The following is a 67,597-nucleotide window of genomic DNA, read 5'->3' as shown; positions in this document are numbered from 1 at the left end:
CACAAATTATTCCCCCCTTCCCCAGATTCGTTTGATTTTTCAAGGCATGAAAATGAGAATGCTTTTCAAAACAGCCTTGAAATTTCTAGTCTTTTCAAAAAGGCATTTTAGAAGTTAATTCCAGCCTCTTCTATTTTTTCAGTGTGGTCTAAGAGATGTCCAAAAAGTACCTCTTTAATAGAGTTGTTCCCAACTGTGTCATGATTTTACCTGGATCTAAAATAAAAATGGCTCTCTGGATGGACAGAAAGGAGGGCAATTTCAATGACTTTTAGTTTTCTGATTATAACTATCATTAAAATGTTTCTAGTTGTAATTAAAGTTGAAGTACAAGCCACATTTTAGCCCTTCCTCACTTCTGTCTTACCCACAGATTATCTTTCCCCTCTTCAATAAGGTACAGAAGTGCACATGTACTGTTACACATGAGCTCTCACAAAAACTCATGCTAACTTTCATATCAACATGAAACAAATCACCGCGTTGCAGACTTATTCATTTGCTCTCATTATCAATGGTCCAGGGGGGACACATTTTTATACCTTTGATTAAAATTGTCACAGAGGGGGAGTGGTAAACATGCCCTCCCCAATCCCATTTACTAGGTGTAAGATGTTCAAGGTGGTTAGTGAGCTTGCCATATCAAAGTTATACAGAGTTTCCACCTCAAGAAACTGTCTATCTGGGACATGTACAGATTTCAGGATTTAATACTAATTTTTTCTCTGAAACTAGTGAAACAGCAGACAAACCAACTGATTGCCCTTTCCGCTAATATTTGTATGCACTCAAAGTCTGGCACATTTCTCTCTGTCAAATTTCATAGGTTTCAAGAAAACAGAGGGAAAGGAAATAAGTTATCTTTAAGCTACATACCCCAGATTTATAGCCTGGGTTAAAAAACAGAATATTTATAGTGTTTTTAGAAAAAGGTCTTCTAATACCCTTCATACTTTTGTAGTAATTTTCTGAACAGTCCTAATAGCTTCCCTTATACATACAGTAAGCCCAAGGCAATACATTCCCAAAACCAAAATATCACTTAATAGCTTGAAATATAGTTTTTGTGTGTGCAAGTCATCACCACCTCTGTCACTACCCTCACCCCTTGTTCACCACAATGAAAGAATAAGATGATGCAGCATAGAAGGAATTTTTGGTACAAAACATGCAAACTTAAATTTGAAAGCTACACCTTCAAAGTACGTCTCACCCATAAGCCACATATAAACAAACATAATGATCTATAGCAGCGACCTCCAACCTTTTGGGCATCAGGGATCAGTTCTGTGGAGAGGGGTTTTTCCAGATTGGAGGGGGTGTGGCTTTGTGTGCTGCCTGCATTTCATGGATGAGGTTTCACTTGTTTCTGCGGACCAATTTCTGGCGTGCCGCGGACTGGTGCCAGTCCATGGGCCTGGGGACCTCTGATCTATAGGACCACTTGTCTTGGCATGAAACAATCAGCACATCATAAAGAAATCTGAACAAGTTGTCAAAGAACATGGAAAAATTCTCCTTGCCTGAGGCTACACCGAAAGCAATTCATTTTCTATGTCCCACTTTATCTAGTCCCTCTTTTCTTCCCTACACCTCCCTTGCCTTCATAAACACAGTCAATTTGTTCATGACTGCTAGGCAATGGAGTGTGGCTTAACTGGCTTTCTTAACCCCTTCCAGCAATTCTATATTAAAAGGGCTGGTTTCCTATTGCGTGCAATTTGATCTGCAAGCAGGGTGCTAAAGTAGAAAGGGAATCAATGCATAAAAGCTTATTTACTGAACAGTGGGGGAGAATGTCAAGAGAAGGGGGATAAAATAATTTATTGCATGATGTTTATATGGCATCCTTTGCTCAATTTCTTTAAAGGGAGGGGAATAAACAAATGGGAAGACATCTACTATATTTGACTTCAAACACATACTCCCTCAATGGAAGTACTGTTAGGTTTGTGGGTGGAGAAGGTTTATTACTCCCTTTTTAATTACTGTTTTAAAATCCCAGGTTTTATATTACAGAAACTCAGAGATCTCCAAGCAGTTTATTTGGATTGGGGGTGGGTAAACATTTTTAGTCATTACATTTGTTAGGAGTTATGGTTGTTATAGTTATTTGAGTCAATATTGGCTCCTGGTGATTACTTGGATGGGTAATCACCTGTTTTATTGGCAATCTTTTGGTAATGATTCAATGTTTTTTTCCCTAGGGCTAAGAAAGAGAGATTGTCCCAAAGTTATACGCTGGCTTCTGGGTCCAAGGACTATAATTCAAGCTTCCTTACTCCTAGTTCAACACCTTAAAATATTATACCAAATTGGCTCTGTTTTTTAAGGTCCTTGCCTTCTTCTGAATGTTTCCCAGCACTTCCCCATCTAGCCTTTAGTCTTGGCGCTCTTTCTGACCCTGTTTTGCTTCTCAAGTGTCGCCGAGGTCAACCAGCTGGTCTAGGAACTACTATAACTTAAAACAAGTCTAACCGTCATTTATTTGATTCCTAGTGAAGCCATACGCTATTGGTTTTTTTTTAAATCTTCACAAAATCACCAGGAATGAAATAAAGGGGAACTGATTTAGAATTAGAGCCAAAGGTATGGCTTCTTTACATTCATATACATACATACATAGGTTAGTTCTTCTACTTTGCAAGACTTGATCTTTGAAATTGGAGCAATTTCTTTAAAAAATGAAATCTAATGTATAACCTTTAATCTAACGTTACAGAAAACGGTAGCATACTCCTGCAAAATCCAATAGTTAGCTAGCTGCAGAAGGTCTTTCATGGCAGGACTCAAATAAATACCCCACCCCAGGTATTATCTTTCAAGAGGCGGCTTTCATTTTTGCTTCCTTAACAACAAAAGATAAGGAACTTGATCTATTCAACAAACCCTTGACTGTTGATATAGCCGGTCAAGGTTTCTTGTGATTCACAATCAGTCTTGGGGGGGGGAAGTCCAAAAACACGTTGCTCACTCCAGTTAACACATTGTTGAAAGCTAAATATGATTTGCTGTGAAAAGAATGAGCAGTCAAAAGATTATAAAACCTAAGCGTGGGCTGTGGCTTCAGATTTAAATTTCCAGGCTCCCCGTTTCATGATGGATGAAAAAGCTAAATTCAAAGATGGGAGCGAAATCCCAGCTGGCTTCCTCTTTCAATGAAAAAGAAGAAATCCTGTTAAACAAGCAGCTTAGGATTCTAAACTCCATGAAGAAACAGGCTGAAAATTCCATAATTCTCGACCAAAGGATCTTGTACAACCGATTCACCATGAAGCTCAGGAAATCTGAAGTGGCTCATGCCAAGCTACTTGGTGATCGGGAGCTCGTCAAACAACTCTCTCGGAGTCTCTTTCCAAATCTGCATTCTGTTGTGACCGACGATAGTAAGAAAGCGATTGGAATTCTACTGCAGAAAACAGAAGCCTCCCGAGTGATTTCAGCTCCATGTAGAATTCAGAAGCAGCAAGCTGCCGTCTCTGTCACTAACAGTCACAGCAGCTACAAAATCTGGCAAGGTAAGGAAGCTGAGATTAAAGGGCAACAGAATTCCGTTCCAGCTACAGTGGAAATGAATGCTCAACTGCGATGTCCGACGGGAGTCACCTCAGGTGCGAAAGGTGTTTCTGAAGGTCAGCTTGTTTTTATTCAGCCTGCCAGCACTGCTAGAGGCAAAAGGCCCCATACTTCCCGTCATCAAGAAAATGACAGATTGTCCAGTGTGAAGTATGGCTTTGCAAAAATCTCCCCCCGGCTATTGCATTCAGCACATCAGGCTACAGATCCTAGTATGTTTTCATCCCTGAGATGTCCAGAAGGGGATTTTTCGAAAGAAAAATGCCCAAATGCTAAGAGCAGAAGTCACAAATGGAGACCAAATTCAAGGAGTCTTTTCTTGAACTTGGACCACATACCTTTGGAAATATGCAACAGGAAGAGTAAAAATTTAAAAGTACACAATTATGACTTTTTAAATGATAAGGTCAAGCTCTTTCTTGAGAAAGTTGCCACTTTAAAACAAGAACGAGTCTGCCATTTACAGGACTATTACTCTGACAGACTGCAGGAACAGATAGGGCAGAAATGTCAGATAAATTGGGATTTTGTATGGGATAACACTCAGGAACAGAGAAAATGGAAACCAATAGGTTCAGAGAACAACCATCGAAGCATTACAATAAAGAAACTGGACATGGATTTCACCAAAAAAGACAGGCCATTAGATATTTTAATATGGGAATATTACAATAAGTTACTTACTGAAGAGAATCTAATTGAAAGACAGTGGCTGAATAATAATCCTAATCAACTGATCACAAAACAAGACTTGGACAATTTCCCCCCACAAGATTAAGAGCTGTTCTGGGATTAATATTGACTAAAACAGACTATCCTTCTTTTGTTTCTTAAGTGGTGTTTCATCATTTACTAGAATCCAAGTATATATTGGGAATACCTTCTACAAATGTTTTCTATCCCTGCCCTGATGAAAAACAGACAGGGAAAGTTAGTGATTTTAACCGTCATATATTAGAATGATCCTTACCAATCTTCTATACATTTGATTAATAAATATGGAAAATATGTGAAAAATCATTACTTTTTAAGTTTGTTTAAGTTAAGTTTGTTTCAAGCTTGTGGAAACAGACATTTCCTATCTTTTCTGTACCTTATTCCTATTTGTTGGCTTAAATGCAGGTTGATCTTCAGTGTAAGTAATCAACTTTTATTCTACACTTTGTCACTATTCAGATTGTATTGATTCCAGTAATCTGGATCGTGACAGAGTGTAGAATACAAGTTGATTATTTATATTGAAAATCAACATGGATTTAAACCCCATGATTATAAAAAAATATAATTACTTCTTAAAACATGAGAGCTTAATTTGAAGCAAAAATTAAACTGGGACATTTCAGCCCTAGTATATTATACATTAAGAAAGTATTCTTTTAATATATAAAAAAAATCATATATTTAAATCAGATCTGACCATTTAGCAAAACTAACAATTATGTTGGGATCCTCTTGGTGTCCTTTTCATCAAGCTGCCTTTTCTTATTGTTTTTAAGGATTTGATGCTGTTAAATTCTAAAACCAATGAACATTATAGTTTAGTTTTTTGATTGTATGCAAAATTAAACTTGTGAAGGGAGGGATTGGATGCAGTAATCAGTTCTCAGGCTCTCCATTTCTTGGAACAGTTGCAATTTACCACCATAATTATTTTTCTGCCTCGGTTAATATGCAAATATGTGATTTATGTAAATAAAAACAGGTTAAGAATTAATTCTCATAGTAATTTAAATGATTTAGCCTGTGAACTTTTATTTATTACATCAAATGTGCTAGAACAAGGGTCACTAAGAATGCAACACCTTTTTTTGAATCTAAAAATTATCCTGTACTTTTGTCATTTTATTTTTGAACGCTTATAGGACTGTGATGAAATTAAAAATGAAAACTAAGGGGCACTCAGAAAATGGGACACTTTTCCTTCCTCTTAATATGAAAAGAATATCAGGGCAGGCTGGCCCCAGAAGAAATATCTATGGGCACATAATCCACGTATGCCATATTGGTCCTCTATTAAAATGAAAATGGCTCTTTCTTAACTTGATTTCCACGAGATATTCTCTCTTGAATTTATCCCAGGATGAAATTTCTGATACTGGACTGAAACTGAAGCCTTTATTTTTTAATACTTAAGACTGTGCCTGAGCCTAGTAAGAAAAATCAAGTTCTAGTGCATCCCAAAATAACCTCTTGGTTGTTACTGTTTAAATAAGAATTACATGCAATCGATATAATTTTAACCTATTATTATTCTTTGCCATAAAATTGTCATACATGACATCTGACGTGGGCCTTATAGCTCAAGTGTCTTGGAACTTGGGAAAATTCCCAGCAATGTAAGGCAGCTGCTGATGTCAGCTCAACAAGGTAGGCCAGCACAGAAACTATCCTCACAGGAAGACTTTAGCCTAAGCCAGGGCTGTCAAACTCACAGCCTGCGGGCTGGATGCATCAGCACTGGCCACGTTCCCTTTAGTGAAGGGGGAAAAGTCGCAATATATCACATGATGATGCAGTAATGACACGAGTTTGACACCCCTGGCCTAAGCCAATCTAGTATAATCCTAGCTTTCCTTTGGAATCAGTTTCCTGATCTGGTCTGTCTCCTATAGCTGACATCAATCTTGGAAGTCTGCTAATGTTTTACTTTTCTACTCTCATACACCACCAATGTGTCAGGGAGAAGCCAGTCTGAGCATCTTCCCAATACTATGTTCATTCTCAGACCTTAAGGAAGTCCCCCCCTCCCCCAACCTTTTGGGCACCAGGGACCGGTTCCATGGAGGTAGATTTTTCCACGGCTGGAGGGGGCGTGGTTTTGTGTGCTGCCTGCATCCTGCGTATGCGGCTTTGCTTGTTTGCATAGCCTGGTTTCTGGCATGCCACGGCCTGGTGCCGGTTCATGGAATGGGGGTTGGGACCCCTGCCTTAAAGGAATACTGCAAATTATTTCCATGCTTTTCTAACCTGAGGTTACCAGCAATATCCAGAGAGCAGCTTCCTGTAGTCAATTTTTATTTGGACTGACTGCGGCTTGCCAGAATTCTCAGATGAGGATTCTGATCTCGCTATAATTGATTCTAGGAAGTTGTTCTTTGACAGTGAACTTTTTCAAATAAACCTGTAATTTAAACCCTGTTGGACAAATTGGGGGTCGCTTAACAACTGTTCAAAGTTACCATGGACCATTCCAGAGCTACTTACAACTCTTTTTCAGAGTTATAAAGATCATAATTCCCTTCCATAATCATGTAACTACATTTTGGACACTTGGCAACTGGCTCACTATACAGCAGTTTGCAGTATCCTGCAGTTATGTATTTTGATTTTAAATCATTTTTGGTGTTTACTTCTGGTTTCTGGCAAAACAACAACAACCCTATTGGGGGAAAACGCATTTGCTTTCTGACCATTGTTAAAAGCAGACTGTACATTCTCAATTCTGTTGAGAGTACCTGTAGCCATTCACTTCACTCATGAATGGATATCATTTGTCAAGATTCCCACAGCTGCTATTTTTAGCACATTGAAAGTAGTTGCAATATACTTAGCTTATAAAAGAAATTAGTGATCATTTTCATTTACATAAAAGTGAGACATTTACTATGTGTAATTCTAGATTAACATAACGTTTCTGTTTAAGGGCTAGCAATCCTGAAAGACATTTTTCCCCTTCAAAGGATTTCAGAGTTTAGTCTTTTTCACTAATACCAATTCTGCACCAATTGTAGGATTAGCTATCACCAAGGCACAAGCTCACTTCTACACATCAGCTGACATTTACAGTGAGAGGAACAACCACCTGTATTGTCTTGATAAAGCATGTATGATCCTTTTATTCATACTGTAATAGCAGCAATGAGCAATGTGTAGGGATGCTCTGTAGAAAGGTAAAAGATTTACATTCTGAATTTATGATATGCCATGTAAAAGAGAGAAGTGAATTTAGGATTTACTTTCTACACATTGAATGAATAACTTGGAGTATTACAATGCAAAGGTGTCCTTTTAAAAAATCATTTCCCCCTGTTGCTAGATGAGGAGAGAAAAAAAGGCATCTCCTTGCTGCAGCACTGATCATATGCCTTGATAAAGAAACAGCAGTACATTAAAAAAAAAAAAAGCTTGCAGGGAAGACTGAATTGTCTATTTAAAATGTCAACTGAAGAGAAACCAATAGCTTCTTTTTAAGTGCACTTCACATGCTTTTGTTTATAGACCCAACATTCTGATGTCTCCCACGTTTTCCTATACTCTAAAATTGTTTGGCTGAAATGCACTTTTCCCAATAAATATTTTTTTTCTTAAAAAGAAAAAGGTGACATTAACTATGTTCATATTTCTATATGGCTAGAAATCTTGCTAATTAAAAACCCGGTATGCTACAAGACAAGACACGTGAAAGGCAACGTATATAATGAAATGACTTTCGTTTTTGTTTAATTGTGCTGTGGCTAAAAGTAAAGGTCTGAAGGCTGTAATTTAACATTCCAAGTTCTCCCTTCCATCTTTATTGATTCTAATGCTTTTCCACAAATGTCTTTGGGGGCTAGAACAGCAGTCATTGCATCACACCATTTTGTTTTCCAAGACTTCAAGTTTCAAAAGCAAAACTGTTCAAAAAGTACAGTTCCCGATTTTGATTTGATAACTGGGACAAAAATGTAGCACATACTTAAAAGGTTACACAATCTACAAATGATGGCAATATTTTCCTTGGGAGAGTACAGTTTTGTTTTCTTGTAAATACTCAAAAAGGCTCAACTTCAAGCAGTAATAAAACACAAGCAAAAGTGATTTAACCCTTTAAAATAAATATTCAGGAAAACCTCTCTGTACATACAAGTGAAAGAATATGTAACACTTTCACGCTAAAAGAAAATAATTTGTTCATAGAAGCAGCTGAAATCTGCTGTTCCAGCCCAGAGTCCCCAAGTGAAGAAGGGAGGCCCAAATACAGGTGACTACGGTAGCTTGCTTGCTATAGCTTATGGCCTTTTGTGGGTTTTCTCTTATTGATTTTTGGACAGGGACACCATTGCCACCAATCGTTTTATCCCTTTTATTTAATTCATTACAGCATGCCAAATCCTTTGGCGTATGTGATGGCCTTCAACAATCTCTCCTTAAGTTTCTCTTTGCTGGAATATTCCGGAAGCAAGAGGACATTAAAGCATGTATGAGATGTAGGTAACCTGGAGAAAGAAAAGAAGTGAGTCTCAGAATTGTCTTGAAATATAAACAGTTCTATTAGCTTAGCATAAGAAATACTGACATTTTATCCATGTTTTATTTCTCACTTTTCAAAGAATTAGGTTATTCAAATGCTATTAAGAGTGAGTTTATGTAACCCTCATTTGAGATGAAGTTGAAAACCTATTGCTTAACTACATTTCCTACCTATTTCTGAATTTTAAAGACTTTACCTTTCAGTGTCAGGGCCATTTTTGGCTATAATCATCTTTAGTTTTCCAAGCCCTCCTACTGGTGCTCTGTCTGTCCCTGTTGTAAACTGGAGGAAGAGTCTTTTTTGCTCATCTGTAAATGAATGGACTATTTCCCAAAATTCCCTGCAGAAGTGAAAATTAAACAGAAAAAGAAACCGTATTCAGAGCAAATAACACAAATGACTGCTTAGAGATAATCTGCATAAAACTTGCCTTTTGACATTTGCTTCAGAAGTAGCCAATACAAGATTATAATCATCCCAAAGGTGCTTTTTCAAGAGGCAATTGGACTTTCTGGTTTTTCTTTGAAGACGTTTTGCTTCTCATCCAAGAAGCTTCTTCATATCTGACTGGATGGTGGGGAATGGAAGGATTTGTACTCCTTGCAGCCAATCTAACATGCTCATACTCATTTGACCAGCTTTCTGCAAGAAGTATAAATCCTTCAATTCCTCACCATCCAGCTAGAGCTGAAGAAGCTTCTTGGATGAGAAATGAAATGTCTTCAAAGACAAACCAGAAAGTCCAGTTGCTTCTTGAGATAGCACCTTTGGGACAACCATGACCTGGATGACTGAGAATCTCCATAGACACAAGATTATAATATAAAATATAATTTCCTGTCTCATTAAAGACATAATCTCTAAGATAACTTATACAGAAGGAAATCTGGTCACATCAGTCCAGCTAAAATACCGTATATGCCGGCGTATAAGACGAGCCGGCGTATAAGACGACCCCCCAACATTTCCACTCAAAATATAGTTTGTTATATACTCGCCCCCTCTTCCGCACGCCTTCCAATTTTTGCACTTTTTTTTTTTTTTGAGGCACTTTTGTGCACTGTGGAAACGAATCCCGTGAAGCCGAAAGGAGCAGCCAGCCTTCTCCCAGCTCCCAAGGAAACGAGGCTCGCACCGCCCGGGCTCCGCTGAGGTATCCGGCTGGGGCTGTCAGGAGTTGTTACCGCTGGCGCGGCTCCGCGCGGCTCCAGTCCCGCGTTGCCTCGGGAAGGGAAAGGCAAAAAGGAAGAGCCGCGGCGGCGCTTTGCAATGGCAGCAGCGGCTCCTGGTTTTGCCTTTCCCTTCCCGAGGCAACGTGGGACTGGAGCCGCGCGGAGCCGCGCCAGCGGTAACAACTCCTGACAGCCCCAGCCGGATACCTCAGCGGAGCTCGGGCGGTGCGAGCCTCGCTTCCTTGGGAGCTGGGAGAAGGCTGGCTGCTCCTTCGGCTTCACGGGATTCGTTTCCACGGTCCGCAAAAGTGCCTCAGCCGCGGGCAGCCGCAGTGCTTCCCAATTACTATTTGCCGGCGTATAAGACGACCCGGCATATAAGACGACCCCCCCAATTGGAGGCATGTTTTTCAGGGCAAAAAAGTCATCTTATACGCCGGCAAATACGGTATGTGGACTACAGAAAGCACAACATAGATTTATTTTCTTTTTAGGAATAACTGATTGGAGTATTTCAAAATTGTATAAAAGTGACTTTCAAAACTGAAATTCCCCTATGTATGGAGACTAAAACTGATCAATTATGATGCTTTCAGAAGCAGAGTATCTCATATATCCACATGGATATTACTATGGCCAGATTCCATCTTTAATAGTGGTGACTTTCTTATTACTTTCTTTTGAGGGAAGCAAATAATTTACTTTCATCAATGCAATAAAGCACTTCTCAAGTTAGTTGAGAGTAAGAAAGCTTTACTCACTGGTTAGAGAAGAGATGTCTAATGTCTCCCCTATACAGTCCAAGATTGCTGAAGTGCTAGTAAGCATACACTGCTAGCTGGTAAAAAATACAGGAATCGTGAGGCAGCTTGGTCTTGCCTTCTTTTTTGGAAAAAGCCCAAGAGGTCTCTATGCCGACACAACTAACTTTATCAACCACACAAGGTAGTTATGAAATAGAGGTTATTTATACATGATACTTAAAATATAAATTTTAAGGCGTAAAGAGACTGATTGTGACTCCAATAAATGCATACAGAGAATAAACTGATGCTTTGTAGGATCTGGCAATTTGAAAAATGGAGATCACTCCAATTTTTACTACTTTTATTTTAGCAACCATGCCCATCACTTGAAATTTCTTGTTTGAAAGTCTAGTTAAAGATTTAAGGCTTTCAAATTTCCCCATTTTTTATAATTATGAGACTTGTATCGTATTTGGTTATTCTCCTTGTTTGGAGATATAAGTATCACTTTCTATAGCTACACATAAATAGCCTAGTCCCCATACCTAATTATAAGAGAATCTCTGGTATAGCCGCCATCATATTCTGTGGTTTCTTCTAGGGCTTGGAAGTCTAGATTCTGTAAATAGAATATACCATATCACCATTATACAATTTAACACCAACAGCAAAACCAATAATTTTTTCCCCATTTAATTAAAATGCCTTACCCTACTTCCGCAAATTAGCAATTCAATCTCCTCAGGTCTAAATAAATATTTTAGGGGAGATTCATTGGTTACCATGTGGAATCCTCTTCGAAAGGCCTTAAATTGTTTTTCCACTGATTTGTTCAGAATGTAGTCAGAATACAGATTAACGAATTCCTGTTTAATAAAAAGCAGACAACACCAAGCTTCTTTACTAAGTCAGATATGAGTCTTTGTCTCAAATAAAGAGAACTGCTCTTCCCATCATCCTCTCAAAAACTAGATATGAACTTCCTCTTGTTTAGTAGCCCTAAGACTTACACATCTGTAAGATTGCATTGATTCTACAAACTTCAAATTATTTCATAACAAGTATTTCATGTTTTGTTTATTTACCATTCACCTCTACAAGGCTGAAATCTAATGAAGTCATTAGAATTTTTCTTAAGTTGATAGTGAACAGTGGCTTTTGATTCCTTAACAAAGGAGTCCCTATCTAACACAAGATATATTTTTATTCAGAGTAGTGTCTTCACTTCACATGCTATGATTGTCAATTAACAGAACTTAATAGTAACTAATAATCAAAGTTACTGATATGCTTTCCTGAGTTGCTTTTATATTATTTGTCAACTTCTTATTTTACTTTTAAATTAAAAAAATATTAGCTTTAAAAAAAACCAGAAAGCCTTATTTTACATCAAAGCACAGGTTGCACTCATGGTTCTTTTCTTTATATACTACTCTTCTGATGATAGATAATATATGTAGCTCAGAGCTGAAGGCTTGAATTGCTAGGATTCTAGGATTCTTTGGCCTTAGTTTTTCATTGGCAGATGTTTCATTACCCTCCTCTTCCAATAACATCTTCAGGACTAAAGGATTTAAGCAGATAATGAAATATCTGTAAATGAAAATCCAAGCTTAAGAGAACATATCCATTACCATCTTCCTTCAATTTAGTGCATTTTAGGTAACGGTTAGGAATTCTGAAAGTTGTAATCTCAATGCCTGTAAAGGAAGCCAAACCGATATATACCACAAATACCAGGATGCATCAGAAATGCAGTTAGAAGCATCAGAGAAATTCAGCTTCTAGTCAGGCACAAACTTCACTTATCTGAAGTAAAATTCTAGCTCTTAGGAAGCTTTAATTGAAATCTTATGGAAATACTTAGAATGGTTAAAAAAAAGGTTGGGAGCAGACTTTAGTGCTCTATATACTTTTTGTCCCTACTGTGGCATGGTTCATTATAGTATTCAAAAAAATGCAAATCATATAAGAAGAGATCCTAAAAAAATAAATGTGCATAATACAAATAGGTTGCAGAATGTATTTACTCAATATGCTATCTTTGCAGTTTTAGAATACCACTTACTTAGATAATCACTGTATAATTGGTGGCAGCCATATTATATTACCTTTCTGTTTTCATTTGTAATAGGGATTTTATCTCCATTTTCCTTTAAATCATGCATCATTGGATTACCAAAGAGATCTGTATGAGATATCTGGAAGGTTATCATCATATCGTCTTCCACACTTCCTTCATACTGCAACAAGTCTCTTAAGCTCTGGTAGAGAACCTAAAACAGTACATATATTTCATGTAGCCTTAAAAAACACTACAAGTAGCCTGATGCATAGAATGTGTACAAACATTAAGAACCAAGCTAGATGTAGGCATCTAGTTGTAACAGTAATTTGAATATTAAAAGTAACTGTTGGAGGTTGAGAATTTGATGAGAGAAGAAGGAAGTGCCTTAATTTGTTTCTTTCCCCAAAGGATGCCTTGTTTTAATGAACCTATCTTTTAAAAGCTATTTTTTTTTTCATATCCTGGGAAAATATTGCTTCCTATAGTCAGAAAAGAGATCGCAAATTTGATTGAAAATGTCACAAAATTTAAATCATTCATCACCATTCTCTAATCAGATACATAGCTTTTCCTAATTTAAAAACCTATGCAATATTGGGAGCATACTGATAACTTAATCACAATTAATTAGTGCTTCAGAAACTAATGAACCTGGAAGTTGTTCCCTCCTCAAAATGTGGCTTTGCTATCTCATACTCCACTAGCCTCTTATCACCTGAAACAAACTGGTGTGCAATGTTAAAATTACACAACCATTTAAAAAAAACAACAAAGAATCTGTTAGTTAAGGCATCCTGAGGAAAACCCACATGATACATTTCATAGCCACATCACTGCTGATCATGGTAGTATTTTTCTAAATAAAGCTTGTAAATATTGAATTCTGTTACAGACAAATAACAGTGCATGCTCATTTTTTTCAACATTTAGCAGAGAGTTCTAGAGTATATTTAATAGATGTGTACAAATCTTATTTGATATTGACATTCTTAAAATCCACATTAACAGTCATATGATTGATAGCTTGTATAATAAACACAGTGCAGAATACAATCTCAGTAAATTATTACTTCCCTATGGAATTCTGAGACAATATTGATCCTCATTTTTACAAGTTTTTAAATTAAAAATAAGAGATGCACACACCCATACAAAGATAAACATTCAGAATATACTATAGTATCACCAGGTTTAAAATATAACAACACTGAAGTGTGGACTTCCAAACAGTAGGAAAACTTTAAAGGACTTACAGGATGAGAATCTGCCAGATCACGGAAAGTTCCTTTTTTGCCCATTAATTTCCTGTAGACAACCATTGGAAAATGGACATCCAGAATACAATTATTGTAAATAGCCAGGCCCAATACAATCCCAATCAGTGTAAACTGTCCCTCAGTTTCAAAAGAGGATGGGTTAAACCAAAACAATTTTGTGGACTCATCGTAAGTGAACATTCCTATATAAAAAAAAAAGTTACAGGATTTCACATTTAACAAGAACAGTTCAATAACTAGACATTTTCTGATTATGAGTTTTTCACTTTTCACTGTTATTAGTCACTTTAATTCATAATATACTGTTCATCACATTGAATAGACATCTGCATTTTATATAAAAGCCCCAAATGATAAAGACACCATTGTTCCCTAATATTCATTTTAGATGAACAGAACTTTAAAAGCTGAGCATTGAGAGAAGACGACCAAGAGTTCAGGCTTTTATCAAGAGTAACAAATGACTTTTGTGTGCATCTTTAACACTATATAGATTCAGAAAAAAGATATAGTATGAATGTTCCAAACTTTTGTACCCGCATACGAAGCACAATGGAAGACAACATGAAATAAAACTGCTTATTGAATGCTTATGTCAAAAACAACTTGCACACTTTTCCTAACATTTCAGGGAAACATTAAACTGTAACTGAATGTGCAAGATATTTCTGCTGAAGGAGACATTTTATATGCATTTTTACAGGCAAAAATGCCCCGTATCTTTTTTAGAAGGATATTGTGTACTTTTACTGAAGTAGATTTTTTTTAAAAAATCTGAACAAAACCCAATCATCACTGAGTGAATAGAAAGCAAACTTTTCTGAGATAAGAAAATGAACAATTTCCATCTTCTGTATTAAATAGATTCAAAGCAAAAGCATTCAATTACAGCAGGAATAAACAATCAATTTAGGTAATAATCAGGACCATGTGATTTCAACACAGCATGTGTGTTTGTACACATATTTAAACATCTAAACAAATTAATAGTTGGCCCCAAATTCATAAAATCATATAAAAACTTAAAGGTATTTCAATAATTTGGGTATTGCATGAAACTATATCAATGAGGTCATCAGATTCCACCCAATAATGTCATGGGTTTATTTATTTGTTAGATTTTGATCTCACTTCCCTGCCCCAAATCAGCTCAAAATAGCTTACAAGGAGATCTTCATTCACTTTTTCCTCAGAACAGCAAGGCTGGGCTGGTTGAGTGTGGCCCTCATCCAGCAAATTTCCATGCTAGGGGATGGACTTGAGGCTGGGTATCCTCAGTCTTGGCACAACGCTTTAATCACAGAACATGCAGTGAAAAAATTGTGAGGAGTGCAATTCCCCACACAATAACCATGAAAATTACTTACTTACCAATATCGGGGTTGAAGATTTCTTCTACAACTAGTTGAAAAAATTCTTTGGAAACTCCTCCTTCATCAACCCCTTGTTCTCCTTCAAATTCTACATACAACTGCTTTTTCAAATCTGCTGGATTTTCCATTGCAATCATTTCTAACTGCAGGGTGAGAAATAAAATAATCTTTGAGTAAGTGCATATCATTGGACATGAATTTAATTTTAAAATCATTGAACGACACAATGCAAAAGCTTCAAAAGCATCTTCTAAAGTCCATACTGAGAACACCGCGACTTCATTTTGGGGAATAGTTACAATGGGTTTTTATAGTATAAATAATTTACTCTGCTAGAGAGAACAGGGTCATAATGAATTTACAAGGGAAGGGATCCACAAGGAACCTGTTTTTGGCTTACCTTGTCGAAAAGCATGCCATTAAATTAACTGGGTTGAAATTCAAGGGTTAAAAGCCTGATAGAAATATACCACACGGGTGACATTTCAGTGGGACTGGTGTGGAACAAGGACATATAAAATAGTAACTTGCTTTATAAACTGTTTATCAGATAACTGCCAAAGAGTGAGAATCAAATTGGGGTGTCACTATTTGCAACTTTCCCAATCTTCACTCTGGAGTTAGCTTTCAAGAATCTGCATCTTCTGTCAGCTGTGACTAACTTTCCTTAAAGAAAGTCATTGCAGTCTTCTATACTTTTCCACTTTTCCACTGTCCCCCTCAAATTCTGGACACGTAGCACTTTTAAAACAAGTCCCAACATAAAAATGACCTGTAGGTGTTTCCTTTAACAATCTGGAGTGAGGATGATGGTAACCAGCTTTAACAAGGAACTTAAGGAAAGATACAACATTATCATGGCTCATCAGAAGCCGTGGCAGTTATCTAAGTATCCAGTGACTATTTAAAATGCTGTAGGACCAGATTAGCTGGTTTGGTAGCCTTTGAATTGAACTGTTCGTTACTGAAATCATTAAGGTTTTTTTTTTTAACATATAGGATAGATAAGATAGATGGATGGATGGACGGACACATACATGGAGAAAGTGAAAGGGAGAGAGAGTTTTCTTCATCCATTAACCATCATGAAAATCTCCAATTTGCAGAATGACATTCTTCCCCTCATCCCTCCCACTCAAGGATTCCCACTGAGCTGAAGAGAAAGTACAGATAGTCCTTTCCTGAACTTTGCTTCATTTTATGACTTTTCTTGACACAGTTGTTAAGTGAATTGCTGTGGTTGATAAGTTAGTAACTCAGTTGTTAAGTGAATCTGGCTTCCCCCTTGACTGATTGTCAGAAGGTCGCAAAAAATATGACCCTGGGGCACAGCAATGGTCATAAATATGAACCAGTTGCCAATCATCTGAATTTTGGTCACATGATCATGGAGATTCTGCAAAGGTCGTAACAGTGAAAAACAGTCATAAGTCACATTTTCAATTCAGATTGGTAATTTTGAACAGTCACTAAATGAAGTGTTGTAAATTGAGGACTACCTGTATGCTGCAAGAAACTCAATGAATTTCAGGATATACACAATTAGTCTGAAGCATCTGAGCCCAATCATATATTAAAATATCAATAAGCAAATACTTCTTTTATTTTGCATATTCTACTATTGTTGTCTTTCTCCTTTTCCATGAATGTACCATTTAAAAGAAATGTAAAGTTTTCCCAGGGAAAAGGGATTTTGTTGAGAATCTTGATTTCAACATAGTCTAATGACTAATGGCTAGATATGACTTGGATGAGTATCAACATGTGACAATAAACAATTTAGCCTAAGTTAAGGTTAAACAAACAATTGCTTAACACAGTATAAGCACTTTATATATTAACCTATTGAATCCATATTTTCAGAGAAATAACTGTATTACTGGATTGCAAAATGGATTTTTAAATATATATAATATATATGTAAAAATTAACAAATGAAAATCAATTAGGTCAAAGACCATGCACTTTAACAATTTAAGGACTCCATCAGAGCTAATAATTGGCAGTATTCATGAGTAAACAAAACTGTAGCACTTGCTCAATATAAAAAAATTCAATAACTGGAAAAAAAATTGAAAAAAGGCAATAACTTCCTGAACTGAAAAATACCTGCTTTTCAGATCCATATCAAAACAAAGATGGTAGTGTTTTCTTTTTTTACTCTTTGTATCATTGCCCATGTATGCATCAATATGATGGGGTTATTATGATATAATGTTAACCCATAGCTACTATTGTATATATTCCAAACTTATCTTTTAAAATATGTATGCAGTGCAATTATTTCATCCTTGTAAAATGAACTTCAAATACTTAAATTTTGTCTGAATAACTATATCTGGAATGAAAACTGAAACAAAATACTCCAGAAACTTTCATAGCTAATTGCTTTGGTCTTGGTCAAAGAAAAGCTATCAACGACTTTTTTCGGTTAAATTTGAATACTGTTTTATACGTAAAGAAACCAAGCACAATATGGAATCATTTTCATTCTATTGGATCAAAACCTTTGTTCTTTGGTCAGAAACTCACTCTAGTGTGTAAATAATTTTTTAAGGTACATATCATTTGAATGTGTCCAGAGAATATTAACAAAACATTAAGGCTCCTAATTATTATTATTTTTAGTAGTAAAAGATGTTTTATATATCAAGCCACTTACCCGAACAAGCGCATCATCTATGATGTGATCACGTCTCACTTTGAGTCGCAGATATGGGTTTAACTGCTGGCCTTGAACTAAACTGTAAAGGACAGTTATACGACGTTCACTGTACATACGGATTCTGTTGTCATAATACAATCCCAGGTTCTTGGTAACGGCATTCAGTATAAAGGGGCATGTCATAAAGGAGAATTTATTTTCTGTTTCTACCTTGAAAAATGTATAATCTTTGTCCATTTCTAGAACATCATTCAGTGGTTCATTGATAAACTCTTCGAAAGGGATAAGTGGCTTTCGGCAATCTATAGTTTTTACGCCAAGTTCAGTTTCCAGAGGGTCTACCCGAGGTCCTTTTTTATTTCTTCTTTCCTCACCGAGGAGTTCTTGTAGAGTCAATTCACTAGATTCTGGGATAGGCTCTTCATCCTCCTCTTCATTGTGATCTGTGTCTATATCTCCTCCTACTACATTTGCATAGTTAACCATTTTTAAGCACTTTGAAGCAGCAACAATAGCATCATCATCATTCACTAAGTTACGACTATTGAATTCATTGCTTATGACTTTATAGGTTATAAGCTGCTGAAAAGTTTCCATCATTCGTCGAATCTGGTCTGCGCTGTACTTTGACCACAGTCTGACCAATTTTGCTTGAGCTGCAAGGGGTAGCTTACTCATTGCTTTGCAAAACAACGGTAGTGCCATTTCCAGGTACTCAGGACTATGAAGATTACCATTTTCCATAACAATAATAAACAAGTTGAGATAGTTAGGATCTCGGGAGTACACATTATGATAAGTCAAGTCACATTCAACGTTGGGTGACAAGTACACAAGTGCATTTAAAAAGGCAGTTTCTATCTTTTCATTAGAAAGTAATCTAATGTAGACTCTTCTGATTGCATCGATATCTACAGATACTTCATCTGGGCCTAATTTTTGTAGGTTGTTATCCCCCTGTGCACTGTCACCCATTCTTGATGACGACGAGGATGACGATGATGGTGCAACTAAATCTTCTTCCATGGCAGAAGAACATGCAGCCTTTTCTTTTTCATCTTCATCTTTATCTTCATCTTTTCCTTGTAAAGACTTCAATTCTTCCTTGGTATGCTGCTTGGCTTTTCGAAAACTCTGTACCAAGGCCTCAGCACTAGAAAATACTCTCCCAATTACACGGATTAAGGGAGAATAGTCTTCTTTTTCTCTACATAGTTCAAGAATTTCATATACTTTTTCTTCTGTTAAAAAAGTCACATCTAGATATTTAAAAACAAAGCCAAAAATATTCTTGAAGTTAAATACATTTACATAGAAGGCATTAAAAGAATGACTATTTGCAACCTTCAGCAGTAATTCACAGATTCTGCACACACAACTTACTTTCCTACTTACAGAAACTGTATACCTTACTATCTGCTGCCACCAATACAGGTTCTGCCTCTTAATCTCCCAAAGAAAATATTATAAAGAAGGATGGAAAGAAGCCAAGAAGTGGGGAGAGGCCATGAAGGATATCATTAGAATAAAAAAACTACATATCCTGAATTTCCAGGGTAGAATGGAAGACTGAAGATGGTTCCATAAAAAGCAGAGCTGATATTTGTAGTTAAGAACAGAGAGCTGATATTCTTCAGCCCTCTCTGAATGAGAGGGTGTGAAATTGCCCAAGCTACAACCTCTACAGTTGCTTCTCACAAAGAAACCACAAAGCAACAGACTTTGTTAAAAGTTAAAAGATAAGATGTAAAATACTGACTTTTATATATGTCAGTGTTATTTATAGTTCTGTTTAGACTTTTTGCTAACTAGAGAGAAGATATTACTTATTGGACCTATACTTAAGAGATGAGTTATGAGATGAAAAACTTTACATCTGTTAATTAGAAGAGGTGAAGAGATAAAGAAATGATTTATATTTGTATTGAAGATATAAATTATTTTTCCTTTCTATTTCTTAATTTCTTACATATTTTTCTTTCTTTTTTTAGTCTGAATAAACTTTACTTAAAATTTTCAATAAAATTATTAAAAATGAATATATTCTCACATACTGGTGTAAGACACACCTAGTAATTTGTGGATTTTTGTCTTCATTTCTATGATTATGTAAGCATATTACAAATTAACAGTGATGAGCGTTGCTCATCAAATATTATAGGAAAAACAACGCAATCACTTAAGTAGTTAATTGTGGAGCTTAAGTTTACCCTTTACAAACTTTTAAAAATATTCTGGTTCTAAATTCTGATGGAGGAATAAATGATCCCAACCTGATATATACATTTTTTTTTTTAAATTATGCCAGAATGAAAGGTGGGTTTTTTTTTTTTTGGTTAACATAAAAAGCATAATCAACATCTCTAATGATTAGTTTCCAGTTATAGGTAATCCTTGATTTATGATTATAATTGAGCCCGGAATTATGGTAATCAATTGTGGTGATTGTAGAGTGGGTCAGCATGTGACCTGACCCAAGTTTAGAACTGACTTTCTTCGTAATCCTAGCTTCTTCAACTTAGTGCTAGTTTCCCTCCTGCCCACTGGCCAGACTTTGTCCTACACAGGGTGAAATCAATTAGGCTGTGCTTTTTCTCTCAAATAAGCTGGGTAAAAAAAAAAATCCTCCATTTTTATTCAGCCTCCTTGACAGCAAAAATGCTACTTGGCAGAAAGATTCCACCTTGTTTCTCTATAGGGCAGTGTTTTTGCTCTCAAAGAGGCTGGATGAAAATGGGCTTTCACACCAGCTACTTTGAGAACAAAAATGCTGCCTGATGGAGGGACCCGAGTCTTCCAAGCAATGCATTTGCTCTCAAAGAGGCAGCAAAACCAATATTTTCTGGAAACTGGAGCCTTTCTGCACTTAAGAAAGCTGGCTGAAAAAGGTTTGTCCCAAAATCCAAGCAGAAACCCAACCCAATCTTGGATTTCTGGAAAGATCATTTTCAGCAAGCCTCTAGGTGTGTTGTGACATTCCCTGTTGACTTTCTGGGGAAGCCTCAGGAAAGATTACAAATGGTGATCACATGATTGCAGAGCGCTTGGTGACCTGTCATAAGTGCAAACACATTGCCAAGCATTCAGATCATAATCATGTGACTGCAAGACCGCTGCAGAACCCACAGATTCGACTGGGGGTTGTGAGTCCCTTAGTTCAGCGCCATTGCAATGTCAAATAGTTGTGAATAAATGAACATTGAGAGAGGACTATCTGTATTATGCTAGATAATCAGGATAAGAAGTTGCTCTGTTGTATGATACAATGCAGACTATACAATGTTGTATCCAATGTTGCATATCCTTGCTGAACGTTTTGTAATGCTTACCTTTAAAGTCATCTCTTGGACCTTGCATTTCCTTTTTGTTCATTTTTCTGTCAGTGCAGGCGTTGTTGTGGGCACCTTTGGAATTATTTTCTAAGTAAGCCGAGCTTGTTCCTTTCTTGGAGGGATGAGGATCACAGAGTTTTGCATTAATCTTATAAAGGTCGAGGGCCTTAATGGCTGCTGCATTGTTATCCATACGCAGAAAAGTTGGACAGGAAGCACAAAATTCATTCGTGCAGGCTTCATTTCCACAACCCTCAGTTAACTGATGGTAATAGCGTTCTATTAGATGCTTTGCAGCTGCTCGCTTCCTGTACCAAACATTCAAACAGTAAGTACACGGATTAGTATGGCTTGCATATACAATCCCATTCAATTGGTCAGCAAAGCACAGATTAGCGAAGCTCTCAAGTAATCTCTCTCAGTTTAAGAGATCTAGAATTGTAAGTTGCATCTATAAAATAAAATGTAATTTTATGTGTGAATTCTATATAGCTTAGCCTCCCTTTTAAAAAATCTGAAGTGTTTAAGAAAGCAATATTTCTTAGACAAAGCTTTATTAAACATTAACTTTCAAATCATTTCAGTAACAAAAATCTAAGAGAGAAGTCCTTAAACTAAGACCTAAGCATTGTTACAGGAAAGTGACTGTCTTCGTTGTAGGCAATTTTAGTTAAAACCATGTAAAAATGAAATGAAGTATCTTCTTTCTGGAATCAGTTCATAGCAGTTTATTTCTGCAACCTGCCTTGACTATTGAAAAACAGACAGGTGACCCAGAAATTCGACCCATCAATCAATGCAAGTTTAGTGCAACCTCTAGCCAGAAAACAACACATATCCTTGGTACAGGTAGTTGACTTATGACCACAATTGAGCCCAAAATTTACGTTGCTAAGTGAGATATTTGTTAAGTGAATTTTGTCCAATTTCATGACCTTTCCTGCCACAGTTAAGGGAATCACTGCAGTTATTAAGTTAATAACATGGCTGTTAAGTGAATCTGGTTTCCCCATTGACTTTGCTTGTCAGGTCAGTAAGGGGGATTAGGTGACACTGGGATAGTGCAACCCTCATAAATATGAGTCAGTTGTCAAGGGTCTGAATTTTGATCACCTGACCATGGGGTTGCTGCAATGGTTGTAAAGTGTGAAAAATGTTCATAAGGCACCACTGTAACTTTGGACAGTCACTAAATGAACTGTGGCAAGTCAAGGACTATCTGTATAAGTAACAGAAATTAAGGCAGGGGTGGGCAACTATGGCCCTTTTATGAATTATGGACTTCAACTCCCAGAATTCCTGAGCAAGCCATGCTAGCTCAGGAATTTTGGGAGTGGAAGTCCACAAGTCATAAAGGGGCCATAGTTGCCCACCTCTGAATTAAGGTATAAAAAAAAGTCACGGACATAGTCAATTCCTTTTTTTGAGTTATGATCAAGCTCAGGATGAAAATGACATATTTTGTTCCAGGTTTTTTCTCCAATGTTCCATTGCCCTATAGTTGGTTTACAAAAATATTCTAAGCGAGACCTAGGCATTTCACCAGCTCCAGTCCTTTGTCTGTCCCTGTGATGACCCAGGGTGGGATACAAAACAGAGTCACAGAAAACGGGTGAAGCCCCTTTTATTCCTTCACTTTGCTTCCAAGCTCCAAATATTCTTGACAGAAGACAAAAAAACTCCCATACAAACAGTTACAAGAAGAAGGAAAAAAGCAACACAAACCAGGCAAGATAAGGGCTGGAGGACATCCACAGATAACACACACTGGGAAGGACGCCAAACTCAGAGAGGAACTATAAACTAGAGATATTTACACGTTTTATTTCCAGCATTTGCCAGTACGCAGGTCCAAACTCTTATTCAGTTGTCACACCTGCAGCCCATGAAGAGGATCAAGGCCCTCTCCTCCTGAGGAGACCATGTCTCTCCCTTATCCTCTCCTCTCTGCATGACCTAGGATGGATAGGCCTGGGTCCTCCTCTGACTGCCCAGCCGGCCTCTGCCCTTCCCTATTCTCCTCCACAATCTCCAGAGCCACACTTCCACTCCCTGTCGGCTGTTCCTCCTCTCCCTCAGTCAGTCTCCACCAGGGGCATGACAGTCCCTGTCTAGCTGACGTTACATCAATTGGAAATTAAAAATCAAATATAAATAAGCATATGCCATACACACAATATAACTGCATTGCTTTTACTTTGAAGGCAATGACTACCCCCCCCCCCCATGTATATATGTGCCTACCTACATGCGTACCTATACATCTTCACAGCCCTATTGATTTAACCATCCACAACTGTTCCAGTTTCCCATGTGACCCTTCCCGATTGATCTTAGTCATGTGACCCCTTAATATTAAGTGCCCACTCCTGTTATAAGCCATGAAAATCTGAAGAATGCACTTGCCAATAAAACAGTAAACACAAGTTCAATTTCTGCTAACATTGGATGGAGCCACTTGAAAAAAGGACCTGATGGGCCTGAACATTTAGATTCATTGTTAACTATTTCCTACCAAGGAAATAGTTCTTTCACCTTAATATTTGTAATTATTATTATTGGGAAGTCATTAAAGGAATATTGAGTCCAGTCTGAGGTCAGGTAAAAAAAAATCTGAAGTAATCTCAATTTGCACGAAAGATAACTCTTAGCAATCATTTACAGTATATGTGCATTATAGATAACCTTGCTATGATGCTGAGTTGTCATGTTGTTAAATACAAGTGCACACTACACATTTATATTATAAAGAAGCCTCAAGCCAGTATGCATAATTTTATTACTGTAATGGGCTATGCTGAAGTCAATTATTTCTGACAATCCCTCCCTAATAGTTCATGGGGTATATTGTAGATGTGGACAGTAGAATCTTTTGAGTCTGGCAAGATTTTGTCTATTGGTGTAAAAACTCAGCTTGGAAAAAAATCACATCATTCTTGATTTTGGGCCTGACAAATTAGTGGACTCAAACTTGTGACTATTTGTGACTATTTGTGCAGCTCCAGATGCCAAAAAAATAAATAAAAACACTCAACCTAAACACCCTATTAGCATTTGCTGTCACTGCTTGTTATGGGGATATTAATTTTGCATAAACAAACATTGTTAGGCCAAAATGTCTGTAGGTTGGGTGGGAGTTAGGAGTCAGCAACTAAAGTAAATTTGATTTACTTTACTGGCCTAAGGTTGAACAATAAAGAAGTATGTTTTACATCCCCATTATTGTCCATATCAGAACATTTTGGAAAGATTTTTAACATTTGTTCTAACATCTTCGTTCTAACAAAACACTTAAAAGGTTTCAGTAGAAAATTCCAAGTATCTATTCTGTTCTAAGTTCGGAATAAAACTTAAAAAAAGAAATCCTGTGCAAATCTTGTCTGAGATACAAGAAATTAGATTTTTTTTACAAATCTGCAAACTGCTGCAGGCAGAAAAGGGATCCCCCTTCTTTCCACAGCAACCCTTTTAGGCTTTCAAAAATCCGCTAGAACAACATGGAGGTAACTGGGAGCTGCAAGCAGAGAGGGGAACAAACTAAAACTGCTGTCTTTTTAGCAAAAGCAGAAACTAATTATCTGAATGACAGATACTATTGAACTAAATTCATTTCCATAAGCAGAAGGAGCCTCTCATTCGTGCAATACCTGGACTTAATCCATTATAAAGAGATGCACAATAGGTATGATGAATAAACAAATATATTAGTACATGGTTTTGATTTACAATCTACTGATTCAACTACGCATGATTACATAAAGTCAGTACATTAATTTTACTTTTATAATAATCTGCATATTCGGTAAAGAACAAGAGAAACATTTTTTTAAAAAATCAACTGATTAAGCAGTAGGAATGAGCCATGACTTAAGATGATGATTTTTGATAAAGCTGGTAATATTTTCACATGAATTTATAGATAAATGGTTTCAGCTGCATTTTGCCTTGTTCGCAGAATGGATTTGTGAGCACACAAAATATGTGATTGTACCCAGATAAGAACATATGACCCAAAATATCTACAAAATGAGCTAATCCATCTCTTTAAGATTGTCTGAAAATTCAGATTTATTTATTTATTGGTAGCCTACCTTTATTATTTTTACTAACAACTCAAGGTGGTAAACATATATCCAACCACCTTTCTCCTCCTATTTCCCTGACCACAACTCTGTGACATGGGTTGGGCTGAGAAGCCTGGTGGTGCAGTGTCTAGAATGCAGCACTGCAGGCTAACTCTGCCCCAGTCAGGAGTTTGTTCCTGACAGGCTCAAGATTGACTCAGCTTTCCATCCTTCCAAGGTTTGGTAAAATGAGGATCCAGATTGTTGGGGACAATACGCTGACTCTGTAAACCACTTAAAAGTGCCGTAAACATAATGGAGTGATATATAATTGTTATACACTGAGAGAGTGCTATAACACGCATCTTCATTTTAAGAGGAAATTTCAGGAAAGCGCCCGTTTCCACCCCCACTCCCACCCCCCCGCGCGCTTCAATCCACAGTGTCCCATTCTGCCTGCCTGCCTGCCTGCCTTAGTTTCTGGTTGTTTGGGAGCAGCTGAGAATAATAACTATTCGCCTCTTTTACTCAGCCGAAGCTGTTCCGATTCAACCATTAACGAAGGCAGGCAGGCAGGCTGGAACAAGCTGAGGCACTGCGGGCGGGCGGGCGGGCGGGGCGGGCGGGGGGAAAACGAGCGCTTCAGGGAAGCTTCGCTTCTTTGAAGCAGTTTCTTCCTGTGCTGGTGGAGGAGCGAGAGAGCGACTGACAGAGCTGACCCAGAGAGAAGGACAGGCTTGGTTGCTTCCTCCTCCCCTTCTTTCATTTGTGTCCTTGATCCCGATCCCAGCAGCATTCACCGAAGGCTTCTTAACATTATATCGGCGTATAACACGCATACATCATTTGCCCCCTATTTTCAGGGGGAAAAAAAGTGCGTGTTATGCGCCGATAAATCTGATAATTGCTATACACTGAGAGAGTGAGTGACTGGCCCAAAGTCACCAAACAGGCTTACTGGCTGAGGCAGGACTCAAAATCATGGTCTCCCAATTTCTAGCCTAGTGCCTTAGCCATTAGACCAAACTGGCTGTTAGTTAACAAATCTAATCACAACCTTATACCTTGTAAGTGACAATCAAAACATAGTTTTGATACTGTTTTGTAATTGTGGCTTCTTAAAATCTCTAAATTACTCACTCTGAATTTAAACTAAATTTAAAATTTAAATTTAATTTAAAATCAAAGTAGACAAGAAGATGACTTACGCCTTTAAAAGCAATTTAAATATGCCCCAATTATATACAATATTAACTAAAGAACACTTGATTTTAAGAGTAAAAGGAATGGTTGAGTACAAGAAATAATCCTCTCGTGATATACCTGATCACTTGGTACTCCCCCTACTGCATTAATGCTGCAGGATAAAGATACTGGAAGGAGATGGAGGGGGGGGAACTGAAGTAGTAAGCTAGGCACAGTAGGAGTATGCAATCTGATGCTTAGATGTTTCAGACTATGCCTCCTTCAAAATCAGAATGAATAATAGAAATCATGCGAGTTTAGTCTAAAAATATCTGGTATGGACTTAGCATCATTCATCTGTTATTTTTTCTTTAAACTGGATTGCCTATGTTATTTCCAACTGGGATAGACTTTGATGTAGACAACTGTCTGCTGTCAACCGTCCACATTTTTAGTACTGTATTTTACTTAAAATGACAGAGAGGTTAGTATGTAACAAGATTGGTATTGAGAGACTGGGATACAAGAATTATTAAAATGCTTTGTTTTGAATATCTTTTTTTACCATAATCAAGTAACACTGGAAAGTTCTGGTGGGTTTGTCTTAGCTACTATCACAGCTTAATAGGATATTATGCAGGACAGAAAGTTTCAAAATTTGCCTATAATTAGACAAATTTCTTAAATGAAACAAAAGTATTATTTAGATTGATCCAATTCAACTTTTAAGAATTGTAAATCCCTTAAATAGGAGAGGTTCAAGTATTTATAAAAATAATTTCTCAATCTGCAAAAAATATCAACTTTAAAATCAGTTTCATTGACTAAAGAAATATTTCAGCACAACCTCATGCAGAGCTTTATGTCAGCTTTATACAATGAGATTTTACATGCAAGAAAATATTAAAGAAGAATATTAGATAATTGATAGCATGCGGTAAGTTCACATGGTAAATAAAAAGGAGAATCATCAATCTTTATGAAAGCAAGACCTTTCACATTTTTTTTGTGCCATAGACTATGGATTTTTTCCCCAAAACAAAGAACTAAATTGGATTTACAGTAGATCAGTTACAGCTCTTGGATAATTTATTTATACTACTTTTATGCTATCTGGCTCAATCATGACTGACAGTTTACATAAAATATAAAAATATTGAAACAGCAGAATAACATAGAACCAAAACAAAAAAATGAAAACAAAATAACATAAACAAGGAAACAATCTAAGTTACATACAATTTGGCTAGCTTTATTTTATATTCATTTTTTTCTATTACGGTAGCAAAGTGGTATCATTTTACAATAGATTGATAGTACAGTATTAAGTTTGTTTCCAGACGGAATTTGGAATTTATTCAGGTAAAGAATTTGGACTGTTTCTGCAAAAACCTGGATCAAATCTGAGGTCTTCTGTTCAGGTTTTGCTAGGGGTGATTTCTCTTTTATATATGAGATACAACTACATGATTTTCTTTTTCTATTATGGCCTAGTCATGCTTATAACATGTGTTTGTATGTGTGCACATGCTTTCAAGTTATTGACTCCTGGCAAACATCCTGGACCCTGCAGTTTTCTTGTAAAAATTTCAGAGTGGTCTGCCACTGTGTTCTTCCTAGGGCTTTGAATAACTGGCCCAAAGTCATACAGCTGGCTTTGAGCCTAAGGGGGAGGGGGTAGGAACTAGAACTCAGTCTCTTAGTTTGTAACCAAGTTCCTTAGCCACTACACTAAACTGATTTTTGTATAGCATAATCATATTTGTAGACCACCTTCTTTGTTCACCTTCAGATACTAAAAATAAATAAATAAATAAAATCTCCAATGAACTTTATTTTGGTGGTATTTAAGCAATATTTATTTCTTGGTTTCTGTTCTTGATTTCTAAACTTGGATTTGTTTTAAGGATTAACTGGAATATGTTACTTTTATGTTAGGATGTAAGGAGTACAGTGGTTCGCACAGGTGGAATGCTTGATTGACAAGCAAACTTTGAGATCCAAGTGCTGACATGGAGCGGGATGACCTCCTGTCCTTTACTCCAGCTCCTACAAAGGACATGAAAGGAGCCCTCAATTGGGTGTGTCCCTGGGCAACGGTGATGTCTTTTCAACCTAATCTTTTCAACCCGGAAGGCGCCTTGGTGCTTTTCACATGAGTCTCATACGAAGTTAGGTTGTACAAAACATTCTGTGCATGAGCCATTCCATGCACAGAACAGCTGGTTTTAGGTGATTCGTGCCCGTAATGACATTTGTTCCTGTGATGCCTGGTTCTGCATAGAGAATGAAGCAGATACATTTTGTTCCGGATGAGGACTGGTAGGAGATTGTTTCAGACAGGCATGATATTCCGCTCTGAAAAAAAAATCGGGGCCAGCCAAGAGACCCGCCGCGCGCCCGGGAGCGCCCGCTGCTTTCTCGCCAGGGCCGGGCGGTGGCGTGTTGCACGGAGGCTGGTCTGTGGCTGGCCCAGCTCCCTTTTCCTGCCACTCAGTGGCCTCCGCCGCACCGCCCGGGCTCCGCTCAGGTATCCGGCTGGGGCTGTCAGAAGTTGCTACCGCTGGCGCAGCCATCGCTGACTCCAGTCCGCGTTGCCTTGGGAAGGAAAGGCAAAGCCAGGAGCCGCTGCTGCCGTTGCAAAGCGGCGCCGCCACGGCCCTTCCTTTTTGCCTTTCCCTTCCTGAGGCAACGGGACTGGAGCCGCGCCAGCAACTCCTGACTGGGCCTCCGAGGGAGGGAAGGAGGAGAAGAAGGGGTGGGGGAAAGGGGGGCGATTCCCAAAAATATCGGAATTCCGATTTTAATCGGAAGAATATCATGCCTGTTCAGAAAGAAATGCTATTGCTGGTGGTATGAGGCAGGAAATGGGGAAAAGTCAAAGCCAAGGAGTATCCCAGGCAATGGCAGTGACAACAGGGAAATAAGGCCTGGAAGGCTCTAGGAAGAATCAGGAGGCAAGAGAGCTGGTGCACAAACCATGCAGAGGAGGAAGGGGCAGCTGTGGTTGGGAAGCATATGCCTGTTTTGTCCTACTTGTCCTGTACATTCACTATTGTCCCTTCATATTTTGTTTGGCTGAAACGTGGAACAATCAGAATATTTGAGGATTCATTTCTGTAAAATCACAACCAACCCAAAACGTACAGCATGCAATGGTTTGTATCAGGTTTGAACCAAAGCTCATTTTTTCATTTCATACAGGTTCCTACATTGCAGCCACCTTGGAAATGCTTTACTGGATTTTAAATTCCTCTCAAAGTAGCATTCTTTAGTATCAAGTCTAAGTCAAAGAATGCCTCTAGGACCTAGGTCCTGGATCCCGAGAAAATAAAACTCATGAGGGTGGTAGCCCAGTGCTCCATTTGCAAGTGAGCTATCTAGGTAGAAACGAAACAAAATCAACTTGGGATGGTAGAGAGCAATCTAAAGATGAAAACAACTTTGCCAGCATGTGATCTGAAAGATATTTAATGACTAGTAGTCATTAATATTCCAAATGGGTAAATTAGCACAAAACACTGCCCTCATCTTCTTTGTACTATGAACAATAAAAATATTTATTTTTTTAAAAAGATAAATTATGGTAGAGGCAATACAAGATGATATAAGATTATGAGACTGCAAATCAACTAAACCAACATTATACAATAACTAATGAAGTCAATCTTGAAGATCTGAACATCAGAAAGAAAAAAGCAATAAAGTAACTGACAATCTAGTGTTGAAAACAAACATTTTTATACAGTGAGGATTAATTTGGGGTTATGTTTCGCTTCTCATTCAAGAAATCAGAACTGATCTGAAGAAGCTTCTTGGATAAGAAACAAAATGGTTTCAAGAAAGCTGGGATAGGTAAATATTGTTGTCTAATAATATTAAAAGTACCATCACAGGAGATAAGCTGTTCCAAGTACTGGGATGACCCGGCCCCCTCAAGTTGTCCCCCCCGCCCTCTTTGGCTTTGGAGCGAGTGAGGGGGAGCCACCTCCCCAGCCCCAGGTCGCCGCCGGTGGCCGGTGGTGTGGCGCTCGCCGTGCGAAGGAAAGGAAAGGAAGAGCCGGTGTCAATGGCAACAGGGCTCCTGGTTTTGCCTTTCCTTCGGGGGGGCCGAGGCGGGGGGGGGGGGGGGGGGGGGGGGGGGGGTGGTAACAACTCCGCGCCCAGGGGGGATACCTCAGAGGGGGGCCAGTCGTTCTGGGGAGAAGGCTCCTTGCTCACGCTTCCGGCCGCTGGCAGGCTTTTCCGTTGGGATATCCCCCCCGCGGGAGACCCCAATTGTAGGGAGGGGTCATGCGGTAATGCTGCCCTTTGCAATTGACCGATGGTGATTTTGTTAATGCCAATGGTATTCAAGTCATGTGTCAGATGTTTTAGAATTGCACCTAAGTTGCCTATTGGTACTATCTTTTCTTTCTTTTGCCACAGTTGTTCTGCTACTATTTGCAGGTTTTCGTATTTTGTTATTTTCTCTAGTTCTTTTTCTTCTCTTCTGCTGTCTTCTCAGTGCTGCAATTTTTCCAGATTTTTTTTGGTCTATTTTATTTAAAACAAAAATATTTTTTCAACAGGATATTATCTATAAACAGATAATTACTAAGGTTATACAATTATTAATCAAGATAACATTAGTAAAAATACCAAGAAGACTATATTAAGTTCTTTTTATGATATAGATAGGGTGCATATTTTTACATTTAATGCTGAAATCTCTACTATATTATTGTTTAATAACACTGGAATGCATTTGAGTAATAAGATTATAAATCTGGAAATATAACATGCAACAGGTTTTACAATACATGGAGCTACCAAAAGTGAAAAACCTAATAAATATGCTAAAATTTTGGAAGAATTTGTAGAAAAACAACAAAAAGCACGATGAGAATGCAAAGAAGATCAAGCAGGTTGAAAGCACTGTAAAAGTGACCAGAATGGAAGATATTCACATAACAACAGAAATGGCGCAAAAAAAAAAAGCAAAGGTCAGGAACTGATTTGCCCATAGTTTAGATGTGCTGCATGGATTCTGGTTGAAATTATTAACAAGTTTGCAGCAAGATTAGCAAACCAGATGAATCAGGTTCTGGAAACACCAGAAAGCTAACAACTGGAAGAACTTTTTTGATTCAAAAGGATGCAGAAAAGAGAAATAAATCTGAAACAGGCAAATAACTTGCCTGCTGACAACATATAGATTATTTATAGACGTTATTGCAAACCAAATATATAGATTTTTGAGAAAAAAAGGAAAACAAGGATTTGCTGCCTGTAGAACAGAAAGGGTACTGTAAAAATTCATGAGGAACCAAAGACCAACTGATGATTGATAAACTGGTTTTGAACAATCCAAAGAAAAGACAAACAAATTTGTTTGCGGTCTGGGTTGATTATAAGAAAGCATTTGATTTTGTTTCACATAGTGGATTGAGAAATGCTTAGACATTTTTGGAATTAGCAGCAACATCCAGAAATTCCTGAAGACTTCCATGAAGCTATGGCAAAGTTGATGGCCTGTGGAAAAGAACATGGTGGAATCTTCCAAGGTGCCTCACTGTCACCTCTGTTATTTGTACTTTCAATGGAGCCACTAACAAGCATTTTGAACAAGACAAACTATGGCTATGAATTGTCTAAAAAGGGTTTGAAAATTTCCCATTTGCTCTACATGGATGATTTAAAATTCTTTGGAAAAAGCTGAATTGAGCTTGCTGCTGAAAAGCACTGAGGAGTTTAGCAGACACTGAAATGCAATGGCATTGACAAATGTGCAACAATACCCAAAGGGTTGTCTAGATACATGGAAATTTATCAGATCTAACTTATTAGATCTGAATATTCTGACTTTGCAAAAAAACAAAAAACAAAAACTACCTTACTGGGAACTGCCTATATACTCAGACTTTACCTTAACAGCTCTTAGGTCCTTGGTTAGGTCTTTAACTGTAAAGTTTTTAACCAGTCACAAACTGTGAATCGAATTAAAGAATAAATCAATAATGATGATGATAATAGGTACCATATCAAAAAATCTTGGATGGCACTTAAAAATATGCACATTGACAAAATTTCCTTCTGACAATTACAAAATGCCAGATTGCTTGGGTCTGCATATACAATAAATTAGTGATACATTACAACAACATCCCACATTCTTGAGACGAACAGGATGTGCAGGAAGGTCAACACCAGCTAAAGAACTGGGCAACTGTAATTTCACATTCTTGTGCATGGTAACAATAAAGATAAAATCACCATCAGTCAATTGCAAAAGCATCTTTACTTGGAAGAGTTTCTATCTTGTGATAATACCTTTAACACCATCAGACAACATCTGCCTATCCCAGGTGCTTGGGAATGATAAAAATGCCAAATCCAGACTAAACATCTATACTGCCCAACAATAATCAAAGAAATCACAATAAAATAAATAAAAGTTAAAAGTGGCAACTGCAATAAAGCATGGAATTTGATTTTCTAAATTGGTTTCTGAAGAAAAAATATCAGATGAAGATAATTTTTGATTATCTTAATTTTTAATACAGGCTTATGTACAGTTGTTCAGTAGCTGTTCAAAGTTATGGTTACTTGAAAAAAAAAGGAAGTATGACAATTTCTCAAAGTTCTGGCCATCATAGCATCCCTGTGTCACGTGATCACCATTTGTGAATTTTCCTGCTGGCTTCACACAAGAAGTCATTTAGGAAGCCAGCAGGGAAGATTTGCAAATTGCTCTGGTAAATTATTCCCATTTTTTTTTTTGTAAATTTTATTTGAGTTTTCACAAAGAAATACAAATAAAACATCTTTTTTGAAAGTAGCGTAAATCCCGGGTTACATTTCTTCGTACAGACACAAATTCAATTTCATGCTCATTTTTATGTTCTATTCCATATCTTATTACTATTTTACATTTTCTACATAGCTTCTCTCCTCTTTTAATTTTCTCAATTTTATTTTAATTATCTCATCTCAATTCAAGTCATTATATTTATACTTTTTGTCTGTCCTGTTTCAATTTCATATTAACTTTTCTCATTAAACAAAGTTTCTCCTGTAATTGCTGATTGGAGTATGACACCTTTATATCTTTTAATTTTATCCATTTAACTCTTATTTAAGCTTCAATATATACCTTAAAGTTATAACATTCAATATAATACATAACTTCTATTTGGATTCTGCTTGGTACATTCTTAAAATACAGACTATATTCTTAAAAAAAAGAAAAAAAAGATTATAAATATATGTATGTAGTTAAAACAACACATTCCATTCCAATTCAATTCTATCATTAATGTTAATATTCATTAAATCTTAACTTCTTTAACATTACTTTTCAATTAAATATCATACTTCTATGGGAACAGTTATAAGCTTTCCATAATTAATTTCCTCCCTTCACTTATATTATAAAACATTAACTAATTAAAATGTTCCCATCCCTTCCTAATTCAATTATCTCATTTATTTTATTTCATTTGGTTTGTTAACAAACATTTCACTAGGATACAATAACTATTTTATCCCTCATTTTAATCATACATTGTTTCCAATTTTCTAAAAATTATTTCTATTACTAATATAACAATACAATCTTATGTACCTTTATAGAATCCCCTTTTCAGTTAAATTTTCACCCATTATCTCTAAATAGGCCCTGTTTCTCTATATCTTGTGTCTGTCCTTTGTAACTTCTTTTCCTTTCCTTCTTCCCTCTCTTCTTCTCTCTCCCCTTTTTACCCCCTTGTCTCTCTACCTCTATTTCTCTCTTCTGTATTCCCCTCTTCTGTTGCTTTCCAATATTATACTTATTTTTCGAAGTATTTTTCTTTGGTTGTTTTTTTAAGTCTTAAATTCTCCATTCTCTTTCCCCCCTTTCCTTTTTCTTTCCCACATAGAATTATTTATTCATTAAAGATAGCTTCTTCTTTGTCCCAGTCTTCTTGTTTTGCAGGCATTTCTTGTTGTTTCTCTTAGTTTCAATTCTAAGAATTGAAAAACGAAGCCAAAAGAACCTCTCCCTTCTTGTGCATCTTCTTTGTACTTTTTAAGTTCCATTTTCAATTCATCCAGTAGTGCCATTGTATAAATTTTTAAACAACCACCCGATTGATTTGAGTCATTCAAATGCAATAACCAAGAATCCAAAGATCACCAAGTAATCCAAATACACGCAAGCTGTTTCTTTTTGCTTTTTTTCACTTTCTCTTCCTGGGGTTCTACTATTTAGTTGCCAAGTTTCAGTTAAAATGTATCTTTTAGAAGTCTTATTGATGTTTTACTGTAGATTCCTTTTAATTCCAGGCAGTCTCCTCCTTTTTTTCCAGATCCTGCCCTTTTATTCTTTTTCTTTCCTTTCCTGCTTTTAAAAATTTTTTAGTGTCCAGAAATCTTTATTATCCCTTTGACATTTTATTTTATTTTCAGCTTAATTGCCTGTTGATGTCAAAGTGGATTTTTTCTGATTTCTTATTTGAGTCTCTTGGTTGTCAGTATAGGGAAAGGGAGAGAAGAAAAAAAAAACCCCAAACTTTTCCCTTTTCACTTTCCTTCGCTGCTTCAGAATCTTCTTTGGGAACAATGTTATTTTTTTTTAGTTTAAATTCCAGGGTACCTTAGTTGTTGCTTTTGCAACTTAACCCGGTCAGCCAGAACTTTCACTTCTTATCTTCCTCCTGCACATTCTTTTCCGGCCGAGTTCTTCTTTGAGGTGGCCATTTCTGACCACCGCTGCAACTGCCTTCGGGAAAGGGAGTAATGGCCAGCTGAGGAGAGATGCGGCTCTCCTCAACCCTGCTGGCAGTCTCCCCCCCTCTTCACCACCTCTACGGGGTGGCTTAGCCCCGAAACCAGCTGGCTCGGGGCGCTCCAGCGGTGAGCCCAGACTGAAACCGCACACGGATTTCTGTCTGTCGCCGAAGACGCTCAAACCGGAATTATTCCCATTTTTTCTGATGTCCATAGAAACCCATATTTGCAGTCTCCACTGGCTCTCCTTGGACGTGATAACCCAATGACTACTTCTACTTAAAGTTAGATTAAAAACCACTTAGCATTACTGCATCTATTCTCTGGAATAAATGCATACAAGTAGGCCTGTGTTAATGATGGTAACTGGAATCAGAATTTCTATCATTAAGTGATGCAATGATGTCACGTGATCACACTGCTTAACGATTGCTGTTATTAATCTAAGTAAGGTAGGAGATTGTGTCCTCTTCAATATCCCCCACACCCATCTGTCTTCCCCCACTTCTCCCTTTTTGGCTGCTCTGCCATCTACTGCCGTTGGCTCTTTTGGCCTTGCCATCCTAATGGACTTTCACCATGTTCTTCCTCCCGCTGCTGCCAAGGCATGCCTCGTCTGGCCCTGCCACCCTTGTCCAAATAGCATGCAACTTTCTTGCAAGTCTTTGGAAGGTTTCAAAGCCTTGCAAGAATGCCAGATGTCTTGGACAATGCTGCATACAGCTCTGGGAAGAAGGTTTGGCAGTCAGCAGGATCTTGTGAAGGGCCAGGCTAGGTGTGTGTGCCTGATCAGCAGCAGGAAGAAGAAAATAAAGGTCAGTGGGGAATGAGCAGAATGAGTGGGGCCCAAAGCAGCAAGGCCAGAGGAGTACAGAGAGACAGAGGCAGTGAAGTGTAAGACAGCCAAAAGAGCAGAGATGAGGGGAGATAGGTGGGTGGGATGAACTGAAGTACCTCTTTGGTCATAAGTACAGTTTGGTGCCCAAATTTTGACCACGTGATTGAGGAGGCACTGCAACAGCCAGAAATGGGTATAACTACCATTTATTCAGCTGCACTGTAACTCTGAATAGCTGAACAAATGATCATTAAGCAAGGATACTTGTAATTGTTTTGAACATCTGTATACCCAAGACAGTGGTTTATTAGAGCTACAGAACAAGAGTACTGAATCAAATCCCTCCAAATTGGACGCAAATTATATTCTATGGTTTTGAAACATGTGACTTTTGATGTTCTAACAGTCATGCTCATTAGAAATTAGTTTACTTTCATTCTATGGAGAAAATATATTTCCCTGGCATTTTATTTTTTTGTATCTAAAGTGTGACACATATTAAAATTAAAGCATGCTATTGTTTCTGTGTAACAATGAAACTGATTTTATTTGATAGCTATTTAGAATACAAATAGATTATAAGTGAATCTCAGTTAATAAACAATTTATTAAGCTAATGAAATAGGAGATAGTCCATTCTTTTGTACTAACAGAAAACTGTTTTTGGCATGAGGCAGCAAAAGCATTTATTCATTGACATATTATTATTTATGCTTCTTAAAGAAGAACATTTAAAGTTAAATCTCTGAACAAGAAAATTAAAGTACTGGCAATACTTTAGGCATGCTCTTGAGGGATACGGATCTTTAATTTCTGCTAATTATAACTCAAGAAGCTCAATGGCTCTGAAATAGAATTTTTATTGCCTTTTATCATGCAACAATATTTAGAAAAGGAAGAGAATTTCAGTAAGTTTTAGATAATTAAGCCATGTAGTTCTTTACTGCATGCACTTTAGCAAATATAAACAGTTATTAGATCAACTGTTTTTAAGAAATACATTCTAAATTATGTAGTTACACATTTTTAACAGCAGATGATGACAAAGCTGCTTTTCTACAACAACTGATGTTCTGTCTCAGGAACTGGGTTTGTAATTAATTTTATAAAATTTAGGTAGAGTGTATTGATGATACACAAAGCAAGCTTGGTTTATCTTTTTCAAAGACGGTCCCATGTTTTATCTTCAATGAGGGTACTATTATAGCTTACCAAGAATGACAAGAATCCAACCATACAGTGCAATTATATATTTTTTTCTAATTAATTGTGAATGCTACAATTTTAATAGCAACCTTACTTGTTGAATTACAGCTTGTTTTTCTGACAAATCTGTATAAACTGGATTTATTAAGCCATTAAGCTTCTGATAATATTGATTCATAAATAAGCTACTTTAAACTCCAAATAGTGAAAATCTAGCAGCCATTATTTTATTGGATATTGAGAAGCTTTTGATGGAAGACAAAAATATCAATTATATTATTATTCAAATTATGCCATTTACATAATTTGAATTAAAGAGCACTGGCATTTAATGGACCCTTTGTTCTGACCCAAACCTTGTTCCAAGGAAACAAACATGAAACAGAGGTAACAGAAAAAACTTTTAATGATTCTTTATAAATTCCGTTCCTTCATGGTTAAAAGACTGTTTCAAATTAATTATCTTTGATAAGAACAAACCTTGCCAAGGTGGTGCAAGGCTGCCAAGAACACTAGATAAAGTTACTAAGAAATATTTCAAACACAAAGAGTCTCCAAACACCAACTAAGATATTCCGAAAGTCCACAAGGCTTGAGTGCAAAAACTTATTTGCTTCCTGCAAAGAACTCCAGTTTCTCAGCTGGCTTTTATCTCTTGAGGGAGGGGCCATTACCTTGCAGCCTTACTCCCAAGTCACCCGTGCTGCTGCAGCTGCTCTTTCCTTCGAGCAGCCCTGCGTGCACGCACACTGGAACCTCTTCATCACTGCTGCCAGCCTCCACAATCTCCGAAGGCAGCATTCCACTCCCTGATGGTCCTGGCCTCATCCCTGCATCACAAGCAGGGCCCTCATCTGAGTCCTTGCTCTCCAAGACCTGAGCTGTCCGCACCTGCTGCCAGCGAACCACAACACCCTTTCTCCCATAACAATCAGTTAAATCAAGGTTGAATTGTACAACACCTTAAATGTAACTTTATACTTTTAGACTAAGTATATAGTTGCTAAATATGCAGCAATGGATGTCTGAAATATGACCTATTTAAATTACTCTATTTTGGATAAAAAATAATTCAGTCATTTTTAAAACTGTTTTCTTTATGATGTGGTTTACCATCTTTTCTTCTTTTCATTTTAAGGGCATGTTGTTAATAATTTTATGTATGAAGTTACTAAAATGCCCCTCAAGCTTCAAAAGTTTGGAAATATCAAGTTGTGGTTAAAAAACCAGGGCATGGTTAAACTGTAGTTGCACATAATGAATAGTAGGAAACTATGGCTGTTTAGAAATAGTTTGCCTTACTTTTGAAGACTGAAAATTAACAGTACCAAAACTACCATAGGCATTTCATCTGAAGCTACCCATGTTGTATTCTGAAGATTGCAGGTGCTATAGAATGTAGTGGTTAGGCTTCCAAGTGGGTGCCTGACTATTAATATCTTATTCCACTTATGAAGTAACTATTAACCTTAACCCTAACCCTATTAACTACTGCTACATGTATATCATTTTGAAACAATTTGATGTAGGAAACTCTATACAAATATTTCACATATGTACAAATTGTAAGACTGTGATCTGCACCTCTTTAGGACTCTTTTAAACCCTAATGAATTGTATACTTTAATTTTAGTTAATAGGTTCAATGGGACATTGAATATTACTCAAACACTAAACTATCATGTTATATTTGAAAGTGTAACTTTCTGAAAGCTGGATTTTATAGCATATTAGGATCCTTAGTATCTTTATTATCCATAATAATCCTAATTATTATGGTCATTATTTCTGTCATTCTGGGAGAATCAAGCTTTCCAATTAGAAGAACAGGCTGAATTTATACCCACTTCTCCATTTCCCACATCTTGTCCAGCATAATGGGGACTCTCTGGAATAAATTTTGGAGCACTAACAGGGAAGACAGCGGGAGAAAATTCAAGGACAGTTCTGTTGCATATGCAGCACCCCATTAAAGAAAGTTGAATACAGTTCTATAGGGTTTCCATGTTGAATAATTTCTCTGAAATACAATTTAAAGGTAGCTATTACAAAACTGCCATAATACAACCCTGATGTTGCATCTGGCTTTAACACACAATATATCAAATGCATTCTTTAATAATGCTATTTATACTTACATTCGGCTAGTTTCAAAGTTTTCAGAGTGAGGTTCTCCTGGTGATCTGAAATGTTTAAATAAAAACTTAAGCAACTTTGCATCTAGGTAAGAAGAATGTGATATGGCTCTATATTATGTGATGTTAATGCTTTATACTAACACCTAGTTTTCATAGGAAAGACGTTTACAAATAAGGATGCCTACAGCCAGGAGAAGCATAAATACAAGCTCTGGTCATGTTGCTTACAATTAACCACTTTAAATATTGTTTTATAAGGCAAATAAAACTTGTAAAATGAAACCTCTAAGTATGGAGATTAAATTTCAGAATATATCAATTTTCCTCTTCTCAACTGCAAAGCTTCAGATCCATGAACGTTGTTAGTTGATTATACAAATATTATGTCATTATTTGAGGCAAAGTTCAGCTGAACTGTTTATTTGAATAGTACTACAGCTGAAGCAATGAAACTTGTTACTAAGGAATATACAAAATGTTTCCAATGTGGGACAGCTGTTTCAAGTGCAAATCAAGATAAAAACAGCCCATTTCACATGCAAGGTGTTTCACATTTAAAATATTTTGCTTATTGCTACTGTTATCTATTTGGGTTCCTCTTTTTGCTTTGCCTTTAAGGTTTTAAGGGGCTAGAACTAGAAATGACATATTCTTTAGCAAGGAGAATCATATTAAATAACTTTTTAAGAAATAATAGAAAGCTCATTATGAATATACTTTTGCCTACAGTTTTATGCAATGGTAAATAGCTCCAGCTTGTCAAAATTATTGTGTATCACATGGTGAAAACTGTTAATATCTATATAATGGAAACACGGATCTATTTGAGCAACTGTAGTAAAACTTTAAAGAGTTTGTTAAATCTAACACTAAAATGAGAAAGAAAAGTCATCCAGAAGCATTCTGAACTGAATAAAACATGTTGAGATTTCTGAAATAATATGATGATGTATGTATGTGACTGGTATATTTTTGGATAAAATGAGCTCCAAACTTTGAACAATTTGATTTGATGTTTAAAATTAATTTTTAATAGTTATAAAAACTAACCTTTCATTCTCATTGATCTGGTTAGTGTCTCCTAAATAACAATTTCGGTCCAGCTGTAAACAACAAACAATGGTTTGCCATAAACCAGGGCTCAATTTCAATGCTGAAGGGAAGATGAAATATATAACCCTTGAGGTCCTTCCTAGATAATTCACTAGACATTAAATGTGACTTTGGGTGATGTTTGAGTCAATGACTTAGCATACCAATATTTTATTTTATTGGACATTTCAAATTTAAAATGGGATGGATTTGGATGACCTATAAAATTAATAAATAAACCTTAATTTCCAGATTTTTAAACAGTACCACCAGATTTTTATTTAAATATACAGTCTTCCAAACTCAAGTTTGGAATATATGTGTACTCCATGATTTATTGGCCAGATTGTTCCCTTTCTCCTGCTTTAACACTTAGTCTGATGAAGAGTACTGGCAAACACAAAAGTTTAGCAACTATTTTGTGTTATTTATGTTGGCCTAATAAGGGTATTGTTCTATGGTGCACTTTAAAAAAAATACATGACATTTTATTTTTATATCCTAAATGCTTCTTTTCACAGAGCATCAAATATTCCCTTGATTCAAAGATGTATTTATTTTTCTTGTTAGTCCGTAAATATTAACTGAGATGAAATATAATTTCCATGTTACAAGTGTTTTGATTTGTTTGTCTTTTAAATTTTTCAGAAACACAGCTGACCTGGTTTTTATCATCAAAAAATATAAAATTATTGATTTTATAAAAACTGTTTAAATTAATGCTGTTCAGCTTCAATGCAGGAACATTAGGGCATTTGTATGAAAGCTTTGAAATCCTAAAAAAATCATTATATTAAGTAATCCAGAAAGAACTATAGAACTACAGAGTAAGCAAATGTTCAGCATAAAGCACTTGCAAACCTTTTAGTTGTTATATATTTAATATAATTTTATCACAAATGCTTTAAATTTTTAGCCCTGAATTATACTGCAGAAAATGTGATCACAACACACACCCACTAATCTGAACACTGCAGCATGAACTAGCAATTTCAAATGGTGGCTCACTTCCAAAAACCCTCGGAGCAACTTCTCCATTCTGCAAGCCACTCCTTTTACCTCCACTGTAACTCCCTAGGAAAGAAAAAGCAAAGGTATGCAAGTTTGCTGCATTTAGCAAGATTACCAAGTTTCCTAATAAAACAAAATTTTAAAGCAAAAGATAAAATTTGTTTGTATACTATTGTTATATGAAGGATTTTTCTCTTAAAAAAAAAGTTCAAACAGATTTAGACAGTGGTGGGTTCCACCAACTATATGGTGGACCAAGGTAAGTATCTTCCAATGATAATTCTGAAATGATAATATTTTAAATATTATCACGAACATTCAAAATTATACAAAAAGAGATTGTCATCACTAATTTACTTGCCTTGATAGTGTCCTCCTAAAATTTAATAATTAAATAGTTATGATCGCAGTTGATTTATATTTAAAAATTTTGTTTTATAGAAGTTTTGCTTTATCTTGATAGTTACCTTTTACAAGCTGTGGCCATTCGGTGACATTGGGGTGATCACAATTTTGTGTCGTTGATTAAAAAATATGTTCTTGCCAGTCCTCTTGTGCTGAGCCAAGCACAGGCTTAACAGTGCTAAATAAATAAATGTATGGCAATTAGTTTATATATTCTGTATCCATTTTTGCCAATAGTTTTTAAGAGCTATTTTGACTTCTATAATCAACTCTGAAATTGTTCAAGAATATTCATATCAGGTCAGTGAAAGCCATTCCTGACAGAAGTCATTTTAAAAACATGATTAGTTCAACATTTCTTATCTGCAAAATTCTATAAAGATCTAAAGCCTGTTCCTGTTGGTACACAAATACGTACAAGAGACCTAGTCGTTGATATGATCCAGTAATGCCATCTAAAGCATTTGTAAGTTGACACTATATAAAGAGGTCAAATACATGACAATCAACTTTTGCTTTCCCTGAAAGCTTTTCCTGCATAATCCCATTTGTACAGCAATATAACTGCTGAAATCAGTTTGCTTCCAGTTTGTACCAAAGATTAAGAATGTGAATTTAATCATCAATTGATTTGTGATTTTTCTGGCTAGCGATGAACATTTTCCTTGACTGTGCAATAAAGCCTAAAGAGGCTAGCCTTCAATTATCCTTCATGTTCTATAAAACAGAATAGTATTCAGAAGAAAAGGGGAAGGATTAAGAGAGTCTGCCTATCAACATCTGAATAGTAAACTCAAATGACTTATTTCAATGCAAAACTCTTCAAAAAATTCTGGACACACTCTAAAACCCAAAACCTTCTGCAAGGTAATAACTGGTTTAGCTAAGATGACTGAACTGATTCCATGTGGAAATCACTGAATTCTCTTGTTTTTTCTTTATTTTTCTTTGCAAGAAATTCCTCCTTTCAGCTAGAGAATGAGCTTCATTGGTTTAATAAGATTTTTTCTAATAAAATTAAAGCCTTCCTTATGAAAAAGAATAATAGTTAAAAAGCTGTCTTTTGAGTTTCAGGATAGGCACTTTCTTAAGTTTTATATGTTTTGGCTTTGGGCAGGTGGATCAAAAAACATTTTTTTATTTTGTTAGAAATGAACGATTTGGGCACTGGCAACTGGCTTGCAATTATAATGATTGCAGCATCCTGTGGTTTGCCATTTGCAACCTTTACTTCTGGTTTTCCACAAACAAAGTCAATCAGGAAGCTAGCAGGAAGTTGCAAATAATGACCATATGACATCACACCTAATGACCAAGTAGGATTTGCTTAATGACAGCAACCAGAACTGTTGCAACTACTATTGAATGTCACATGACATTGTGCGTTAATGAGCGACAGTGTTACTGGCCCTAATGACATGTTACGCCAAGGAATATCTGTATAGGCCAACTTAGAAGTGTAACAGAGCACAAGATTGTTCTTCATGCCTACAATGGAATATTTTTTGGTCTCAAAATCACTATAGGTGAGTGAAAGATGGATGTTGATGAGTAAAATCAGAGTGGCTGAAAATATTCATTTGCAAAGGCTCTGTTTTCAATATTTATCCTAAGCTCAATAGATAAATAAATTATAAATATATTTTCAAATTTTGATCATTTGTGAATATTCCATCAACCCAACTGGTATGATTAAAGATTACAGATGATGATAGTAGTTGTAGTCAGGCCTCTAGAGGTCATCTGCCTTGGATTTAGAATCAGTTTTTCTAATAACATCAGACAGAGCTTGAGGCCCACTTATGGGAATGGCATGAATTTACTATCCTTTTTCAGATTTGTCTTTTAAAATATTGAATTGATTTACATGGCAACCCATCTCATAAATGTGAGCTGGCTAACAAGGATTAAATATTAGGAGTGCATTAGCAGATAAAATGCTAACCCACTAATCAGAATGACATTGTCAATGGACTGCATCCCCACTGATATTAAATGTTAAATTCAAGGAATATACAGAAAATTAAGTACATAATAAAAATCATAAGAATATGAATTCAGTGACTGCATACTTGGCAATATGTAGTTCAATGCAACTTGCTGAGTCTTCATTCAAAAGATATGCAGCATTCTTTTTACCCTACGGTAAGGTCTGAGAACCATCGTTTTATATTCTATTACTTACAAAAAATATTAAAAGAGGGCAATACAGTTTGATATGCTTTGAGTCTTCCCACATATTTGCAGTAGATATTTAGTTTCAAGCTTACTTGTCAATTGTTTCCTGCAGTTTGGCTTCACTGATATAAAACGTAAGGCTGATCTTCTACTCTGTCATGTCGCTATCAGCCAGTGATTATTCAGCAATACTCGTACCCACAGTACCCTGAGGCCTCCCATTGGCTTTCTTCTCTCCAACTGAAGACATCCATTGCTGAAACAGAACCAGATGATGTCTTATACGTTTCTATTACCTTACCTTATTGCTTTTAATATACAATTCTTAATTGTTGGTTTTAAATTGTTTTAACAATTTAAAACATTTTGTAAGTTAAATATACTATAAGCTATAAACTAGTTATAAAGTGGGATTATCAAAAAGCAGAAATAAAAAAATGGTAAAATATCGGATCTAAACCGTCCCGAAGAGACGGTGAAAGTGAAGAGCGCATCCTGTTGATCCCAGGGATACCGCAAAGTCCCTGGTAGATCCAGAAGCTCTTCTTGCCAGCGGCATAGAGGCAGCCATTAAAACTGCTGAAGTTGGGACAGCTCCGAAACGGGAGAGAGCAGAGAGAGTGTGCCGGTTTGGTGAGAACTTTTTTTTTTTTTAATTCTAAGATCTGAAAGGACACCCTAAGGAAAAGAAAGAATCTGTAAAAGTTTTTGACAGAAGTGATTAAGCGGCAATTTTAAACAGGAATGTCAAAGTAATGTTTTTTGTTTTTTTCCTCATTGCTGGATCTTCTAAAATCTTGTACTTTGAAACTGGACTGGGTTTTTTGTTTATATCTATTTTTTTCTTCTCCTTTTTGATTTTGTAATATTATAGGCTAGAGGCTCCCTTTAGTTATTTCATTTTTTTAAAATATCTTTTTCTTTTTTTATTAATTCTTATTATATATTGCTCGGAAAAGGAGGGGGAAAGTGAGAGCAAAGAAACTTTGTAACACTGCCAACTAGAGGCTTGAAAATATTATATTTCCCTGTGACCAGACAAAGCTGAGAAAGAAAGAACTGAGACTCTTTTTCAAGGACATTGCTATTTGATAAGATAGAGGGAAGAGCATGGGAGAGTATTATTGCAGGTGCTCTTCTGGGATTCTATCAACAGCTGGAGTCTGGTGTTGAAACGTAGGGGGAAAAAAGGTGATAAGTTTTTGGAGAAGAGAGTTATAATAAGAGCCTTGGATAATTAAACAAAGTGCAGTGTGCCCTTTTTACTTTTCCTAAGTTGTGCTATCCCTCCTCACCAGCTTTATTGTATTTTTTTTATCTTTTTTTTTGTAATAACTATTTGGGTTTTTGGCTTTGTTGGAGCTTGTCTTTTTTTGGGGGGCGGGGGGGGGGGGAGTCCAATCTCTATGCTTGCTTTTTATTTTAAAGGGAAAGCCTTAAAAGCCTTTTTTTCCCTGGTATTTTTGTTTTTTCATCTACCTTTCTGGTTTATTCTTATGCACTTTTTTCTATTTGAGACCTTTCAATTGGATTAAGGTGTTGAAGAACCTGAAGATTTTTTCCTTTTCCTTTTCTTTCTTTCTTAAGTCTTTTTCTTTATCTAACTATTGATTGGATTAAGGTATACAAGAACCTGAAGAAATTTTGTCCTCCCTTTTTATTATTATTATTGGGCTTCTTTTTTCCACTATTTTTATTTTGAACTATAATTGGTTACTTCACAATTGAATTATGGTTTAGAAGAACCTGAAGATACTGAATTGCTTAAAATGAGTAGGAAATTTACAGCTCCTGGTTCTTCAACTTCTACGTCTTCCTCTCCACCATCTGGAGGACAACGTTCAATACAGACAATGTTAAAGCAAGAAAAAGAGACTCTGCAGATGATTATGCAAGGAATTCAAAATATTCAAGCAAGATCAGAGAATATTGAAAAGAGAATAGAGAACATTGAACAAAGAACAGAGAAAATTGAACAAAGAACAGAGATTATTGAACAAAGAACAGAGAACATTGAACAAAGAACAGGGAAAACCGATGAAAAAGTGGAGAACATCCAACAAATGATGTTAAAGTATGATGAGAGATTCCAAAAGACTGAAGAAGATAAACAAAGAGATAAGAAGATTGGAGATATTGATAATAGATTAACGGTGGTTGAACAAGATAAAAGTGGTATGTTGAGATGGGAGATGGATAGATCAGAATTCTATCTTAGATTCCAAAACGTAGAGGAAGAAAAAGGACAAAACCTAGTTGAGATAATGATAGAAATACTGGCTGAAGCTTTGGAAATAACTCAGGAGAAGATGATGGATGGAATAGATGAGGTTTATCGAGTTTTCACAAGATATGCAATAAGAAATAGCTTACCAAGAGAAGTTCACATTAGATTTACAAAGCCATTAAAACGCAAATATTTCAAGTGGCAAAAGAGAAAACATTGAAATATAAAGACAAGGAGATTGTGGTCTTGAAACAAATACCCAGAAGAGTGAGAGAGATGAGAAGAGAATACCGATTCCTGACTAAAATGCTACTTTAAAAAGAGGTGAATTATAGATGGCTGATTCCAGAAGGTTTAATGTTCACATGGCAAGAACAGAGACATAGAATTGACTCAATTGAGAAAGCGGAATTATTTTATACAGAATTTTTTGGAAGGAAAGAGGAAGAGGCAGAAAAAGAGATCTCACTAATTGAATTCCAAGAGGACTGCCAAATGGCGACTGAAAAAGAAGGCGCAGTAGGTGGAAAGGTGGAAGCCAAAGAACAGCGTGAACTAAGATCTACGAGAGCTGCTAAACCTAACTATAAAATATAACCATGGAAGAGAAAAAACTGATTACAATTAATATAAATGGACTTAACTCAGCCGTTGAAAGAAGGAAAACCTTTCATAAATTAGAGAAATTAAAATTTGATATAATTTGTCTACAAGAAGTACATATTAAAAAACAATATGAACAATTGTTGGTACAGCCAAAATTAGGGAAAATATTTACTTCCTTGACCCAGTGTAAGAAAAGAGGAGTGGTTTTATATATTAAAGAGACCACCCCAGCAAAATTGATCTATACCGATGATGATGGAAGAATACTAATGGTGGAAATAATGGACAATAATATGAAAACGCTCCCGATTACAATTTATGCTCCGAATGACAAACAAGAAGAATTCTACAAAAAATTACATATGAAAATAATTGAATTGGACTATGCTAATATAGTTATGATGGGAGATTTTAATGGAATTGTAGACAATAAATTGTACTATACAGCACAGAAAACAATAAACCAAAACAGAAAGACTCTCCCTAAATCTTTTTTTAAAATGGTAGATGAAATAAACTTAAAAGATACATGGAGAGAAAGAAATGCTAAGACTGAACAATACACCTTCTATTCAAACAGACATTTATCATGGTCCAGAATAGATATGATATGGATGTCAACAGAATTAATATCTAACATTCAAGAAATAAATATTGAAACAAGTACTTGGGCAGATCACAATCCAATGACAATTAAATGGAAAGGACAAAAAAGAAGATCTAGATGGACGTTAAATAATACTATTTTAAAGGAAAAAGACTTCACACAGTGGATGGAGAAAGAATTGGCTTTTTTTTTTAGAGAAAACAAAAAAGAAGATACATCAATTCAGAATGTATGGGATACAATGAAGGCATATGTTAGAGGCTTGATAATAGACTATACAAGGAAAAGGAATACTATGGAAAAGCTAGCCTCTAAGGCCCTAGAGGATGAGCATAAAAGACTTGAAAAAGAGCTACAGAAAATGCCACAGAAAAAGGACATCAAGCTAAAAATAGATATAATTAAACACAAAATGGGTCAAATAGAAAAAGAATAATTAGCACAGAAAATTAGAGGTGCTAAACAGAACTACTTTGAAGACGCAAACAAACCAGGTAGATGGTTAGCATATAAATTGAGAAAGGAGAAAGAATCAAGGAAAATATTGCAATTAATAGATGACCAAGGCCAAGTTTGCCATGGTAGCAAAGAGAAGAAGGAAATCATTCGAGACTTCTGTGGGAAATTATATATGCAAGAGAATATTGATGAGGAAAGAGTTAACCAGTACTTACAGAATGCTAATTTACCTCAGATACCTAAAGAGACTGAAAAAATGTTAGAAAGCAATATAACGATGATGGAGTTAACTGAAGCACTCAAGAAGCAAAATAATGGAAAGGCACCAGGCCCAGATGGACTTCCGGCAGAATTTTATAAAACATTACAAGAATCGTTGAATCTTCCATTGCTAGAAGTTATGAATGAAGTTATGTTAAAGAAGAAGATACCTAAATCATGGTCAGAAGCCTATATTACACTTATTCCAAAAGAGGAGGCCGACTCATTACAAATTAAGAACTATAGACCCATTTCTCTACTAAATGCAGATTATAAAATCTTTGCTTCAATATTGGCAGAAAGACTTAAAAAATATTTAAATAATTTTATCCATCCTGATCAAAATGGATTTCTGCCAAAGAGACAAATTAAAGACAATATGAGAGTAATCTTGGACACCTTGGAATACTACGAGGCACATCCTGAAAAACAAATGGCTCTGATATTTCTAGATGCACAGAAGGCATTTGATAATGTGAATTGGCGATTCATGTTATTACTGTTGGAACAGATGGGTTTTGCTAGAAAATTTATTCAAGCAATAGAAGCTATATACCATAAGCAAACGGCAAAGGTAATGATAGAGGGAGAACTGACAGACTCTATTAATATAAGAAAAGGAACAAGACAAGGGTGCCCACTATCACCTTTGTTGTTTGTGTTAACTTTGGAAGTGTTAAACAGAAATATTAGAGATGAAAAGAATATAAAAGGAATGAAAATCAAAAAGGAAGAATTTAAGTTGCAAGCATTTGCGGATGATCTGGTTTTCATCTTAGAAGACCCTTTAGAAACAGCATCAAAATTGATAGAAAAGATAGAGACATATGGAAAGGTGGCTGGTTTGAAAATAAATAAAGATAAGACAAAGATTTTGACAAAGAATATGCTATTAAGACAAAAGGAAGAACTGGCAGACCTATTGAAAATTCAGGTCACGAATAAGATCAAGTACTTGGGGATATATTTGACAGCAAGATGTAGTACATTAAAAGAAAATAATTAAACTTAAACAGCAGATAGCACTAGATTTGGCAAAATGGGAAAACTTACAACTGTCACTAATAGGGAGAATTTCAACAATCAAGATGAATATATTACTCAAAATTTTATATTTGTTTCAAACAATTCCAATTAGGCTTGGAAAAGACTACTTTGAAGATTTAAATAAAATTGTGTTGAAATATTTTGGGGGGGGGGGGGGGGGGGGGGGGGGGGGGGGGGGGGGGTTTTTGGGGGGGGGGGGGGGGGGGGGGGGGGGGGATATGGCAAGGTAAGAAAGCGAGAATAAAGTTAAAACTTTTGCAAGATGCTAGAATTAGAGGATTTGGTTTGCCTAATTGGGAGTTGTACTACCAAGCTACAAATCTGATGTAGGTTAAGGAATGGATAACACTAAGAAATACTAGATTGTTGACATTAGAAGGACATGATTTGTTGTTGTGGTGGCATACTTTTTTATGGTACAAAGGAACTAAAACACAGGGGTATTTTAGAAGACATTATATACGGGAGTCTCTGTGGTTAAACTGGGAGAAGATTAAAAGACAATGTTATTTGAAAATTCCAGTCTGGTTATCGACTATTGAAGCATTTTCGTATCCTATAATATACAAAAAGGAACAAACAGTTAGATATGGTGAAATATTGAATGAAAAGGGTGAATTTGCTAAAAACTGGAAAAATGAGAAAATACCATCACAGGAGGAAATCATTAAGAAAATATTGGAATGTGCTGAAATGAGTAGATTGACATTTAAAATTAGAAAACAAGAGGATAAACAATTTTATAAAATTTGGGATCTTTTCTATCAATGGTTAGACAATAAAGTACAGTAATGAATTATGTAAACTTTTAGAAAATAATAAATATACAAAGATGTACTTCTTTCTTATTATATCTACAAAATGATTTTAGGATAGATTTGGGATGGTAATATAAACTGTTATAAGATCTAAGTAAATTATGGTTATCTTGTAAAACATGAATGAATAAATAATAATGATACTAAGGTATATAATTTTTGATTGACAATATGAGATTATATGTAATGTAATTGTAATTGAAGACTACGAAATGGAAGCACAAAACAATTTGTAAACCAACCGGCACACTGTATGTACACCTATGGAAGATAGCTTGATGTTTTTATGTTTTGTTTGTTTATGTTTGTTTTTAAAAACCAATAAAATTTGGAAAAAAATTTGTAAAATATTGCCTGTTCAGGCTATCAAACTCTACACAGTTATGGACAGCTCAAAAGTGACAACATTATAAAATGGAGTAAAATTGATGTGATCTGTCCTTTGATAATACTATTTAATTTTTCTTTAATTAAAAATTAAGTTGGCTCAAATCCCAGGAATTTTCTTAAGGCATTCACAAATTATGGCTGTGCAATAACAGAGAAGCATCATAATACACTGAAGTGCAAGCAAAGTCTTCAGGTTTTTGAATGGATGAAGGAAATAGACTATGCACTTTTGCCTCAGGTGACTGTAAGGAAGTCATGAGGAGGTAGTTGGGAGCAATTTCTGAAGAGTTGTGTAAGCAATTTCTGAAGAGTTGTAAAAGATATTGCTGCTTTAATAATCCATTTCCGTAGATTATGGAGAATGTTATAAATACATTTATCAACACATAGTAAAATAATTAAAATAATAGCAAACATTAGAGGGTAAGGAAGGTAAATTAAGCTAAATTCAACTTATTACCAGTTTAATTCTAAATTTCTAATTCTAATTCTAATTCTCTAAAATGTTGTCTGCTAAATTCCAATTATTCAGTAACTTGCTATTTTATTAGGGGTTTTTAAAGATATTTGAACCATCAAATCAAACTGTTTTTAAAATATTAGGCACATTTATGAAGAATAAAACTATTAGTGGCTTCTAGCCTTATTCTCCAAGAAGCTGTTAGTGCTTCCGAATAATACTAGTCCTTGGATTAAAATGGAAATGCATTCATATTCTGTTTATATATTTTTTCATATGCATCTGATTGAGTCCCTATATAAATAGAATGCCAGGGTCTTGTATTTTGCTATAGATATATGGGAATCCAATTAGAAAGGCTACAATTTTGTTTGTTTGCAATGGATTGGAAGCAGCAGTTGCATGCACAGACTTTTTCAAGGTACAGGCTGTATTTAGAATCCAAAATTTTGGTTAGAGAAGAGAGGTATAATTGAATTAGTAGTCTTATATCTTTTGCCTCAGGTGACTGTAAGGAAGTAAGTGGGAAGCGTTTAATGACTCATATAATAAAGTCTTTAGTGAAAAATAAATAGCTAGCAATATAGAAATATTAGTAGAAAACACAATGCTTATAAGAACCATACCTCTTATGTAGAAAAATAGACTAAAATGGTTCTTTAAAACTATGTATTAGAAACTTCCCTTCAGCAAACTTTATGTTTCAGTTTCAGCATGCATTTTTTCAGATATAACAAATTGTACTACAAAGAAGCTTGTTGGGGTTTTTTTGTAATAAAAGTAGCCCAAATCTCTTTTAGTTAGAGCTAATAGCCATAAAATTAGTTTTAGCATTATTCAAAGGAAACAAGCAAGAATATTTTTAGTATACAAATTTATTGGAAGAAAATGCATAACAGATGGATGACCATACATTTTAGATATACAAAATGTATGCAATCCATTCTTGTGTTATGAAATTTCACTGAATAGTTAAACTAAAATAAAAGTGGCTCAATTTCTATCCACAAACAATTGGCATAAACATTCAAGTAGAGCTGCTATCAAACAATATCATTCCCTTCTTATAATTATTACAGGAAAATACGTTCCATAAACATTCCATAAACACTCACATTCCATAAACACTTGTATATTACATGATAATTGATACTTAGCAACTGAAGATCATAAATACCTGTATAAATATTTATATAAGTTAGATTTAGTAAGTGCAGTTATTTTTGCTGCTAGGAATACAGTAATCAAGATATAACTATTCTACTTACCATGTTTTTCTAGCACTTCAGCAGAATGTTCTTGCAGTTGCCAAATAGCCTTTGGTGGGTTGCAAACCTAGAATACATTATTTTATTTTATTTTTGAAATAGTGATATATAATTTAAAATACATAAACTTAATGCTGGCCTCTTATTAGACTCACTTGGGAAATAAAGATCCTACACTCAAGATATTTTTTTAAAAAAGCTGTGAATTACCAGTTATATTTTAATCTTTAAAAAAAAATCTGACAATAGTACGTGAAAGAAATAGACATATTTTCATGTGTATTTAGACATTAGATTCTTTGGATTGAGTCCTCTTACTGTTTCACTACTATCAAAGGCATAATTAACAGTAATATGAAAGGAGAATTTATCCTTAAGACTGTTAAGGGGTGTTAAGGAACAACCTACATATTACAGCATGCTTTATTCAAACTTGTGTTTGCCATCCAAGCACAAACCAAGTTTTAATCCAGGATATGCTTTTTCTCTCTTAGTGATATGATTTTTAGATTGGCTTACAAAGTTTGAAAAAAACACACTGGAAGCTCTCATTTATTGTTGACTGTGCTAAACCCTACATTTAATGGAAAGACAAAATTGAAAACTGAAAATGCACACATTCTGAGAAGCAATAAAATATAGGGTTTGGAAGCCTGGCCTTTTAAAACTAATAATTCCTCTAGTGCTAATCCTATGGTTTAATAATCTGTATTTTAAAAATATGGCTACCATGCCTCTCAACATGTTCCTTATAATTTTAAAAACTGAATGGAGAACTATTGTACAATTTGAAAACTGTTCCCAATTGCTAGCTGCTTTTAAATTCAATAAATTCATTGGGTCGTGATATTTATCTTCTTTTATATAAAATAAAGCTAGAACTTCTAATTTTTAATTGTTATTATTAGTTGAAATTCTCTACTCAAAATTCAACAAGCAACGACAATAAAACTTTCCATAGCACTCAAGGCTTTATAATTCGCTCACTATATTAAGGAAAATATAACAAAAATACTTCTATTATGATAGATCAAATGAGTTTTTTCTGTTTTCAGAGGGTAAGAAATGGAAGGTAACTATCAGCAATAACTATAGCCCTTTTAAAGTATTAAATATATTTTTACAGTTAAAAAGTGCTTGATCTTATTTCTAAATATGATGTTGAATTTTGCTGGCATAAATTTGAAGGGTTTAAGACTATGTGCCGATTACAAGCCATGGACTGCCTGCACATTTTAGATTATTTTTCTGATAGTGTCATTTTCTTCCCAGAGCCTTTCTTCTTTAAATGCACCCAAAGGATGACTTTCACCTAATTTAGTTTGACTTTTAAATAAATTTGGATTAATCTCTTGGTTTAAAACAAATCTCAGTTAACATTGAAACAAATCAATATTAAATCAAAATTTTAAAGTAACTGGTTAAACAAAATACAAATTCTTATTTGAAGAAAATTATTTGAAACAAATTAAACTTGCCAAGAATCTTCTCCTAGCTGGACCCAGCAAGAAAGATGTTCATCTAAGTCTAACATTTTATCTGCGTTCCTGAAGCATCATTCCAATTGTGCTAAACCATAGTTTAGCAAATATAGTCACTATTAAATCAAATTTCCTTAGAGCAAGATCATAACTAATCAAGCTGTTTATCTTTCAAAAATAACTTGTACTTCAGAATTGCTTTAATTTTAATGAGGGGATTTCTTAAAGCAACTACAACTTTTTAGCATTGCTCAGAAGCTTTAAAATAATGACCTTTAATGAATAGCAGATAAGTGCTGATCTCATGTTCATAAGGGATTCAAAGACCTTTTACCTAATTATTTTCCAAGTGTGGGCAGCCATTATATATAACTAACCACACACTAGTGTGCTATACACAAATCTAAAGAACTACTCACAATCAGATATATTTGATATGGAAAAACAAGTATGACTCATCATAAAACTTGTAATGATAAATAATTATATGGCATCATTCTATTATTTCATAATCATAACATCCATTCAAATGTTAATGTCATCGATTCATAAGTTTTATCTTTCTTCTCGACTATGTATCCTTTTCCATTAAAAAAAACCCAGCATTAATTATACTTTTATCACATATCACAACCAACTTTTGTTGGGGGAAATCTGGAAATTTAGGGGGAGGGGAGAAGTAATTTTTCCTAATTTTTTGAGTATATGAATGAAGCAATAATGAGGCAAAGTAAACCCCCAAATCTGAAAGTCTCTGTTTCACCAATATCATGATGTATTGCACCGATCACTGCAGTTGTTGCAAGTTTAGTAGTGAATCTGACTTAGTTCTGCAAATGGATGACTATCGTTGGGCAGTCTGAAATTTAGTAATGGCAACAGATTATGAAGGTTTTGGATGGAAGAATCTGGACAACAGGAGTGAACAAAAAAGACAAATCTTAGCCATTTTGTTTGGTTTGGCATTGAGTATACTGGCTATTCAGAGTACTGAACTAAGGATTTCACTGACTTCAATCAAATAAGTTAAGATATACTCTTGGCTTGCTTTGTCTCTATTACAGACTTTAATAGTTGTCCTGCTTTCTTTATCCTATTAGCAAAATCTTAATACATATTGTCTGTGGAAGCTTCTGTAAAAACTATTAAAGGACATGTGCACTACATGCATTCTATGTAATTTTTGTAAACCACATAGAGCTCGAGACTAAAACAAAAAGAATTTTACAAATTTATTTAGAAAATGTGTATGGTTGCCCCACTCCTTCTCAGTAACCCTGGGTGGCTCACAAGAGTTATCTACTGAGCACTTTCGGTACGTAGAAAAGATAGCATTTATAGAACTAAAGATTTTCATGGCACAGAAATAGTTTTAAGGGAACATAGGAATGGAAAAATTATCTAAAGTGTGCACCAAACCTTTCTGCATATAAAAGACGATTTTATTTTTCTCTCTAGGTTACATGTTTATCAAACTGCAGTTTACTACAATTTCAGATGAAGTCAGAATAAAATAGGGATGAATGTAGGTAAATATTTCTCATCCCCCACTGATGTGTCCACTACTTAGATATGTTCCCTGCCTCAGTGACTAGATTGTGTACCCGTCAATGTAGTTTCTTGAGAACACTTTTCCGTTGCTTAAGAATAATTCAGTTCCACATACAGGTATTCCCTGGGCTACAAATGTACCTTTAGTGAACGTTCAAAGTTATGTAATAAGCCCCTCCTAGCGTTTACCAACAGGTCCCGAAATTATGAGTATTACAGCACCATGGCAGTTGTTCACTGTTATGAATGACCGTAGAGGCTCTGCAACATTCACCCTGCCTATTCCCCTCCTCCTGCCGGGTCTTCATAGGCACTTCGCCTGTGGAGACTCACTTACCTTGCAAAGATCTCCTCCCTGTTGTAGTTTCTTTGCCTGCATTTGCAGAGAACATCATGTGATCTTGCATTTTAGGCCTCCATTTTCTGCGAATTGAGGCCTGGACGTTTGCAAATGGAGGGAAGGCTTCTGTCCTTCAGGACTTCTCTGTGTTTGCCATTTTCTTGCTGAAGCCTAAAGGGATATCACGCACGTTGGTAAAGCACTTGAGGATTGCGGCCCTATAGGCTTGCAAAAAGCCTTTGTTGGCACCAGCGGAACTTGGAATAAGCGCGTCCTTCTGAAGCCCTGTTCCTACCAGCAAAGGCTTTTTGCAAAGGGCCGCTGAAGCCTATAGGGATGCAATCCTCAAGTGCTTTACCAACATGCACGGCCTTCCAGACCTCCTTTCTCACCAGAGATCAGCTTGACGAGGCCTCTGTGGTGAGAAAGCAGCCCTGTAAGGATGAATGTAGGAAAATACAGCGTTCCACAGCTGTAGCTTGACAAGGCCTCCAGCAATGACAAAATAGCCTCTGAAGGCTGCAGGTGGCCTTATGGGCCGGCTTTCTTGCCATCAGAGGCTTTGGCTTTGCTGATGAGAAAGAAGGGAGCAGGCAAAGAAACAGGCTGGCAAAGAGACAGATCTTCATAAGACCAGCAGGATTTGGAGGGGGGGGGAGACACACAAGCAATTGCACGGACCCCAGGGGAGGGAGAATGAGGGATCTATGGGACAGGAGAGGCCTTGGATGGTCTGAAGCAGGTGGCCTGTTCCCTCACTAGGCCGCCCATGGCCTTCTCCACCCCAAGATACCTCATGTGTACTTAACGAGCTGTACATTCGCCCATTCATTAAATTAGCAAATGCATGGGCAAAAGCAGCGAATGATCTCATTCAAGGTATGAGATTCACTCCCATGAATTCTCGAGTTATGGATGGAATGGGCAGGCTCCATTATATTCGTAACTCGAGGACTACCTGTATATTCTGTCTTAAACCTATGGATGGTGGTAATTATTTATTGATCATTATTTATTGATCATCAGGAAGTGACTCCACGTAGCACACAACAATAAAACAACAAATATATAAGAACAATCATGATAAAATATTTAAAAATCTTTATTAAAGATTAATATTATAAAAATTAAAATATACATACTATAAAATATACAAACTACAAGGCACGGACAGAGTAAATAGTACTACAATGTCTCTGATTCCCTGAGACCCCTGGATGTGGTGTCATAATTAGTCTCGAGGGACTTCTGAATATTTACAGGGATGTAGCCTAATCTGACTTTGGGTGGGGTAGAGAGAATGTTTCATAAGATGGGTGCCACAGCCGACAAAGCTAGCCTCTCAAGTCCAAATGTGATGGATTACAGTAACCAGCAGGTTCCCAGGAAGGAGGGAACATATTCCCAGGATGTAGGTGATCTGCACAATCTGGAGCTAGATTGTGTGAAGAGGTAGACATTTAGGATACTCTCTAGAACTCTGAGGATATCTATTAGATCAGGGGTCTCCAACCGGTCCGCGGACCGGTACCGGGCCGCTGAACAAGCCTTACCGGCCGCTGGTTGCTGGCGCCGCCATCTTTTTGGTAAAAAGCAATTTTTCGCTTCAAAAAGATGGCGGCGCTAGCGCTGGTGAGCTTTTCCGGTAGAAAGCCATTTCTACCCGAAAAAGCTCACCAGAAGCGCTGGCGCCGCTGATTTGATTTAAAATCACTTCCGTGACGCCACCGGAAGTGATTTTTCGCAAAAAGATGGCGGCGCCCAGCTGACGCCGGAACCAGGCCGCTGGCGCCCAGCTGACACCGGAACCGGGCGCGGCGTCTAAAAGGTTGGGGATCCCTGTATTAGATTATGGTAACAAACACTGCTCAAAAAAATAAAGAGAACACTTAAACAACACAGTGTAACTCCAAGTCAATCACACTTCTGTGAAATCAAACTGTCCACTTAGGTAGCAACACTGATTGACAATCAATTTCACATGCTGTTGTGCAAATGGAATAGACAACAGGTGGAAAGCATAGGCAGTTAGCAAGACATCCCCAATAAAGGAGTGGTTCTGCAGGTGGTGACCACAGACCACTTCTCAGTTCTTATGCTTTCTGGCTGATGGTTTGGTCCCTTTTGAATGCTGGTGGTGCTTTCACTCTAGTGGTAGCATGAGACGGAGTCTACAACCCACACAAGTGGCTCAGGTAGTGCAGCTCATCCAGGATGGCACATCAATGCGAGCTGTCGCAAGAAGGTTTGCTGTGTCTGTCAGTGTTGTGTCCAGAGCATGGAGGCGCTACCAGGAGACAGGCCAGTACATCAGCAGACGTGGAAGAGGCCATAGGAGGGCAACAACCCAGCATCAGGACCACTACCTCCGCCTTTGTGCAAGGAGGGACAGGAGGAGCACTGCCAGAGCCCTGCAAAATGACCTCCAGTGGGCCACAAATGTGCATGTGGCTGCTCAAACGGTCAGAAACACTCCATGAGGGTGGTTTGAGGGCCCAACATCCACAGGTGGGGGTTGTGCTTACAGCCCAACACCGTGCAGGATGTTTGGCATTTGCTAGAGAACACCAAGATTGGCAAATTCGCCACTGGCACCCTGTGCTCTTCACAGATGAAAGCAGGTTCATACTGAGCACATGTGACAGACGTGACAGGGTCTAGAGACGCTGTGGAGAACGTTCTGCTGCCTGCAACATCCTACAGCATGACCGGTTTGGCAGTGGATCAGTAATGGTGTGGGGTGGTATTTCTTTAGGGGGCCACACAGCCCTCCATGTGCTCGCCAGAGGTAGCCTGACTGCCATTAGGTACCGAGATGAGATCCTCAGACCCCTTGTGAGACCATATGCTGGTGCGGTTGGCCCTGGGCTCCTCCTACTGCAAGACAATGCTAGACCTCATGTGGCTGTTCCTGCAAGATGAAGGCATTGATGCTATGGACTGGCCCGCCCGTTCCCCAGATCTGAATCCAATTGAGCACATCTGGGACATCATGTCTCGCTCCATCCACATTGCACCACAGACTGTCCAGGAGTTGGGGGATGCTTTAGTCCAGGTGTGGGAGGAGATCCCTCAGGAGACCATCCGCCACCTCATCAGGAGCATGCCCAGGCGTTGTAGGGAGGTCATACAGGCAGGTGGAGGCCACACACACTACTGAGCCTCATTTTGACTTGTTTTAAGGACATTACATCAAAGTTGGATCAGCCTGTAGTGTTTTTTTCCACTTTAATTTTGAGTGTAACTCCAAATCCAGACCTCCATGGGTTGCTAAATTTGATTTCCACTGATAATTTTTGTGTGATTTTGTTGTCAGCACATTCAACTATGTAATGAACAAAGTATTTAATGAGAATATTTCATTCAATCAGATCTAGGATGTCTTATTTTTGTGTTCCCTTTATTTTTTTGAGCAGTGTAGTTTAGTTTGACAAGATTCAGTCTAAATGACGTAAGCAAATAAAGAACTGACTTTTGGCAGGATTGTGCCATGTCATTGTTGGGCTAGGCCTGACAGTAGTAGATGGTATCTGCAACATGCCTTCTCTGCCAGATCTAATCGGACAGGTGATTTAATTAGGAGAGGCAATCTCCTACATAACCAGTCCCATGCCATGAGTGACTGTCTCTCCCTGGTTACAAAATTTTTAAAGTAAATCTAAGCTTTACACAAGAGGTCTATTAAAAATTAAATTAAAAGATGTGGAGGAACTCTGTTGCAAAAAATACATGTATGGTTATGCAAATGCCTCAACTTATATATTTGCATTGGACACTGGAATGCAAATATGTAATGGTAGCATTTATATCCTGTGTCATTCTGGTTTACTGTTTATACTGCCACAACATTCTGTTTTTAGTTTAATCTAGAGTTACGCAATCTGGGCTACAAAAATCCAAACAACCAATAGAAGATATGAGCAGAGATCTCTGCTGATTGTCAAGGACCCGACTGACGAACCCAACCAAGCAAGCACTGCTGAGAGCACACTTTGACACTGCTAGTGAATTTTTGTAGTTCAGATCCAGTAACCACAAGTAATATCTGCTTAATAACCATCTTAATATCCTTCAGCAGTCAATGCAGTGGATTGTAGGAACTGTTGTCCAAACCATTTGGAGAATAAGATATCCAAAACCTTTTAACCATAGAGCTATAAAGAGCCGAGGTGGCACAGTGGTTAGAATTCAGAATTGCAGGCGAATTCCTGCTGGCTGCCTGCAATTTGACAATTTGAATCTCACCAGGCTCAAGGTGAGATGTGCGCGCGATCCCCCTGCCGCCCCCTTACCTGCACTGTGCCTCCCAGCTGATTTTTGGCCCGTTTGAGGCCTTTTTCAGCCTCTCAGAAGCTTGAAGGAAGCCTCTGCAGCCTTTGTAGGCTGAAAAATGGGCCCATTTAGTCACTTCCGGTATTTCCGGAAATACAAGAAGTGATGAAATGGGCCTTTTTTTCGGCCTACAAAGGCTGTAGAGGCTTCTCTTGAGCCTCTGGGAGGCCAAAAAAGGCCTCAAATGGGCCAAAGATCAGCTGGGAGGCGCATGCATGCGCAGTGAGGTAAGTTTGCACAAGGCTCACGTGCCCGCACAAATGGCTCTGCATGCCACCTGTGGCATGTGTGCCATAGGTTCGCCATCATGGTTTTAGGACATTCTAAAAAATGCAATGAGATGAGATGCTTGTCTATTTTATGCAGATCTGTATGAGAGGACAATGTGTTACTACCATCCCAAAAAAATATGCTTTTTTGGCTTATTTTATTTTACATACTTCTAACTGTTTAATGAAGCAATGATTAGGTTGACACATAATGTTGTTTGGGCTTAGTAGAAGTTTGAATAATATGATGCAGGCTTTGGTGAATCAAGAACAGAAGCTAATATTCTGAACTGTTTTTTAATGCAAATAGAGGGAAATATTCAGGCTCAGTTGGGCTTACTGTGTAATACTTTAACGGTACATTTAAATCAGTCTGTAAACTATTTGATGGTACCGGTAGTATGTAGCAGATTCTGACTGAACTCAAAAAGCTAAGCAAGGATGGACCTGGTTAATACTTGGAGTGGGAAACTACGTATCTGGAAATATCAGCTAAGCTGATAAGTAAATATAGGGTTCTTGTAGGAAAACACTTTTGCATTGTTACTTATAAAACTACATGGATTTGAACATGAAGTCATCAACAATCAAGCTCAGCTCAAAGGAGACTATTTTTTACCATGTGATATCAGAGCTTCTGTCAGTTTTAGTCATTACATGTCAATAACTATCAAAATAGGCATCCCATTAACAGAATAAAACAAAATATGCATCTCATTCATAATTTTACTAAACTCAGGACAATCACCTTCATTAAGTTCCCAGATCACTTTTTCTGGATCAAGTTACTCACCCTCTAGAAAACATTTTATGTATCATTTTAGAACTCTGTGATGACAATGTTATTTCACTATTAAAGCACATCTCAAAATTTGACGTTCCTTTAAGCAGAGGCTACATAGGAACTCCAAAGAAGTCATTTTGAACTTCCAAAGGATAGAGATTTCAATAGGACAAAATTTAAATATTCTTGCAATAAGCTCCATTACTCCAAATTTGCAAGTTAAAATCTGAAGAAGAAATTGCTTGAAGTCTATCCTCATTCTGCAAATGTTTGAAATTGGTAATAATTAAAATCAGAACTTGAATTAACATATGAACTATTGTTTTTTTAAAAAAATTCTGCTCTTTAACAATCTCTCCAGTTATTTCCTAATGATGAGAAAAAGTATTCGTCCCCCCCCCAAAAATACAGCATTATTGTTCAGTTTTTGTGTCCAACTCTTTGCAATCCTGTGGACACAGAACGCCAGGCTCCGCTGTTCTCCCGTCTCCTGGAGTTTGCCCAAATTCATGTTCATTGCTTCGATGGCACTGTGTAATCTCATCTTCTGCCATTCCCTGCTCCTTCTGAATTCAAACTTTCCCAACATCAGGGTCTTTTCCAGTGAGTACTCTCTTCTCTTTAAGCGGCCAAAGTATTTTATCTTCGTACAACGTTGATATTTTCTATCCTTAACAAATGTTACTGGGAAGAAATAAAATAATTCCTTCCCTCTTAAGCCACCTGATTTTACTAGTAAAAGTATGCACATTCTTTTTTTAATCTTGTTATGGGAAATAACATGTGGCATAAACTAAACTTGCAGGGGAACTGGCTCTTCCACTTTCAGTTTTATTTCTCCAAACTAAAGGATCTGGATTCTGTTAGGTGGTTGCAGTAATTTATTTAAATAAAATTAATATATATTATGGCATTGATCAAGCAATTTCACACCTGTCCAAATCATAAAAAACTAAACAAGAACATTTTCCTCCTCGGAATCCTAACTTACATAAGGTTTTTCTAAACGTCATAAAGATCACTCAAGTTCAGATTTATTCTTTTTGCTCAGACAAATATTTGGAGTGTTGATCTGAGGTAAGGAAAACAAGTAATACACTTAATAGATTCCTCAAGTTATGGCTCAACCTTGCTGCCTCTCCCCGCTGCCTATATTGTTTTTGTGTGGAAACAGCTCAAGACATAGACTTATATGTAACTCAGGAATCTCTACATACAGATTTCTAATTTCACATGATACTTATATCCATATATAGAATAAGTTCCATTTCTTCAACAATTCAACCCCAAGTTGTAGTGGGTGGCAAAGCCTAACCTCTGGGACCATAATGGGGCAGCAGAGGATACAAGCATATTCCTTCTTTCTCAGAGTTAAAACAGCTACTTATGTCTAATGATTAAAGCAGTATGCTACAACACTGGGTGACTATGGCCCAATCGCTCTGTTAGCCCAACCCACCTCACAGTGTTGTTGTTATATAGAAAATAGAAGGAAGGAGTACAAGTAGTCCTTGACCACAATAGAGCTCCAAATTTATGTTGCTAAGTGAGTTGTTAAGTGAATTTACCCTGTTATATGACCTTTTTGCCACATGTTAAATGAATCACTGCAGTTGTTAAATTAGTAACATGGGTGTCAAATGAATCTGGCTTTCCCATTGACTCTGCTTGTCAGAAGGTCGTAAAAGTGGATCACATGATGCCGGAATACTGCAACTGTCATAAATGTGAGTCAGTTACCAAGCACCTGAATTTGGATCACGTGACCATAGGGCTGCTGCAACATAAGTAACTTTTTTCAGTGCTGTTGTAACTTTGAATGGTCACTAAATGAAATGTAGTAAATCGAGGACTACCAGTATTACGTACTGTTTGTTGCTGCTTTGAGCTACTTACAAAAATAATAAAGGAAGGATAAAAAATAAATATAGTTGGAGTTCATTAGAACTTGAGTATTGACATTAAACTTTAAAAAGCACAAGATTAACTTGTACTAATGACCCACTGATATTATGTTGTCTGAAAGTAAAGGTTGGATATGTCCCTTGAGGTAAAGAACTAAATGTAGCTTACATGTCAGTTAACTGAATATTGGTGATTTTTGTTCAGCAAAAATAAACAAAGAAAAATAAGAAAGGCAAAACAAAATATATTGCATTCAGAAAAAGGTAAAAAACAGATCAACACTGTTCAGAATAGGGATTACCTGATTACCTTACTTGTTCTATGGGAAAAATACAACCATAATAAAAATGGCATGAATATTTCTCACATAAGTCACATATATTTGCAAGACATAATCGTGTAAATTGAATCTGAACACAGCCTCATGTTTTAAGCTAGGCTTGTTTGACTTTACTTATCACATGCTTGCGCTGATTTCTGTTATTTTATACTGGATGTCAAAATAAAGCCTAGGACAACTTTTTAAAAACGAAGAAGCAAGCACATCTGTACAAGGATCTACACAACCCTGTGAACACTGAAAGTTGGTTTCTCTGCTTATACTATAATGAACCATCTTACTCTCGGGTGATGCAGCCATTTATAGATATTTCAGCACATTTTCAAAACTGCACTGGAGCCGAGTCCCTGGGCAAATTGTTTCTAATTCCCAGAAACAGTAGCTCCCCATAAGAGTTCTCACTATTGTGTGCGGACGGTGGCGGGTAGTGAGTGGGTGGAGGCCATAGAAGAAAGGAGGCCTGAACTGACAAGCAAAATACCCAATTTTCAACGCAGACTCCACACATCGGCATCCAGAGTCCGCGAGAACCGATGGGGTTGAACCCAAGTCCTTTTAATCCGATTCCAGAAGGGCATTTCCTCGTTTTTTCACAGCACCATCCTACCCTCTACCCGTCCGAAGTGAAGTTGCATTGTGTTCAGTTGTGCTAATCGGCCAAGAACGTGTGTGTCCGGGGCAGCGGCCTAACGTTGCCCAAACGTACCATCTCTCTCGCTCGCTCTCTCAGCGTTTCTTTCTAGGCACCTGGCGGGCACTGCGCTAAACCGCGCCGCCGATAAAGGATCTGGCCCCAAGGAACTTCTAGCGGCTGCCCCTCGCTCAGCCCCGGATGGCAGCGCCTTCGCAGGGAGAAGAGCGACCTCCCCTTCCTCGCACCGGGGACAAGCGCCCGCCCGTCTCCCCTGAAAGGCGCGACTGGGTCCGAGGGGCTCTGACGGGCAGGGAGGCCTTGACGAGGCGACTGCTGAGGCCGGCGCGATGCCTTTCGAGCGGAAAGGGGAGCGTGCACACCCAGCCCAGAGCACGACTTGCCCAGCCGCCGACTTACCCGTCGTTTCCCGCTGTAAGCCGGCAGGTTCTGGCGAGGCCGGCCAGCTCCGGACGCTGGGCGGGCGGATGGTTGCTCCTTCAGCCGACGCCTAGGCTAGGCCGTGCGGCCAATTGCAAAGGACGTGAAGCGCACGGGGAGCTGCCGAAGGCTAAGGCGGGGACGGCGCTAGGCCGGGCCAGGCGAGGCCTGGGAATGGGAAGACCGTCGGCGCTCTAGGCGTGCGCGTGGCTGTCGAGATGGTGGCGGCTGAGTAGGGCCGCGCTGCGCCTCCGCCTTTTCCTCTTGGATCAACCAGAACACAGCACCACCATCTTGGAGGAGGAGGAGGAGGAGGAGCGGGGGGGGGTGTTTGCTGAAGAAGGGAAAAAGAAAGGAAAAAAAAAAGGTCGGAAAGACGGATGTCAGCGCGGCGCAGCCTCGGAGGACTGACGAGAAGGAAACTGCGGCCCGGCTTGCATTTCGCGCAGGCAGCAGCGTGGGGGACAGAGCGGCGCGCGCTTTGGTACGCCCCTGCCGCTCTAGGGAGATGGAGCCATAGAGTTAGAAGAGAGTGGAGGGGCGGGCTTGTGGGTGACATGTGCTCCTTTCGTGTTCCTGGGGCGCTCGGTCAGCTGAGGGGTCATCATTCCCCGGCAGTGTCAGAACACTTGGATGGCGGAAGCAATTAACCGGAGAGGAGCGGAGAGGAGAGGGGAGGAGTGTCAGTTCCCTAGACAGCCAACTGTCCGAGGCGATTTTAAGAGGGTTCCCGCTCTTGAACAGGAGATGGGATAGACAGCCACCCCAGCCTTCCGAGGCCAGCCTCCCGCTGGCCCTTGAACTTGGGAGCACGAGAGCAGTTCCTCCTTTCGAAGCTGACCGGGCCAGGAGAGGCAGTGGTGTTGCAAAATCCAGGGATGGATGCGGGGGACGGGGGCAGGGGAACCCGAGGGGCAACTAAGTGCAAATCCAGGGAACGGACAGGAGTAAGCACGTGAAACACTGGCTAAACATGGGTGTCGGAATAGAGCTGGAAGGGACCAGCTGTTCCCAACCTTTTCTATACCCCGCACCCCTAGAACGCTTCTGATATATTCTCACGCACCCTTTACAAAAGCAATACCTGGTTTGAATTATGCATATATGCTACATTTTTGAAACTTCAAAACCCCAAGTTTTTGCACCCTTTGGAATATCATCTCACATACCCCTCCCCCTGTTCGGAATCTAGTCCAAGCCCCTTCTCAAGCACGTGGCCCTTTTCCATTTCAGACAAATGGTTGTCCAATCTTTTCTTAAAAACCTCCAGTGATGAAGTTCCAACAACTTCTGAAGGCAAGCTGTTCCACTGGTTAATTATCCTCACTATGAGGAAGTTTCTCCTTAATTCCAGGTAGCTTCTCTCCTTTATTAATTTCCATCCATAATGTACGTGTTGATGGAATCAGAATAGCATGAATGCCATTTTTAGATCACTTACTGTGGTGTAGAACCAAAATGGTCAAGTACCTCGCAATATTAGTTGAAAGCCTAGGATGCAAATTTTCATGGGCTACAGGCCATTGCTTCAGGATGAATTATACTTAGGAGAAAGGAGCATGAATTGAACAATTGTTTAGATACGTGTTGTCCTCTTGTTAACTATCCCAAATTTTGGATATAGATTAGAATACATATGCTGTTAACCAGTGGTGGGATTCAATTTTTTTTACTACCGGTTCTGTGGGCATGGCTTGGTGGGCGTGGCAGGGGAAGGATACTGTAAAATCTCCATTCCCTCCCTACTCCTGGGGGAAGGTTACTGCAAAATCCCATTCCCTAACCTGCTTTCCAGCTCCGTTCTCCTGTGCAGGGCAACAAAAGAAGACCCAGCCGATCAGCTGGAACTCAGGAGGAAGAGAATAGATGGGAACGGGGCCAGTCAGAGATGGTATTTGCCGGTTCTCCGAACTACTCAAAATTTCCACTACCGGTTCTCCAGAACTGGTCAGAACCTGCTGAATACCACCTCTGCATTAACCAAGAAACTCAGTAACTGGTTCTTTAGTGTGAATGTCAGCAACCCGCGGCTCCAGAGCTGCATGTGGCTCTTTTGTCCCCCTGCTATGGCTTTCTGTCAGCTGGCCCCACCCCTCACCCTCCCCTCCCAGTAACTCCTTGCCTGGCCTGAGAAGGTAAGGGTGATGGCGGGGGATGGAGACTCCCTCCATATTCCAGAGCGGGAGCAAAGCGCCCCTTGCCTACTTGCTTCATCTCGTGGGTGCTTCTTTCAGCCCTTGTTGGTGCTGCGTGCACCTCGGTTGCTTGGGGAGACATGCAACTTGCTCTCCCTGAGACACTGGCCCGGCTTGGCTGTGGCCAATGCCACTGCCCTCATCACCTCCATAGTCTGCCTGCTGCTCTCGCAGCACCTTGCACAGCACAGTTAAGTTTAGTGCACTTCACAATGGGGAAGATGGCGTCCCCTCCTCCTCCTGGAGCCCATTATGACGCGGAACATTGGCAGAACATTGGCCAGGCCAGTGTCTCCAGGCAGGGAACAAGTCCCCAACCCTCGCCTGTTTTTGGAAATGTCTTACAACACACACACAAGAGAGAGAGACACACACACAAAGGGAGAGAGGGAGAGAAAGTGACAAATAGAAAGAGAGAGAGAGAGAGAGGAAGAAAGAGACAGAGGCCGATGAGAGAGTGAGAGAGAGTGAGAGAAAGAGGGACAGAAAGACAGAAAGAGGGGGAGAAAGGGAGAAAGAGAGATGAGAGAGAGACATAGAGAAAGATGAGTGAGAAAGACAGACAGACAGAGATACCTGTTTTCCACAGAAAAGAAAACACTGGGAGCCACAAAACCTGGGTAGATGTGGCTCGGGAGGGTCATGTGACTGGGTAGGAGTCATGTCCACCCAGGTTGTGGCTCCCGGTGTTTTCGGTGGGAAACGGGTCCAAATGGCTTTTTGAGAGTTTAAAGTTGCAGACCGCTGCTCTAGTGTATAAAGTTATACACTTTCTGTGCAGGGTGGATATCTGTGGGAGACAGGATGCAGTACTTAATTTGTGTTTCTTGATTTGGTGGTGTAAAGGAACTGTTATGGAGAACACAACTAAACTTTCC

At 37.5% G+C, this 67,597-nt stretch overlaps 1 protein-coding gene across 7 annotated transcripts; it reads right to left on the bottom strand.

The window, feature by feature from the left end:
* Positions 1 to 8,057: 8,057 nt before the first annotated feature.
* UBE3A (ubiquitin protein ligase E3A) lies at positions 8,058 to 64,987 on the bottom strand. Of its 7 annotated transcripts, none has more exons than XM_087967123.1 (15): positions 64,504 to 64,981; positions 52,451 to 52,517; positions 44,400 to 44,563; positions 42,192 to 42,307; positions 40,672 to 40,724; positions 39,622 to 39,666; positions 21,437 to 21,747; positions 18,105 to 19,366; positions 15,441 to 15,585; positions 14,046 to 14,251; positions 12,836 to 13,000; positions 11,435 to 11,590; positions 11,270 to 11,343; positions 9,003 to 9,146; positions 8,058 to 8,771 (listed from the first exon to the last, which is right to left on the bottom strand). In XM_087967123.1, coding segments are annotated over exons 6-15 (2,586 nt in total). In that variant the 5' UTR covers positions 39,624 to 39,666; positions 40,672 to 40,724; positions 42,192 to 42,307; positions 44,400 to 44,563; positions 52,451 to 52,517; positions 64,504 to 64,981; the 3' UTR covers positions 8,058 to 8,650. The 7 variants fall into 7 exon arrangements, with proteins under 7 accessions (XP_087823249.1, XP_087823251.1, XP_087823250.1 ...); XM_087967125.1 differs by lacking the exon at positions 40,672 to 40,724 and adding an exon at positions 41,722 to 41,787 and having other exon boundaries at positions 64,504 to 64,943; XM_087967124.1 differs by lacking the exon at positions 40,672 to 40,724 and adding an exon at positions 41,670 to 41,787 and having other exon boundaries at positions 64,504 to 64,939.
* Positions 64,988 to 67,597: the final 2,610 nt, after the last annotated feature.

This window comes from Notechis scutatus, chromosome 5 (assembly GCF_049901735.1).
Source record: "Notechis scutatus isolate UNSWTSFEM ecotype Mainland chromosome 5, rNotScu1.2, whole genome shotgun sequence".
In the NCBI taxonomy this organism is placed as follows: domain Eukaryota; kingdom Metazoa; phylum Chordata; class Lepidosauria; order Squamata; family Elapidae; genus Notechis; species Notechis scutatus.
This window is presented reverse-complemented; position numbering and strand designations above follow the sequence as displayed.

Excerpts from the sequence above, each read along its gene's own strand:
- UBE3A (XM_026666832.2), bottom strand. The coding sequence starts at position 42,211 with ATGGCCACAGCTTGTAAAAG. Across the intron at positions 21,748-39,621 it reads AACTTTGAAACTAGCCGAAT|GAAGCGAGCAGCTGCAAAGC; the intron begins GTAAGTATAAAT and ends TGTTTGGTACAG. Across the intron at positions 19,367-21,436 it reads TCCAAGAGATGACTTTAAAG|ATGTGACTTTTTTAACAGAA; the intron begins GTAAGCATTACA and ends TTAAATATCTAG.